Source organism: Psammomys obesus, unplaced genomic scaffold, assembly GCF_907164565.1.
Source record: "Psammomys obesus unplaced genomic scaffold, mPsaObe1.curated_primary_1811, whole genome shotgun sequence".
Taxonomy (NCBI): domain Eukaryota; kingdom Metazoa; phylum Chordata; class Mammalia; order Rodentia; family Muridae; genus Psammomys; species Psammomys obesus.
Genome location: NW_026596091.1, coordinates 3626945 through 3697000, shown reverse-complemented (window position 1 = coordinate 3697000; position 70056 = coordinate 3626945). Strand labels below are relative to the sequence as shown.

The window sequence follows — 70056 nt, the reverse complement described above, 5'->3', positions numbered from 1 at the left end:
CTCTCTGTTAAGTGATACTGCTTTACAAGTTTGCCTAGTTTTTACTCTTAGAAATAACTTACTCCATCTTTAGAGTGATAATGGCACCTATAAAATTAATGAGAAACCCACTTCCCCCACACACACACAGGGTTTCTCTGTGTAGCTTTGACTGTCCTGGAACTCACTCTGTGGACCAGACTGGCCTCAAACTCACAGAGTTCTACCTGCCTTTGCCTCCTGAAATTAAAGGTGTGTGAGTTTATTCATTTTATATGCCAACTGTAGCCACCTTCCTCATTCCTTCCAGTCCCACTTACCCTCGCTCTTCACCTCATCCCCTTCTCCTAGTCACTGAAAGGGGGAGTTCTCCCTTGCCATTTGACCCTTATCAAGTCTTATCAGGACTGCCTGGGTCCTCTTCCTCTGTGGCCTGGTAAGGCTCCATAGCCAAGGGGAAGTGATCAAAGAGCAGGCAACTGAGTTCATGACAGAGGCAGCCCCTGCTCCCTTTACTCAGAGACCCACATGGAGACTGAGCTGGGGTCTAGGTCCTCTGTCTGTGGTCCTTGATGCATCAGTCTCTGAGGGCCCCCAGGGCTCAGATTTTTTACCTTTGCCTCTTTTGATAGCTTCCCTGTTAAGACAGATTTGCTGCAGTTAATGTTAAAACAATCATTATCTTAAACATGCAAAACGAATGGAAGGCATTTACAGGTTCATGGATGTTGTTTTATAGGTAGAAGAAGAACCAGAAGAAGAGCCTGAAGACACAACAGAAGACACAGAGGACACGGAGCAGGAAGAGGAAGAGGTGGACGCGGGGACAGAAGAAGAAGAAGAACAGCAAACAGCCAAGGTCTGACAGAGGGTTGGGCAGATGGGGCTGCACGAGGCCGGCAAGTAGATCTCCTAATGACAGCTAGTCACAAGGAGTAAGTCCACGGACAAGTGGGCTTCTGATACCAGGCTCAGACGTGGCTGTCTCTAGGTAGTCCTGCCTTGCCTTTGCCTCCCTCATGCTAGGATTAAAGATGTGAACTGCTATGCCTGGCCAACATTAGGTAGTTTTTAAGCTTTGACTATATTTAAGCACTGATCTTGTTGGTAGGTTCTGTATTTTGCCAACAAGCAAGTACAAACAAAATAGTAGAAACAGTTTGAACGTGAGCCTTTCTGAAAGGCAGTTTGTAATGTCTTCTGATTTTTATGTTTTCACAGGAATCTATAACAGAAAAAGATGAATTGTAAATTGCACTCTCACCACGGATCCTGTGTGGAGAGGGAATGTGAAGTTTTAAAGTCATTTCTTTTGAGAGACTTGTTTTGGATGCTCCCCCAAGCCTCCTTCTCCCCTGCACTGTAAAATGTTGGGATTATGGGTCACAGGAAGAAGTGGGTTTTTTAGTTAAGTTTTTTGTTTTGTTTTTTTAACATTCCTCCCGAATGTAAATTTGTACTATTTAACTGACTATTGGTGTAAAATCTTGTCATGTGTATAAAAATTAAAAAATATCCCAAATACCTACTGCCTGTTTTTCATAACAAACCAGAAATTGTGTAATACCTGACTTTTTTATTCCTTGTCTATTGGGTTCTTTTAAAAAAAGAGAAAGTAACTTAGTTTGATGTTTTGTGTGTTTTTCAGATCATGTTTGGGGTTTTTTTGTTTTGTTTTATTTTATTAACTCTGTATCCCACTCCCTCATTTCCTCTCAATCCTACCCTTCCTCCCTCCCTTATCTCCTCCCTGCCCCTTTCCAAGTCCACTGATTGGGGAGGACCTCCTCCCCTTTCATCTGACCCTGTTTTATCAGGTATCTTCAGGACTGGCTGCTATGTCCTCCTCTGTGGCCTAGCAGGACTGCCCCTCCCTTGGGGGGTGGGGAGGTTAAAGAGCCTGCCATTGAGTTCATGTCAGAAACAGTCCCTGTTCCCCTTACTATGGGAAACCAATTGGTTACTGAGCTACCACAGGCTACATCCGAGCAGAGGTTCTAGGTTATATCCATACATGGTCCTTGGTGGAGTGTCAGTCTCAGAAAAGACCCCTGTGCCCAACCATATGGTCCTTGTGGAGCTCCTGTCCTCTCCAGGTCTTACTAACTCCTCTTCTTTCATATGATTCCCTGCACTCTGCCAAAGGTTTGGTTATGAGTCTTAGTATCTGCTTTGATACTCTGCTAGGTAGAGTCTTTCAGAGGCCCTCTGCAGTAGGCTCCTGTCCTGTTACTTGTTTTCTCCTCTGTCCAATGCCCATCCCATTTGTCTCTCTAAGTGAGGGCTTACCCCCGGTCTTTCTTGTTTTACCTTCTATAGGTGTACAGATTTCATTATGTTTATCTCAGATCATGCTTTTTACTGAACATGTAGATATTCCCCTTCCAGGGATCAGAACATAATCTTTTTGAGTGTGTGCTAGACTTGGTGATGACCTTCTAGAGTATATACTGGGTATTTGAATATGTTCAAAGACCATGAAAAAACTTTGAAGTCCTCTCAGCAAAGTTACTTAAAAAAAAGTAATTAAAAGTAATTAAAATTAACCTGCCAGTGTTTTTTTTGAGACATGCTCTCAACAAGCTATATAACTTCAGCTGGCCTAGAACTCAAAAGATCACCCCAGCCTCCTGAGTGCTGGGGTGAAAGGCAGATAGATCATGGTAATTTCATGTTAGCTGAGCTAGGTGGGTGCACATGGGAGATGGGCAAGAGGACCTCTGAGTTCAAGGCCAGCATGACATAGCCAGTGCCAGGACAAAAGAGATTCTGTCAAACCATTTTAAAAATTGATGTGTATGAGTGTTCTTTGAATGTATGTATGCAAATGTGTGCCTAGTGCCCATGAAAGCACGGCAGGCAGATCTCAAGGGCAGCCTGATCCTACTTAGCAAGTTCCACGCTAGACAAGGTTACTTATTTAGACCTCTCAAACGACTCGGCTTCAGAGTCCCTACAAAGACATTGTGTTTACAATATAGATACAGAGACAACTCAGCAGAACTTGTTGCTCTTACAGAGATCCTAGGTTCAGTTCCCAGACACACCTGATGGCTCCAAACTACACATAATTCATCTTCCACCTGCTACCTCCCCTTCATGGGCAGGGCACCCATGTCCATATATTCATGCAACTTGAAGAATCCTCAGGCCTGGAGAGGTTCAGTAAAGAATACTGACTGCTCTTTGCGAGGACCCTGGTTCAGGCCTTAGTGCCTAGGTGCCTCTCACAGGCTCTTAACTCTAGTTTTGGGAGTATCAGATACCCTCTTCCTGGCTTCTGAGGGAGTCAGGGACATGGCAGCAATGTACTCATATACATAAAATTTTTTTAAAAGGAACATATATTTTGTTCTTTATTTACAGATTGAGCAAAATCTTGAGACAGCTGCTGTAGGAAACTAGGCCTAAAATTAGATGTGCTATCACAGTTCTCAGGGCCTTGTTCTGTGACAGAATCCTTCCTTTCCTTAAAGGCTTTGGGTGGGGGCCTTTGATGCTTGCTGTTCTTTGCTTGGATTTCCAACATTCTAGTCCCTGCATATCTTTACGCAACGTCCTCACTGCATTTCTTCCCTTGGCATCAAGACAGTGGTCATAGTATATTAGGCTCACCCTTATGACCTCATCCTAGTCATTCACAGGCACTGAAGGATAAGGAGTTAGGGACACAGTTCATACTCATTTAGAGTCTTATGCCATTTTTACATGTATACAGTACCAATTTTAATTTGCTTTCTCAAATTTTGGGGTTTAAGTACCCTGACATGTCACTAATACAATTCCATTAGGTACACAATTCCAAAGAACTTTTAACTTTAGTACGAAGAATATGTTCTAATGTTAGATATATTAATTTAGACCCTATAAGCATCATCACTGATTTTTTTTTTTTTTTTTTTTTTTAGACAGGGTTTCTCTATAGTCTTTATAGTCTTAGCTATTAGCTATCCTGGACTTGTTTTGTAGATCCACCTGCCTCTCCCTGAGTACTGGGATCAAAGCTGTGGGCCACCACGCCTGGGTGTTATAACTTGCCATTATAATCAAGTTCATTCAGAGAAGTGAGAATCATAATGGCAGGAGACATTGCAAATACTCAGTCTTGTGTGATATTGAAGATAAAACATCTTCCCAGTCAAATGCAAGACGCTAAAGAGATGATCTTAGGCAGTTCTTAAAAGACACTGGACCATGTTGTGGATGTTTTGGTTTATGATATATACACGTTTTTGTTGTAATCCCAAGTGGGGACTTTAGTTTGTCCACACCTGTTAATTGTCTCATGCGGAGCATGGTCTTTGCCAGCTGGAATTAGTTGAATTTTGAGAACTTTGAGGGGTACAAATATTATAGCACAGAGGGAGAAGGCAGAGGACTGCTTGCTGCACTTGTTGGCTGGCTGGCTTGCTGGTTACCTGAATTTCTGGATTTCCTGATGGATTCTGGTGTTGCTCCCAAAAGAATCCTACAACCCTACCAAGCAGGAAAAAAAAGAGGGCTACATCCTCTTTCCCTAACAACCTTCTTTTTCCCCTACCTGGGCTTGGGGTTGGAAAGGAGGTATAAACTTTAAGGAACCTCCAAATGAAGTAGCCTTTGAAAAACTAGGGCCTACACGACCAGGAATGGTTGTATACCTGCGATTTCTCCCTTTGGGAAGTGGAGGCAGAGCTGTCCTGAGTTTGAGGTCAGGGTAGGCTACACAGCACAGCAAGACCTTTGTGTAGAAGCCTGTGGGTCCTGTGAACTGGAGGCCAGCCTGATCTACATAGCAAGTTCCAGTTGCGCCAAGGATGCATAGTGAGACTATCTTTAAAAAACCAGTGAACCATAATACAAGCTCATCTTTATCAGCTCCTAGCAACCAGCATTTTTGCCTTTGGATCAGGTGTTTTAAGAAGTAGTTTTACAGAGGGGCTTAGGAGGAGAAGAGGGAGGGGGCCACAGCCGGCATACAAAGTGAATAAATAAAAAATAATAATAAAAAAAAGTCTTACTCAATAAATTTAAAAATACATATTTAAAATATTCACAGAATTCTTGGCACAGTTGTATTTTGAAGTTTCTGCTGCTGTGAAACCTGAGGTTCGTGGTGTCTTTCTTTCAGTCCCAAAAGCTCTGTTTTGAGTTCTCCAGGCTTTGGTGGAATCTCAGGTATTGTCTACAAAAATAAAAACAAAAGCCAAAAACCAGATGCCACCACAGTTCAATGTGATCTCAAAAGCTTTACAAAGATAAAGCCTCATACATGCTACTCAGTAACAGACCAGTACTAAGAGGACCTGGTTGATCTAAATTTCTTGCTATCTGTATATTTATGATTACATTATCCTGGCAAGAGTCAAGTCCTACAGGACTCACAGGGATAGATCCAACTGACTCAAATACAAGTTATTTCAAGTGAGAATTTCAACATTTGGAAATCCATTTCCACACTATCTGCTGACTTGCCCATACACCAGAACTGGGAAATAACTACTGGTAGTATTCAAACATGAAATGGAGCCAGACGTGGTGGTGCTCACCTGTACTCCCAGCACTCAGGAAGAGAGAGGCAGGCGGATCACTGTGAGTTCAAGGCCAGCCTGGTTTACAAAGCGAGCCCAGGACAGCCAAGGCTACACAGAGAAACCCTGTCTCAAACAAATATACATATGAAGTGGCCATCTTATGAATGTTTAAAGAAATTAGCAACACATACACAATGATGCCTTTGGGGAAGGCAGAGAGAAATGGGGTGCAGCGTGTGTATTGTGGAGTTTGATTCCCAGCACCACAAAAAGGAAAAAAATGATTTCAGTACAGTCTAAATAGGGCTGTGAGTCTACCACAATAAAATTTCAGAATCTTTTCACTACCCAAAAAACACCCATTCCATTCCCATAAGCCAATTTTGTCCACATATATTTGCCCACCACATACCACATGATCAAGTTTCATTCGTGTATGAACACTGAATAATATTCCCCTCTACAGAAGTACCATGTTTTAATATAGGTATCTGGATTGTTCTCACCTACGGACATGTACAAGGTCAAACAAGTATGATGACAGATGTCCTGGTATTTGTTGGATAAAAACCCAGAATGGGAATTGCTGGAACATACAGTGTTTGAAGAACTGCCAGACTGGTTCTCAAAGCAGCTTCACGACTTTATATTTTCATCAGGTAGTGCATGAGGGTTCCAACTTCTCCCTGTCCCTGACTGTTGTTTTATTATGGCCATCACAGCAGGGGTTCTGAGTAAAGATTGCATTTCTCTGGTGGTTAACGATAATGAGCATCTCTTCACAGGCTTTTTGGCTCAGAAGTTGACTTCTGAACACAGGTGTGAAGGAGACGAAGAAGTGTTACAAGTGTCGGGCTGTTGGGCTCACAAGGACAGAGAACCTGAGGCATGACTGTGCCTTCAAAGAAAAGCATCAGAATACTGATAGAGTGTTCAACAGATTAGAAGGCTGTTTGGCAGTGGAGGGACATAAAATACTCCAGGGGCCTTCATGTTGGAAGCATAAAGATACTGGGGAGTTTTAAGAACTATGTTACCTGACTGAAGGATTAAAAAGATGGTAATTCAGGCTGGAAATAGTGGTGCACGCCTGTAATCCCAGAACTCAGGGAGGCGAAAGCAGGCACTGTGAGCTCAAGGGAAGTCTCATCTACAGACTGAGTCTGGGACAGCCAAGGCTACACAGAAAGTCCCTGTCTTGAAAAACAAAAATGGTAATGTAAGATCTGCCGAGAAGCCACTTCAGGAAGAGCAGGAGTGGAGGGTAGATGGTCGGGAAGCTACTGTTTTAACTGAGAAAAGGGGTAAGACCCTGGCAGGGGAGGCACATGGGAGAGAAGCAGGCAGGGTGTGGATGTGTTTTTTATATTCATCCAGTGGGGTCTGCTGAGGCACGCTGTAAGAGAGAGGAATTAGGATGACTCCTGGGTTAAATAGTTGTCTCTTTCGCTATCCTAATGCGTTACGCTGGACAACTAAAACAGCATCCTTAGCAGTTCCCCCCACGGCACCACGGAGTACCAACCCTGGGTGGCATCATAGCCTCCTGGTCTGCTCTCCTCAACCTTAGCTGCTGCCACAGTGGTGGCTGGAATAATTCCTTAAACAGTAGGAGAGCACACAGCATCCTACAGCAACCAGCCACCTTGGCCTATCAGAAAAGAGGTCCTACTGCCAATATTACCACCTAATGAGACTGAGGAGGCTCAGGACCCTGAGCACGTCCATTTTAAAGGCTGCGGTTTTGTGTTGCTTTCTCCCAAAGTACAGGTAGCTACTGGTAACAATCCTTGAACAGCTTCAATAGTAATGAGATTAATCACATCAACCTCATAGGATCAAATTCTAGGCATTATTACCTTGGCAAATAGCTGTTAGCTATTCCTGCAGAAGCTAGACACAAAACTGCATTTCCGTGGAAAGTTCTTGCCACTTTCTATCTCCATTAAGTTTCTTGACACTTCACACACCCGAGACTGGGTTTCTCTGTGTAGCCCCGGCTGTCCTAGCACGCACTCTGTAGACCAGACTGCCTCATTGCAGCTATTAAAAAGACACAGTCTTAACTCTTAACAGCGAGCTGCTACAGTGTTTATCCGAACACTGCGAACAATCTAAATGTCAAGAGGGACTGAGCGAAGCGACAGAATGCTGGAGTGTAAGGGGAAGGATGGGCACAAGCCCCACAGGACTCACCAGGTCAGGCCGGTAGTACCAGTGCACTACCTGGGCCCCAGCGCACATAGCCAGAAGGCTGGAGGAGAGCATTTTCAGGTAGGCGGACCAGGACACGCCCCCGGGCATGCTGGAGAGCTGGCAGGGACAGAAAGGGCACAGCGTTAGGAGGGTGGGTGGCCTTGAGGACGCCTGAAGGCTGAGGCACTCTTAAAAAGCGGCGCCTAAAGCACCTTCAAGGACTGCTTAAAGGAGGCGGAGTCGCTACGCAGCCCTCTGGCACGCGTGCAACTTCCTCCTGGGTGACCCCGCTAGGTGAAGCCAGCGCCCGCGGAGCAGGTGGAAGGTGGGCCCGGTGGTTCCTCAGCCTCTCAGGGAGAAGCTAGAGCCCCTCGCTCCTGACCCCAACCACGCGCGAGGGAGACTGTACCGCGGAGTGCACACGCGCAGCGCGACGGGTCAGAGGTTTCCCCAAAGGCCGGAGCTGACCGTCCGCGGGCAGGAACCAAAGTGCAGGGTCCGACGCCGCGACGGAGTGAAAAGCGAGGGCATCGGGCGCGCAGGCGCTTTCGTGGGTTTCTGGCGGAAGCGGGAGGCTGGGTTTCTTTCTCTCTTTTCCATTTTTGTTTTGTTTGACTGTTTCCACACCTTAGCCAACCTGGGATCCTAGCCCCTCCTCGTCACTGTCCCAGTCTTGTCGTCCTTTGACTTACCTGGTCATTGTGGTGTTTGCGGCATTTATTAGTCCTTTTGCATAAAGGGAAAGGCCTGTGGCCCCGTAGTTAGGAAGAGGCAGAGTTTTGCTGCAGAGCGCTTGTGTACTTCTAAAGGAAGTCACGCTCTAGAGCACCGATTCTTAACCTTTTTGGAAAGGCTCCACTCATCCTTTTACAGGGGTCGTATCTCAGATATACTGTATATCAGATATTTACCTTATGAGTCATAACAGTAGCAAAATTACAGTTATGTAGTAACGAAAATAATTTTATAGTCGGGATCACAACCTGAGGAACGGTATTAACAAGCTGCAGCATTAGGAAAGATAAGAACCTCTGCTGGGGGTGGGGGGGAGGGTGGAGAGAGAAAGAAAGAGAAAGGCTCAAAACTTTATTCTCCGGGTTTTGAGGTTCTTTGAAACTTTACACAGAGCCACAGCCAGGCATGCTGCTTTTGGGTCTCTTCTTTTACTGATAAAGAGATCTCCAATCTATCTTACTTAATCCATGAGTGTTTTTAAAGATCATGCTTCGATTGTGGATTAGTTTTTGCTTAGCAAACTGCAAGAACTCTGAAACATTAAGGTAGCATTGTGTAACATGAATCATGATCACGTTTTTTACAACTCTGGGCCCTAAATGGCTCAGGAGCTGGAAGGGTATTGTCGATAAATCTGATGCCCCAGTTTTGCTCCCCCACCCCTACGTAATGGAAGCAAAAAGCCAGCTCTGTAAATTGTTTTCATACATACATACGCACAAACACATACAAACATGCCTTTTTTTACACACACACACGCACGCCTTTTTTAACTTCATGGGAGTAAAAATTTAGTTTTAACTTAATGGTATTATATTTGACACATAATAATCTCACATAAAGTAGGCAATTATATGGGTTTGCCATGTGTACATTTGGAAAACCATTTCCAGAACTAAGGTAATCAACGTTATGCCCAAGTTGTATTTGTGTGAATGTTCGTGTGTGTGCACATGTGCAATTTCAAGATCAGAGGACAACTTCAGGGACATCACACACTGTCCATTCCTCTCCTTTTCCTTTCATTTTTCTTCCAGACTGGGTCTCTCACTGACCTGGAGCTCTCAAAGTAGAATAGACTAGCTAGATAGTGAACCCAAGAGATCTGCTTGTCCCTGCATCACTAGAGCTGGGACCACAGCTTAGCCTAATTGGTGACCTCTAGGTTCCTGTCTCAGAAACAAATACGTAAAGTAAGTGTGGTGCTTTGAATAGGAATGGCCCCATAGACTCATGTGTTTGAACACTTGGCCCACAGGGAGTGGCACTAATAGGTGTGGCCTTGCTGGAGTAGGTGTGGCTTTGTTGGAGGAAGTGTGTCACTGGGGGTAGGCTTTGAGGTCTCAGAAGCCCAAGCCAGGCCCAGTGTCCCACTGTCTTCCTGCTGCCTGCTGGTCCAGATGTAGAACTCTCAGCTACTCTCCAGCACCATGCATATATCTCCCTGAGTGCTGCCATGCCTCTTGCCATGAGGATAATGGACTAAATCTCTGAAACTGTAAGCCAGCCCCAATTCAATGTTTTCTTATGAGTTGCTGTGGTCACAGTGTCTCTTCAAAGCAACAGAAACCCCATGGCAGCATGTAAATAAAAATAAGGTGTAGAGCAATTGAGAAGCCTCTGGCTTCTACAGAGATTTTTTTTGGGTACATGCACACCCAAAAAAACACAACACAAATCAAAATAGCATCATAATAGCTCAAACTGGCCTTGAACCTTCAGTGATCCTCTGACCTCAGCCTCTCAACTTCTGGTATTATAAACATATGCCACCATCTCCTGCTCTGGATCATTTATGCTTCCTTTGGTCAAATATCTGTTCAAATTTCTTGCCATTTAAAAAGGTTTATTTAATTTTATAATGAGTGTTTTGCTTGCATGTATGCATGTGTACTCTGTGCATGCCCATGCATTCAGAGATCAGAACATGGTGTTGAAAACTCTGGAACTAGAATTACAGGTGGCTGTGAACCACCATATGGGTGCAATAAGTCTGGAATGTTCTTTATTTGGGATACAAGCCTTTTATCAGATGCACTGCAAATATCTCTTGCCAATCTATGATTTTTCTTTTCCTTAGTAGTATAAAGAGAAACATTACATTTAAAATAAAGTCCAAATTTATTAACTCCCCACCCATTTTTGAGACAAAATCTTAGTTTGGGTTTTATTGCTGTGAAGAGACACCATGATCATATATTTATTTATTATTTTAAATTATTTACTAATTATTAATTATTGTTTATTATTATTTATTATTACTTATTATACAGTATTCTGCCTGCGTGTATGCCTATACGTCAGAAGAGGGCACCGGATCTCATTATAGATGGTTGTGAGCCACCAAGTGGTTTCTGGTAATTGAACTCAGGACCTTTGGAAGAACAGCCAGTGCTCTTAACCTCTTAGCCATCTCTCCAAACCCCATGACAATTCTTATAAAGGAAAATATTTCATTGGGGCTGGCTTATAGTTTTAGAAGTTTAGTCCATTATCATCATGGCGGGAAGCATGGCAGCATGCAGGCAGACATGGTGCTGGAGAAGGAGCCGAAAGTTCTACATCTTTATCCACAGAGAGCAGAAAACTGTGTGCCACACTGGGTGTAGCTTGAGCCTAGGCAACCTCAAAGCCCACCCCACAGTGAACATTTTCTCCAACAAGGTCACACTTCCTAATAGTACCACTCCCTATGGTCCAAGCATTCATACACATGAGTCTATGGGGGCCAGACCTATTCAAACACCAGTCTCTCTGTAGTCCTGGCTGTCCAGGAATTTGTTATACCAGACTGCCTCAGACTCACAGAGATCCACCTGCTTTTGCCTCCCTAGTACTGGGATCAAAAGTGTATACCACCATGCCCAGCCTTTTTGAAAAACATTTTTTAATTTATATTTTTAATTACATGAATGTGTTGATGTGTGAGTACAAGTGCCCACAGGATCCAGAAGTTTGGAGCTAGAGGTGGTTGTGAGCTGCCTGAATGCTTCGAACTTCCTTCTAGTCCTCTGAAAGAGCCCTAGCCACTCTTAAATGCTGAACCATTTCTCCAGCCCCAAAGGCCTCTCTTTTCTAAGTATAGACTTTTTTATTTTATGTGTGTTTTACTTTATGTATATGTGTGTTTTGCCTTCAGGTTTATCTGTAAACTACTTTTGTGACTGGTATCCCTGGAAGTGAGATGGGGTGGGGAGGAGAGTGGAAGGGGGTGTCATATTCCCCTGGAAGTGGAATTAGAGACAGTTGTGATCCACTATGTGGGCAGTGAGAATCAAAGCCAGGTCCTCTGGAAGAGTAGCCAGTGCTCTTAACTGCTGAGCCATCTCTCCATCTGCCTGAGTACTTTCCTTTAAAATAGTCTAGATTGGGGCTGGAGAGATGGTACAGAGGTTAAGAACACTCACTGTCTTTCCAAAGGTCCTGAGTTCAATTCCTTTAAGCCTTCTCTGGCAGCAGCAGGGTTAGCTTCTCAAGGTCTGAAGGCTAGCAGCTTCCTAGAAGTGGTTTTTTTTGTTTGTTTGTTTTGTTTTGTTTTTGTTTTTGAGATAGTGTTTCTGTGTAGCCTTAGCTGTCCTTCATAGAGCAGGCTGGCCTCGAACTCACAGACATTTGCCTCTGCCTCCCCAACAGTGCTGGGAATACAGGCGTGCATTACCACACCCGGTTAAAGCGCTTTTTATGGTTACCCAAAAGGCACTTTATCAATTTATGCACACCAAAACCTCTTATCTGATGTAGGGTGTACCTTGAGGGAATGATTATTACCTAAGTGATTCTCAGACATACAAGAAGTTACCTAAGTGATTCTCAGACATACAAGAAGTCCTGGTTTGCCAGGAATGTTTCAGGACTGAGTTAAGCAAAGGCTCTGAGAACCCTTCAAAGAACAACTCCATAAAATCCCAGATACAATCATTGATTATTTATTTACCAAAAGCTACTTCAAAGCCTAGGTGCCATCACTTCGGAATTCATGCCAGATGCAATGGCTCTGCTATAAACACTCGTGACAGCCCTTGAGAAGTAAATAAAGAAAACCCCACTCCAAGAACCACCGAAAACCAAGAGTGGTGTCACATGCCTTGTAATCCCAGTCAGTACTCAAGCGACTAAAGCAGGAGGATTGCCTCAGATCCTGGACTACAGCTGCAAAGTTCTAAGTCAATCAGGGCACACAGTGAGATTGTCTCAAAAGCCAAAAGAGCCGCAGAGAAGTAGAAAGGGGATTAGTGTATAAGACTCTGAGGGAAGCCGAGACTCATCTAGCAGCACAGACTTCAAAGGTTAGTGTTTGTCCATCTCCAAAGCAGAAACCGTTTATGTAAATCTTTGTAGTCTACAAAGAGGCTTTTACAGATTAGTATGCTGAGGCCCAAACGGTACTTGCCTCCACTCTTAGGTTTTCCAATTCCAAACAGCCCTATTCCCCATCATGGGAATTGATAATAAAGGCAGTTTTCTTGTTTTGGGTAAGGCACAGTTTTTGTTTTTCGAGACAGGTTTTCTCTGTGTAGCCTTGGCTGTCCTAGACCAGGCCTGCCTCGGGTTCCTGAGAGCTGGCACTAAAGGCGAGCGCTACCGCACCGGGCAGGGCATAGTTTTTATTATCATTATTTTGGCTTTCGAGACAGGCTTTCTCTGTGTAGTCTTGGCTGTCCTGAAACTCGCTCTATAAACCAGGCAGGGCTCGAACTTAGTTTTGCCTGCCTCTGCCTTCCAGAGGCTGGGATTAAATGCGTGCGCCACCGTACCACCATGCCCGACCAAGACAGGAACAGGTTTAATCTTCACAAAATTTAGGGTGAAAAGACACGAACTTGCCAGCAAGCACAACGGCCCACCTACACACCCCAAAGGCCACCGGAAACTCGGCCCACAAAAGCTGACGGCACCCTCCGAGTTTCCCGAAAGGCTGAGCGCTGACCGGAGCGCCCCGAAAAGGGGACGCCATTGGCCCTGCCCGGCACGTGACGGCGAGGCCGCGGGCCTCCTCGGAGGGTGACGGAAGTGCGCCGCGGCCCGCCGCGGTGATGTAGCGGCGTGGGAGGGGCCGAGGCCAGCGCCGTCCGTCCACCGGCCGCCCCGATCGCGTGGTGAGTCCTCGCGCCGAGCGGCAGAGCGGGCGCCGTGGGCTCGGCAGCAGTCGCGGCCCCCTCGGCGGCGCCGCCATGGATGCGGAGGGCGCGCGCAGGTAACGCGGGCCGCGCGGCTGGGGTCGGCCGGGGCCGCGGCCACCACAAAGGCCGGCCTGCGCGTGCGCGGTGGGGTCTCCCCCTCCCCCAGCCGGCGCGGGTCGTCCGCCCCGGGTACCCGCGAGCTTTAAAAGGCGGAGTGACCGCGGCCGCCACCTCCGCACGCAATCCTTCATCTTCGGTCGCCGTCGACTGTAAAGACGGAGCGGGTGCCCTGTTGAGGCACTCGGGACGGCTACCTCCGCACCCCCACGGGAGGTCTATTAGGGATCGCAGGGTAGATGCTATTGCTGTGGAGTGCGTGTACCGTGCAAAGAAGGCAATCTAGAGGGCGTACCTTTTCGGTGGCCCTAGGATGGTCTTTAAAGTTGTCCCTTAGGGGAGCTGCGGATGTCAAGGGCACCTACCAAAGCATAGGTTTGGAGACAGAAAGCTAAATAAGAAAAACGAGATGGCAGGGCCTTCGAAGGTAAACGGAATATTGATTCACGTATTAGGCCTGGTGAAGAATCAGCCTGCCTCTCAGTGGGACACTGAACTCAGGCAAGATACTCTGTCTTCAGCCCGCCACCCCATTCGACCGCTGTGCTATCGTAGTCTTTGAGAAGACTGTGGGGATGGGGCTGATGGCAGTCCACGGGAGTAAAATGAAAGCCTGGTTCACCACTGAAAGATTCAGGGGTGCACCCCAGAGGGGTCTCTACTGCCAGGGCTGGTAGAGCTATCACCAAATCTGTTCAACAGCTTACCAACTCTACGGTTCCACTGGCCCAGCCCAACTTTCACAGGGGTTTGTAGAACTGATAGATTGAATCAGGGTCTACATAAATAAATGCTGATTGGATAGATTAGTGAATCATTAACAAAAAGAGGGACAGTCTTATATGGAAGTGCAGAAAAAAAAAAAAAAAAAACCAAGACAGAATAAGGCTTGTGGGCAGTTTTCATATAGTTTCATATAGTTTTCATATAGGTGGTATAGTTTTGTTTCCAGAAGCAAGAAGGTAACTGCTTAGTTTCATGCTGATGATATATCTGGAGTATTTGTTTTGTGTACATGTACGTGTGTGTGGTTGCTCACACACTAATACCCAAGACCAAATAGTATGGGAGGAGGACCTTAATGTCATACCATTGGGGTTAAAATGAATTGGGGTTATTACTTGGGAAGGTGGGGTTGGGATTGAGCCCAGGGCCTCCAGTACGCTAGTCAAGCATCATACCCTGAGTTATGCCCCAGCCATCTTCCTACTTTTTATTAAAAGGTCTTGCTGGTTAGCCTGGGCTAACCTTGGGTTCACTCTGCAGCACAGATGGACCTTGAATTTTTGAGCCTTCTGCTTCAGCCTCCAAATGGCTGGGCTTATGGGCCTTTCCTACATGGCCTGGTTTGAACTGAACATTCTGATTAGTCTTAAAGTCTTTGTACTTCCTGCCTGTAGTAGCTAATGCACAGTAAGTATGCATTCTCTGTGTAGCACTGTCAGCAGCAGACTGTGTGGCATGCCACCCGGTCCACATGAGCTCCCTGGAGCTGAGTGTTCATCTCATTTAGCACTGGTCATTGTTTTGTGGGTATTCAGTGTGATACATACTTGTTCAAGTGAGGTGACTAAGGGTATTTGGAAAATGGCACCCCAGACCCTTTAAATAGTATAAAATGACTGAAAAAAAGTTTCTCATTGTTTCTAGAGAAAACCTTATAGATTTACAACAGCAGATCTGAATTTATTAACTAGGCTTTTTTTTAATCTTTGAGACAGTCTGGCTATGTAGTCTTAAGCAAAGCCTCAAATTCATATTCATCCCCCTGCCTCTGCACTGTGCTGGGATTACAGGTGTACAGTGTGCTGGCCTCCATAGACCTCTCAGTCAGCTGTGTGTGTGTTGAGAGCACAGACAGCTGTAGGAACCAGTCCTGAGAACAGGAGATCACGAGGAGGGAGCAGAGAAGGTGTCTAGGAGAGAGGAAATCAGCAGCATGACAAAGAAAGAGGCAGTGTGGAGCAGGTGAAACTAAGAGATAAGGGAAGGAAAGAGAACAGGGGATGCTTTCGTCCAGCTGTCTAAGCTCACACAGAATGGGAAGTCTGGGGCCTGTAATAGTTCACCACTGTCAGCTTGGCATCACCCAGAAGACACACCTCCAGATCTGTCCTTAGGGTGTTTCCGGAGAGGCTTAACTGAGACCTGCCTTGGATGGGGCGGGACTGTAAGGAGTCAGTGGCCTGGTGACTTTCCCCCTTGCGGACATCTGCTCCATGAGGCTGGTTGTCGGACTGCACTGCACTGAAGAAAGTCAGGATGAGTCAGAGCAAAGCAAAGTTAGAAAGCTTGCTGGGTGGTGGTGAGTGATAAGCATGAGTGCTTATTTATTATTTTACTGTCAGCATTTGACTCTGTGCGTGTGTGTGCTCACACTCACGAATATGTGTGTGTGGAGAAGCCCATGTGCCACAGCTCAAGTACAGAGGTCAGAGGACAATTTGCCAGGATTTTCTTCTTCCACCTTGTAGGTTTCAGATATCAGATTCAGGTCATCAGGCTTGGTGGCAATCGCCTCTGCCTGCTGAACCAAGCATAGGCAGTGGAGGTTGGGGAATGGCAGGCTTAGTTTAAAAGGATAGTACATAGCTAAGACATGGGTACAGCTTCTCAAGGCGAAAGTCCACAGCTGTCTTCAGTGGCTGTGTATAACATTCTGTGTCTTTCTCCTGCTCTCCTTGGGGGCTTGCTTACAGTTTCAGAGGGTCAGTCCATGATCATGGTGGGGAGCAGACAGAGTGGCCCTGGAACAGCAGGTGCTTGCTTTACATCCTGATCTGAAGACAGCAGCCGGAAAGAGGGTGGGAGACACAGACCGAATGGACATAGTGGTCCTGGTGTGGGCTTTTGAAACCTCAGAGCCCATCCCCAGTGACACAAGGCCCCCTCCTAATCCTTCCCAAACAGTTCATCAAGTAGAAACTGATCATGCAAATAGATGAGCCTATGAGGGCCATTATTCAAGCCACAGCACCAGTTTATTGTTTTCCGTAGAGAATTTCCCTTGTGAGTAAAGTCATAATGATTCAGGTGACTTGGATTTAGCAATGTGAGAGGAGTACATTAATACAGTTAAACTTCAGCTACAAACACTCTTGGATCTCATAGTTTGTAGTTTTAACATCCTTACTTGTGTGTTCTCAGAAAGATAGGCAATCTCTGTAGGGAATTGTGATTTTTATCACTTGTGCTAACATTTCTGACTCTGAGCCAGACTCTAAAATAAAAGACTGCCCCTTCTTGTGTCCTTTCATTTTTCCTGTTGATGCTTTTCTGAGCTGGATCCCAGACTGGGGAAAGGGGGTGGTGGGGAGAAAGAAGCTGCTAAGCACTGGATTCCCAGCCCTGGCCAGCACTGTGGACCCATGGCTCTCGCTGCCCGCCTCCCCAGCACGCTGGACTGTATTCTGAACGGGGCACAGGAAGAAGCTCTTCCATTAAGTTGCTTTTGTTAAGGTATTGTCATATCAACCAGGAACAGAATGAATGTGGGGTCTATTCAGATCTCAACAGGCCTAGTGCTACTTAATGTAGAGGCTGCTAAATCTAATTCTTCATTATAGTGAGGGAGGGGAAGCTGGAAATAGGGGTGACGACTCAGTTTTCCTGTTGCTGCCCCTTTCCTGGAGAGTTGTCATTCAGAAACACTGCAGAATTCCCTTATTTATTTATTTATTTATTTATTTATTTATTTATTTATTTATTTAACTTTATAGAATTCTATCACAGGAGCTAGCATGTACATGTAGCATATATATTTTTTAAATGTTTTGAGCAGGGGCTAGAAAGATGGTTCAGCAGTTAAGACCACTTGCTGCTCTTGCCTAGGACATGAATTTCCCATCATACACTTGGTGGCTCACAACTGCCTGTAGCTTCAGTTATGGAGCACTGACTCCCCTTTCTGGCCTCCACAGGCACTACATGCATGGCATGCACATAAACTCATGCAGACAAGCATTGGTATACATGGATGTTTTGAAAGTCAAACAAACAAAAAACCAACTTGAGGCAAATTGTGTCACTTGCAGATTTAACTACTATTCAATAATTAGAAAATTAGATTGTTCAGAACTCTGGTTTTCCAGCATTCAAATTCATGAAAGTGTCTGTGTACATGTCTTGCTTTCTTCTGCCAAGTAGAAAAAATGTTATGGACTGGGAAGAAGACTCACTTGGTAAAGTGCTTGCTGCAGTACCTATTTGGAAATCTGGCTGTGTAGGTGTGTGCCTGTCTTTCTAGCTTGCTGGTCCTTAAGTCTAGCCAGTCTTATAGCTTCAGGGTCAGTGACAGATCCTGTCGCAAAAACTGAGGTAGAGAGTCATCAGTGAAGATACCTGACCTGCCCTCCACATGTACCCACGTAAAGAATGTTCTATCCCACCGCCCTGATCATGATCATACATACTTATGATTCCAGCATCTGGGAAGTAGAGGGAGAAGGAGCAGGAGTTCATGTTCAGCTTGAACTATGTAGAGTTGAGGCCAGCTTGGACTATACAAGACCTTGTCTCAACAATAAAAACCCACGCAAAAATATTTTAAATATGTATAATTTTTTTGTATTTTTCGAAATACCAATTAACTTCCAGTAGCTGCATAGTATTTTCCCATGCTGCTGTACAGTAGTTTATTGAGCCATTACGTAATTTGAGAACAGAGTATTTAAGGAAATAAAAGCTTGGGGGTGGAGCATGGCTTACCAGTTGAGAGGACCTTGCCGAGGGCCTGGGTTTGATTCCCGGCAGCACGTGGAGGCTCACAGTGTCCATGAATCCAGGTGCAGATGTTTATGATCTGACACATGCATGTGTGCACATGTACGCAGAAATGAAATTTACCTTTATAATTGCTGGCCTTGGGGATTTTTGTTGTTGCTTGTTTTTAAAGAAATAAAACCTTGGAGAGAGAGTTAATATGTTCTTCCTCACTGGTGCCTGATCCTTGAAGCCGAAGTCCAGAAGTCCGCTGGTTTTAGACTGCAGTTATCTTTAAGCTTCTAGGGCTCTAAGCTGGCCTCTCATAGGCTGTCTATTGCCCTGTGTGACCTGTGCTGAGGAATTAAAGTTGATTTTGAGACTCAACAGAACCAGGGGACTCCAGGTAGTACTGCTTAGGAACCAGTTTCAGAGCTTCTCAGAAGCTGTTCAGATAGCTCTGGGTTGAGGGCAGGAGAAGCAGTGATGAGGACTGTCTCTCCTCATTCAGCAGATGTGCTCAAGGGCAGAAAGGTCAAGGCAAATGAGACTCTTAGCATAGTGTTTGTGAATGGCTAGGCCAGGGGAAGGCATTCTTCCAGAGCAATGAACACAAGTCTAAGGGAGCAGAGGTCACACAGCAAGGTATTGTGGGAAAATCTGTTTTGTGCCATTCAAGTTTATCTAGGAAGTTGGGTTTTTTGGTTTGGTTTGGTTTGGTTTGGTTTGGTAATTTTTGTTTGTGTGTTGTTTCTTGTTTTCTCAAAACAGGGTTTTTTTTTTTGTGTGTAGCCCTGGCCATCCTGGAACTCACTCTGTAGACCAGGCTGGCCTTGAGCCCAGAGCTCCGCCAGCCTCTGCCTCCCCACTGCTGGGATTAAAGGTGTAAGCCACCACCCGGCAGTTTATTTTCACCTTTTAAGTGGGCCATTTTACTGACATAAATCTAGAATAACTTTTAATATAGATATAGAATTCGCACATTGACCTTTGCCTTTTTATTGTGTTTGTGTGTGTATGAGAATGCATGCCCCTTTCATGTGCAAGTACCACAGAGTCCAGAAGAGGGCTCCAGTCCCCTGGCACTGAAGTTGCAGGAGATTGAAAGCTTCCTGATGTGGTTACTGGGAACTGAACCTGGTCCTCTGAGAGCAGGGGTGCTCTGGACCACTGCATCATCTCTGGCCGTGACCTCTGCTTCCTGAGGTCATTGTCTTTGCCCACAAAACGCTGAGAAAGGGGAGCATGACTTTTCGAATAATACATTTCTTCTCATTTGATTTCCGAATGCATGCTGCATTTAGTGCCATCATATGATGCTGCTTTGGGATACTGCTATAGCAGACTGCATCGGTGTCCCTTGCTTTCCGCTGACAACAGCAGCTTGAGACGTTGTTTCTGGGTCACTGTAGAAAGGCGTTTGGAAATTCTTCCATTGTGGCCTAGGATTTGGAGTGGGTTTTGGTTGGTTCTGCTTTCTGTCTTACGAGTCAAGGTCTCTGTGTAGCTGGAATTACAGGTGCGCATCTTCTGGTGCAGCAAGGCCTGCATGCTTTTAATGGGATTGAAGTCATGCTTAAAAGAGAGTTCAGAGGTATTTACAAGTCTTTTTCTACTGTCCACAAAGTGGCAAGCAGCAACCAAAACAAAGAACTAGCAATAACAACAACAACAAACTCTAATGGACACATTAAAACACATGGTGGCACATGCCTGTAATCCCAGGCAGAAAAGTTAAAGAAAGCCCACAAAGAAACCAAGAGAAAACCCAAGTTAGGCTGTTAGGGAAAGTTCCGTGCCAAGAAGGGGTGTGGTGGTCTCATTGCAGAGAAAGCACAGGCAGCTTGACAGCCCTGCAGGCTGTGTTGGTGGCACATGTGGCCACCAAACAACACGAGCTAACATGCTGTCTCATGAGTGCTTGGTAAAGGCTAGGAATGTATGTACAGGCGCAGGGCGGACTCGGCCTTCCTCTCTCCTAATGTCTGAAGAGTAACTGCAATCAGACTGAAATATTTGGAGTCTGAGATTCTTTGTACAACTGATGATTTAAACTCACACTTGGGTAATTTTTATTGGCAACATGACTTCTATCTGATTGTTCTTTCAGCTATTCTCTGGAGCAAGTTCAAGCTTTTTATTCATTTCCATATCAACAAATGATGGCGGAAGCTCCGAACATGGCCATCACGACTGAAGAGCAGATGCCAGCAGAAGCTCCTGCCCAGGAACCTGCACCAGGTAGTTCCTACATGGGTCCATCCTTGAATGCCTCTGCCTCTAGCTAAGCAATTAGTGAACACACTGATAATACATTTGCATACATGTTACACGTTACAGTTACATATCAGCACCCCAAGTGCTGCAGAGAGGCTCTGATGGGTGACCTGGGTATTGGCATTTAGCTTGGTCAGAGGCAGCGGAACAGTAACACAAGAGTTCTAAGAGCCATTGTAGACATCCCGTGAACAGCAGAGGGTGGAAGGTGCCAGCTAAGGGACAGAGTTGAGGCATGGCAGCCAAAACCTGAGTGAGGACGGTGGAGTCTCGAAGAAAGTGGTGGAAAATGGAAGCAGATGAGGCAGGGAGGCTTGTGTTGTCCCTAAGGTGTGCACATTCTGTTTCCAAAGCCGTAGAGCACTGTTGAGAATGCGAGCCAAGGAGTGACTTAACTGGCATTAAGAGTCAGTCTGGAGGGTATATTAAGACAGGACTGGCTTGAAGGCACCAGTGGCTTAGAGGCCATTTATGTAAGTGGGGAGGCTATGAAGAATATTGGAGAGCATGGAAAAAGAGTTACCTGGGTATTTCATGTAGATGCTGAGGGAGAAGGAGAAACCTGAAAGTACCAGTCATAGTCCATTATAATGACGTAGTGAGGCCAGTCATAGTCAGTTATATTATTATAATGATGTATTGAGGCCAAGCGACTTTTTTTTTAAGTGTGTGTGTGTGTATGTGTCTGTTTTCTTAATGTTTAATGTATATGGGTGTTTTACCAGCATGTCTGTTAACCACTTGTATGCCTGATAGTTTTGGAGGCCAAAATGTGGTGTGGGATCCCTTGAAACTGGAGTTACAGCTGTTTGTGAGCTGCTGTGTGGGTGCTGGGAATCAAAGCAGATCCTCTGTAAGAGCAGCCAGTGCTCCTAAGCACAGAGCCATCTCTCCAGCTTTGAGAAAGGGGTTTTGTGCACAGTTCAGGGGCATGGCGTCACCATTTGCTCAGCTCTGAGGAAGGCCTAATGGCAGATGGCACCACAGTGGCAGAAGCTCATGTGGGAGAAAGAATCCTGTCTTTACACAGGAAGCTGCAGGGACAGGGAGCTGATAGTACCTGGCAAGCACACTTCCCCAGTTAACCTAAGGACCACTCATCCCCACCTTGTAATGGATCCAGGTCTCCTAATGAAGCTACCGTGGGACTAAGCGTCAAACACAGGACAAGCTCAAGCATTATCAAAAGCATCCTTAGATTTCTGACATGCAGTTGGTTGCAGGAAGTGCCACACACTGATTAAAAGAATTAAAAGAGAAGCCGGATAAGTGGCGGAGGTGGGGTAGCAGCAGTATTTATATGAAGAATGTGGCCAGAGTTGGTTTATAATTCCAGGCCCACACCTGACTTAATGGCAGAAGCTGCCTCATGGAGTACCAGGGCTCCCCAGCTGCTAGTCTGTGGCTGTAGAGTCCTGATAAGGAATAGCTGAAGCAGCCTTCCAGGTTTGGTTGGTTGGTTGGGAAAATATATAGTAGAATGGGGCAGAAGCCTGAGAAACTAGGAAAGTATTCAAAGAATTAAGGATGAGGGACCCAGGGTTTCCTGTTAAATAACTTTATGTCTTTTTTGTGCTTTGTACCTCAGGAGACACTAGCATTGTCAAGAGACACTTGACTGCCAGGACTGACATTTATTGGGTAGAATTGATGAGTGATGATATCCACTCTGTAGTGGAGAGAGCAGGCCTTAACACACATTGTTCAGCCTCACTGTCAGTTAATGCAGAGAGCCTGAGAACACATCTCTTTTCTTACCTTTGAATGGTGCTGCCAGCCTGGAGTGCTTGTCTTCAGCATCTGTAGCTCACATTGAATGTGTGTGGAGCAGTCTATATGCCTCATGACTTCCAGAACAAGCCAGGAGCCACCTATGGCTGTCTACCTGTGGGAAATAAGTTAAAACCTCTCCCTTTGAGGACAGGGTCTCGCTTTATAGACCAGGCTGACCTTGAATTCAGAAATTCTTTGTCTGCCTTTTCCTCGTTGAATGCTGGTATTAAAGATGTGCACCACCTCCAAAAATTTGTTTGATTATTTATGTACTGATAGTTAGAATGCTTTTGTTTGCTTGCTTGCTTGTTTGAGACAGGGTTTCTCTGTGTAGCTGTCTTAAACTCTCTTTGTAGACCAGTCTAGCCTCAAACTCACAGAGCTCCATTTGGCTCTGCCTCCCTAAGTGCTGGGATTGCAGGCATGCACTACCGTGCCCAGCTTCTTCTCCTCCTCCTTCTCCTCCTTCTTCATTTATTTTACTCATATACAAGTGCTCTTTCTGCATGTATACTGCAAGCCAGAAGAGAGCATCAGATCTCACTGTAGATGTTATGAGCCACCATGTGATTGCTGGGAATTGAACTTAGGATTTCTGGAAGACCGGCTGAGCCATCTCTCCAGCCCTGATAGTTAGATAGTGAGAGTGCATAGAAAATGTGCTGTGTGACTATCAAATGTGCCTAGATGGAGAGGAAAAAGGAAAAGGGACCAGTGTAGAGGAGACCAGTGCTGAGCAACACCGGGACATAACTTGGGTGTTCACAGAGTGACTGCTGGGGATCTCCTGCAGCCTCTAAGGTAAAGTCTGTAGCCACACTCTGCAAATCACTGTGTTTCAGAGGCTCCAAAAAGAAGGAAGAGGAAAACCAGAGCAGCAGAACCCAAGGACCCAGTGGAACCCAAAAAACCTCCTGAGTCAAAAAAATCTGGCAAGTCCACAAAATCAAAAGAAAAGCAAGAAAAAATCACAGACACGTTTAAAGTGAAAAGGAAAGTAGACCGTTTCAATGGTGTTTCTGAAGCTGAGCTTTTGACCAAGACCCTTCCTGATATTTTGACCTTCAATCTGGACATTGTGATTGTAAGAATTTCTGTTCTTGTTTGACAGTAAATATAACTAGAGGATTAGCTGTACTTAACAATGGTCCTTACAAGTAGCATTCTTCTGGAAAGGTTTCTAAGAACCTTCTAGGGGTGAGTAGTGAAACCTTCATGAGGTTGTGTTAACATGGGAGTGACTAAGAGGGTGAGCTGAGATTGGGGCTTCCATAAAGGGAAGGCCTTGGGCAAGCTTTCGTCTACCTTTAAAGTGTCTCCTTGATGAAGTCTGTGACACTGCACTTGAATGAGATAACGCATGTGAACTACTTGGGCTGTGGGCTGGGTCATAGCTCTCAGGGTGTGACAGCGCTGCAGCGGTTCCGTCCTTTGCTGTTTTGAGATATGCCCCTCTGTGGCTCTGGCTGGCCTCAAACTTGCAGCAGTCCTAGCTGCCTCTGCCTCGGTTACAAGCCTGTGCCACCACATCCAGCCTGACAGTACTAAGTTTGAGCTTATGTCGATAACTGTAACAAATACGAGAGTGGCCATCATGAACTTCAGTAGACAGCTGTGTAGGGGCTCTGTGGAAGACATCACTTTTTGGGAGCCTGACAGAACATGGCTCAGTTTGCCCCCCCTAAGAACTATCTCTTTCCTGACTGAAGGCTGCCCCAGTAGGGGTCAAACTTTTTTTTTTTTTTTTAGGTTTCTTGAGATAGGATTTCTCTGTGTAGCCTTGGCTGCTGTCCTGGACTCACTTTGTAGACCAGGCTGGCCTCGAACTCACAGAGATCCACCTGATCCACCTGCCTCTGCCTCCTACTGTGTTGGGATTACAGGCGTTCGGTCCAGCTATTTTTTTTTTTAACTGCAAATTGTTGAAAGGGGTCTCTATGTGCAGCAGCAGTTCTGTTTTATCTGCCACTCCTGCATGAAAGCCCCAAGGCTTAAGGCTCTTCTTCTTGTTTTATTTATTAGTATGTAATAACTGTACAAAACACCCGCTTCACTGTGTTTCATACATATGTAAGATGCCCCGTTTTTGTGCACCACCTGTCACCTTTTGTCCTTCCTTCCCTGATTGTTTTTCTTATCAAATGGTCTAGCTTTTCCTCTCTCTCTCTCATGGTGGATTGTTCAAGACAGAGTTTCACTGTTCAGCCCTGTATCTCCTAGAACTCAGTCCGTACACCAGGCTGGCTTCAAACCCACAACTCAGAGATTCACCTACCTCTCCCTCCCAAGCGATGGGATCAAAAGCACGTGTCAATACCACCTGGCTGTTTCATTTTAATTTTGGAAAACAATAATTTAGTATGCTACTTAATGTCAGGCTGTGGCAGTAACAGAACAGCCTGCCTTTTATCTGGACTTTGCATATGAAACAAGTGGGATATTTGCCTCAGTTTTTAAAGATAAAAGTGTTTAACTCTTTTGTATCCTAGATTGGCATTAACCCAGGATTAATGGCTGCTTACAAAGGGCATCATTACCCTGGGCCTGGAAACCATTTCTGTAAGTGTCCACTTCTTAAAAGTTACTTTTCAAGGCGACATTTCTATCAGTAAGATTAATGGGCTGATTTTATAGTTCTAAGAATGGTAGAATAAGCTACAGTGCTCTCTGAGTGTATACGTGACGATCAAGGGTCTGAAATGGTGTGTTAGTGCCCACACTTCCATGTTGATGGGGAGTAGAAGGATATCAAAAAGTGCTTTCTGAGGGTCAACCCAGGACTTGGAGCATGCTGAGCGTATGCTCTACAGCTGTGCTGACCTCCCGCCTTTCTCCTTGCTCGAACTGTTTTCTGGATTTTATCTCATTTAGTATTGTTACTATCTTTTGATGTTTTGAGACAGTCTCTCTGTGTTGTCTTGGCTATTAAGGAATTCCTATATAGACCAGTCTGGCTTGAGCTCCCAGATACCTGACTATCTGACTGCTTTTGCCTCCCAAATGCTGGGATTAAAGGGGTATACTACCGCCCGGCCTTGATTTGTATGTGTGTATTCCAAGGATAGGGTAACAATAGTAGTTGGCTGTGTCAGTGTGGACAAAAGTATTGGTGTTCTCAGATTTTTGCCAGTGTTATTTTCTTGGGGAGAGAAAAAGTATTGATTATAGAGCTGGAGAGATGGCTCAGAGGTTCACAGCATCGGCTGCTCTTCCAGAGGTCCCAGGTTGAGTCCCAGCACCCGTGTGGTGCCTCACAACTATCTGTAGCTACAGTTCTAGGGGGCCTGATACCCTCTTTTGGCACCAACCTCACACATGGTACACAACATTCTGGGCAAAACACACTTTTCTGGTTGATTTTATTTTATTTATTTTATTATATTTTATTTTTTGTCAGTGTGACACAAGCTCAGAGTAATTTGGAAAGAGGAAACCTCAACTGAGAAAATAGCACCACCAGATTGGCTGTGGCCATTTTTAGTTAATGATTGCTAGAGGAAGGTCCAGCTCACCATGGGGGATCCTCTCCCTGGGCAGGTAGCCCTGAGTGTAGAAAGCAGGCTAAGCAAGCCAGTAAGGAGCGTCCTTCATGGCCTCCGCATCGCTTCCTGTCTTCGGGTTCCAGCCTTGACTTCTCTCAGTGATGGAGTGGGACCTGAGAGATGTAAGTTGAAATAAATGCATCCTTCTCCAAATTGCGTTTGTTCATAGTCTTTATCAAAGCAGTTGAAACCCTAAGACACACCCATGTACATAAAATTAAGAGTCTCTTAAAAGAAATTTACTGATTGTTGGATATCAGTTTTATGTAAAATGCTTGGATCTGAGACATTCTCTAAAGACAGTTCCTATGGAAGAAAATAGCAGCGAAGGCTCATTCTTTAATAGTGGGCTTTAAAACAGGTACTACTACTGTGTTGCTCTGTACCTTCAGGTTGTTCATACAGATCCTGTACCACTGCCTACCAGAGCAGTGCTTACTGCTTATCTGAGAGTAAGGTTTTCCAGATGTTTCGGCTAAGTAATATTGTGCCTTCAGAACTAGCTCCATATTGTCCCCATTACTACTTTAACATTCTGAGAAAGTGTGTCTTACTTTCCTCCACCCTCAAAGTGTTTGAGTTTAGTCTGTGGGGTAGTCTAGGGCAGATGGTGACATTACCAATTTTGGGGGAAGAACACAGTTTGAAGCTGTGTGTTCAAGGAAGATAATGGTTTCTTGTAGGAAATTTTTAATTACTAAAATAAAAATTAGCATGGTACAATCTGCTGTCGTTGTTCGATATGGTATTTGACCTAGGTTACTAACTTTTGATATATTTTAAGTCCTTTATTTCCCTTCACTTTTAAGAATAGGATGTGGACCGTTCTATCGGTTCTTTGGTAAAAGCTTCCCACGTTCTGTGGAAGTGACGGAGTCCTCTCTCCACAGGGAAGTGCCTGTTCATGTCAGGGCTGAGTGAGGTTCAGCTGAATCACATGGATGACCACACTCTACCTGGGAAGTATGGCATCGGGTTCACCAACATGGTGGAAAGGACAACGCCAGGCAGCAAGGATCTGTCTAGGTAGCTATAGAACATGAGTCTTACATTGCTGCAGGCCCCTCCTGTTACTTAGGAGCATTGTATGGATTCAGTCCAAACCAAGATCCAAAAACACTTGTGTGATGTGATGTTGCTGTGTCGGCGTTCCTCACTGCTTCTTAATTCAATTCTAGTAAAGAATTTCGGGAAGGAGGGCGGATCCTAGTGCAGAAACTGCAGAAGTATCAACCACGAATAGCGGTGTTTAATGGAAAATGTAAGATTGACTTTCACATTCCTATATTTCTTCATGCTCATGGAAAGGGCAGTGTTAAATATGTTTGTGTTTTATTTTAGGTATTTATGAAATTTTCAGTAAAGAAGTTTTTGGAGTAAAAGTTAAAAACTTGGAATTTGGGCTTCAACCCCATAAGATCCCAGACACAGACACTGTAAGTCACCTGAATGCACCTGTAAGCCAGCTCCGCAGGGGCTTCCAGTTAGTTGTCCTTTCCGTTTGTCCCAGACATTGTCATTTTTGCCATGAGAAAAGCCACTTTTTTTACTAAATAATTACCAGCTTACCCTTTCAGATGCAGGTAGTTTATTTAAAAAGTATTTGTCAGCTAAATGTTGGTGGCACACACCACATTCAGAATATCATCAGTGGTGATTACTTACAAATTCAGACGTGCATATAAACACAGACCTTATTGGTAAAATTAACTGCTTCATTTGTATATTTAACCCCAGCTTAAATTTAGAGCCATACATGCTAGATAGACGTCAGCCAGCCTTTTGTTTGGTGCTGTCACATAATCAAAGGCAGCATGAGACAGCTCTCTGTTTGGCTTCTCTCTCTCTCTTGGTTTTTCAAGACAGGGTTCCTCTGTGTAGCCTTGACTGTCCTTGACTTGCTTTGTAGACAAAGCTGGCTCCAAACTCACAGAAATTCTCTTGCCCTGCCTCCCTGAATACTGGAATTTACAGGCATGTAAATTCCTGGCAGTTTTCTCTCTCTCTCTCTCTCTCTCTCTCTCTCTCTCTCTCTCTAACATTTTATCTATCCATCCATCCATCCATCTGTTTATTTATTTTTATATGTATGGGTGTTTTGCTTGAACATATGTCTGTGTTCAACCTGATGTGTAACAGGGGTAGGTATTGGGGTTGAACCTAGAATTTCTCACTTACAGCTTTCTTCTATTATTCAGTGTGTGGCAGGGCGGCGGTGATGTGGCAGGGGGCTGGGTATTCAGGTTGAACCTAGGGTTTCTCCCATGCAAGGCAGATGTTCTATGGATGCTTTCCATCATCAAGGGAAGCAAGAACAGGAACTTGAAAGCAGATTGGAGCAGAGGTGATAGAAGAACACTGCTTACTGGCTTGCTCAGCTTGCTTTCATATAAAACCCAGGCTCTGGGCCTGGAGAGATGTCTCAGTGGTTAAGAGCACTGGTTATTCTTCCAGAGGACCTGGGTTCAATGCCCAGCACTCGCATGGCAGTTCACAACTGTCTGTCACTCCAGGTCCAGGGTTTCTGGTACCCTCACACAGATGTTCATGCAGGCAAAACACCAGTGCACATAAAAATAAATTTTATAAAGCAAAACAACAATGAAAAACCCTTGGTTCATCTGACTAAGAATGACATTACTCACAGTGGGCTGGGCCTCCCATACTAGCTAGCAGTTAAGGAAATGCTTCATGGGACTGGCAGAATGGCTCAGTGGTTAAGACATTTTCTGCCAAGCCTGACAACTCGAGTTCAATCCCCAGAGAGGATTCTGTCCTCCAACTCTCTCTTGTACACATACCACATGCCCTCAGCCCTCCAAAAGATAATTTTTTAAAAAAAGGAAAAAAAGAAAGTGCCTCACAGAGAAGGCCACAGGCTAGTTTGATCTTGGTAATTCTTGGGTTGAAGTTCCTTCACAGATGAGTCTAGATCTGGGTCATGTGACAGCCGAGAAGTAACGCTGCAAGTGTGGCGGTCCTCTGGGCAGCACCTCATTCATCTTCTACCGTGTGTTCGTTACCAGGACCCAGGAAGCTGTTGATGGTGCTAGTGATCTAGCTTGAAGTAAAAACAGTTTGCCTGCTTCTTTCTGTTTCCCTTTTTTGTGTGGGTGACTGGGAGGGCTGTCTCACTAGGTAGACCAGACCAGGCTACCCTCAGACTTACAGAGATGCTCCTGACTGTGTCTCCTGAGTGCTAGGATTAAACCTGTGTGCCATCAGCCCCAGCCAGTCTACTCTGGGTCATTTTAATTGAATATCTTGAAAATGTGCTATTATAAACCATGCTAACATACATATACATCTATATCAATCAATAGTTTTTAAACATGCTATAATCAGAGCAAAATAGTATAATATATGATGAGGAAGCCTCAAAGCAAAATAATTAAAAATTATCATAAATATAGTAGTCCATTGCCTCAGCTGTGTATAGAGAAAACAAAAAATAAAGTCTGCTCTTTGAAGGACAGTTTGTTACCAGCCAAAATGATAAATGCAAGTGTCTTTGCCTTTAGTCATCTACTTTTGGTATTTTATCCAATTTCTAGGAACATTTCCAAAATAAGGATGCACAAGGCTTTTTATTATAGTTGATGATAAAAGAATTCAAAGCAACCTAAATTCTTCAGTTGGCTCTAATAAGTTGTAAAAGGCCCACAAAACTCTATTTAAGGTTTTTTTGCCTTGCTATATGCTGGGAACATATCAGAGATAACACCGTTGAGTGACAGGAGCAGGGCCGAGGATGGGGAACACGTGCTGCTCTGTGTGGTTAGTGAAAAGATGGGGGGCAGTGATGCATCTGGATGCCTTTGACTGTTCACGGGCGCCTCAGGCACCCGTGAGTGATGCCCAGCAAAGAGAACAGCGAGACAGAGGGCTGGGAGGAAAAGCCTCATCATCAGTCCTGTCTCAAGTATAGTTTGTTCCTTTTGAATTGTGAAATATATTTGCTATAAAAAGAAAAGATTTGATTGATAGAGGAACAGTTGAAGGACCCATATTTTAATTTATTGGCTTTGATCTTAAATGAAACTTCTTTCGTTGATTTTTATTTATATATATCTTATTACGCCAAGTAAAGATAAGTTTTTCTAACCACAGCATGAGTCGATTCAGTCAAATGTTCAAGTCTCTGAAACTTGTTGCTCACAGCTCTGCTACGTCATGCCGTCTTCCAGTGCCAGATGTGCTCAGTTCCCTCGAGCCCAGGACAAAGTTCATTACTACATTAAGCTGAAGGACTTAAGAGATCAGCTGAAAGGCATTGAACGCAACATGGATGTTCAGGAGGTGCAATACACATTTGACCTACAGCTTGCCCAAGGTTTGTTAGCATTCCCCTCCCTTACTGGTTTCCTGTGTGTACAGGACAGGAGGTAGCAGACTTAGAGCAGGAGGAAAGAAAATGGTGGTGTAGCAAGATGCCCTGGTAATAGATTCTAGTGTACTATCTCCTTGTACTGTGGTTTCCCCTTATTTTGGGTCTAAGGAGCATCTCTCTGCCTAAAGTTGAGTTTGATGGCTTTTTCTAGTTTTCAAAGCTAATGTATATGTTACAGAGAAGTTTAAGAACGATAGCAGATGGGGCTGGAGAGATGGCTCAGTGGGTGGGAGCACTTCTTGCTCTTGCAGAAGACTGGGGTCTGGTTCCCAGAACCCACTTCAGGTGTTCACAGCCACCTGTAATTCCAGTTCAGGGGATCCACTGAACTGGAATTTCCTCTGCTTCCTTGGGCACCTGCATGCATATGAATTCATGTAACCTCACACCCACATAAATAAAAATAACAAATCTTTAAAAACGATAGCAGATTATATGACTCAGCGGTATTTACATAGGAAACATTTACACAACATCAGTTTCAGTCATCTTTTACTGTCTCCACAGAGGATGCAAAGAAGATGGCTGTTAAGGAAGAAAAGTATGATCCAGGCTACGAAGCAGCGTATGGTGGTGCTTATGGTGAAAACCCATGTCCTAGTGAGCCTTGCAGCTTTTCTTCAGATGGGCTAAGTATGCTTCCCTCAGATTGCTTCCTTCAGAGGGTTGGGGGTGGTGATGGGAATGCAATAGAAATAGAGAGTAGTTGTTGAAGGTGTAGGAGTACTAATATAAAAATATAATTGTCTAAAGATTTTCAGAGATCATTTTCTTAAGTCATGGCTTCTAAGCTTTCATTTCCCACCTTGAGTAACAAATTATGATTTATCAGTCCTAGATCTGAAAATCTAGTAGAAACTTAGTACACTTTTAAAATCTAATCAGATCCATTGGAACTTGACAGTGAACGAGATTTTTTTCCCTTCCCAGCAGCCAACAGTGCAGACCTGAGTGGAGAGTCGGCTCCTGGGGACATTCCGAATGGGCAGTGGATGACGCAGTCATTTGCAGACCAGATCCCTTCTTTTAACAATTGTGGAATGCGAGAGCAGGAGCAAGGAAGCCACGCTTAGTGAAGGGGCCTTCTCAGCTCCGCCTCAGCGCTGCAGTTTTAATGCAGTTGTCAGGACATAGAACCTCAGTTTGCTAACTGAAGACTTTAGTATTAATAGTGCTTTACGCTTTAGTGGTGTAATTATATATGGAGCAGTTGTATAGTAGCGTCAACTGATGAACCTGTGTAGTTTGCAAAGAAAAAGTAGGGTGGTTTTTTTGTACTTGAGTTTTGTATTTGAATTACCCATCATTCCAGCTTTTTATATCCTCTATTTCATTTACGAAGAAACTGGATTTCTTTGGGGAGTCACTTTGATCTGTAATTTTAAACTGCAGCAGTCTGAATCTTTATAGTATGCCATTCTCCCTCTAAAGGCCTAAGAAGGGCATGCTAGTAAGAAGCAAACTGGTACAGGCACATGTGCCTGTTTCCGTGTGTGAAGCTAACACTCAGTGGAGTGGACGCCGGGGGTGAACTCGGAAGTCCCTGGTCATAGTCACAATCAGACCTCTGTACTCTGCAGCGGTGTGTGTGGCAGCTGCTTAGTGATAGAAACACGGAGTGTGGCCATGCCGATGGGGCTGAGTCCTGCCTTTGGCCTCCCACTCCTGTGTGCTAACCCTCTCAGAGGCAGGACCTGCTGCCGTGCGGGTAGGTTCCTGAGAGCACAGTAGACCTTGCACATTTTGCCAATGTGTTTTACTGAATTCCCTGTTAGTGTTTATCACTGTTCTGATTTCATTCTTGACATGGGAAGTGATAAGAAATGAACTTGAACTTTCAGGGAGAGCAACACCATGCTGCTGGTGTTCGTTAGTCCTCTTTAAGCTGGTGTTGTGTGTACATGGGATGTATCAAGATAATACGGAGTTTTTCTTGCTGGGTAAAGGTAATCATCAGTCAGTAATTTAAAGAGTATTGTCACTACTGTTTTTTACTGTAGACTTAGTGAACCTCCTGAAAAGTTGATTGGAATTTTTACCTTTGTAGTTTCTAATGCATTTTCCATGGTGCTACAAATAGTCAGCCCATTGGGGCTGGTGGATATTAAAACTGGGTATTCAGAAATGCCCATTCTCTCCTGGTCACTCATGAATATTCTGACTTGATGCATACCCAAGGAGCGTGCTGGTTTTGCAGTACGAAATGCCTGAGAGGTTTTTATATCCCACAGAGGTTTCGTAGCCTGTTCTTCTGTGAATAATAAGAGAAACAGTTTCTTGCTATGAATTTTCACATGCCTTTTAGCTGTGGCAATGATGGATTTTTATTTTCCCTTAAGTCTAGGTCACGCTGTGTGCAAGTCATGTTATTTAAAAGGTGCACTGCACTGCTGTTTACATGGACATTTATGCAGGTGCTGTGAAGTGCCCTGCATCAGGGATTAGGATCAATCGAATTATTTTTTTCATGGGACTATGTAAAGCATGTAGTTAAGTATTGCTTTGGTATATAACTATTGTAGCTTTACCGTAGATTTCCTTGTGTGGAGAAATATCTTTAAATTATGACACTGGAGAGCGGGTGTGAGGCCTTCCTGGTACAGTCCTGGTGCTTTTCATTGGACATGGCAAATGAATGGTAAATGTTGGTGCCTCCTGTACGTGACAGGGCAGGATTTTTTTCATTAAATAATACTGAGATTTTAAATTCATATGGAAGTCTGATAGTTTTTACAATAAAGATTAAGAATGGCTATATTTAAGGTACAGGGATTTCTGTAGCAAGATTTAATAGTATTCTTTCCCCCTTGAAACCTGAGGACAGTTTACTTTCTGTTATAGTTAACATGTAGGAGTCATACAAGAAGAAAATCACAAAAACTTGGATATTTTCTTTTTACAGATATCTATATGTTTTTAATTTTTATAGAAGACAAAACCGGCAACCTGTTTAAAAAATAAAATAAAAAACTCTGCAGCCAGACATGGTGGGACAGACCTTTTAATTCCAGTACTCAGGAGGCAAAGGCATGCAGATCTTCATGTGTTTGAAGCCAGCCTTGTGAGTTCTAAGCTAGCAGTATATAGAAAGAACTTTGTTGTTGTTGTTGTTACTCTTGGGTTGTTTTGTCTTGTTGTGGTTGTTTGTTTGTGACAGGGTTTCTCTGTGTGTAGCCCTAGCTGTCCTGGAATTCACTCTGTAGACCAGGCTGGTCTCGAACTCATAGAGACCTGCCTATCTCTGCCTCCCGAGTGCTGGGATTAAAGGCGTGTGCTACCACCATCCTGCTAATTGAATTTTATTATTTTAAAATGTGTGGATGTTTTGCCTACAGTATGTCTACGCATCACATGTGTGCCAGTGCTCCTGAAGGCTAGGAGAGAGTGAGCTGCCCCATAATGCTGGGAATCATACCTGGTCCTCTGGAAGAGCAGCCACTCTCTTCAACACTTAGCCATCTCTCCAGCCAGGGAGACCTTATCTTAAACAGAGTCAAAGCTAACAAAAGAATGTCTACAAAAATGCCTAGCTGAAAAATCAGATTTTTTTTTTTTTAAGTTTTCAAATATAATTGTCATTCAGGTAAAGGCCAGCCTGGGGTACATAGTGAGACCCTGTCTCAAAACACTAAACACTAAGAAAGAAAGGGATGGGGGTCACTGGCCATTTTAACTTGAACAAGTTAGTTAAATCTGCCCAGATGGTCCATGGTTCACCTTGTCCACAGTAGTTTTTGCTCCTTACATCGTAGAGCATACACCTCAGAGGTGCTGCTCATAAAGAGCAGTGTTAGGAGTAGGACACAAAGGGACAATTCATTTTTTTATCTAGGAAACATTCTAACTGTTGGAGTGTATCATGTATTGTGATTGAGCTTAAAGATCCCTGCAGGGTCAGGAACAAACCAGCTTTCCCATAAGTCATTGTGAACACTAGGGAAGTCCCAGGGCTTATGTCTTCCATTCCAGTGGAGTAGTTTAGCTTCCTGTAGAAAGTGTTCTGAATATCTTGCATCAGGGTTCCAGCCTTCAGTGTACACAGAGAAAAACAATAGGCTTGTTAGTGAATATGATTTTTTATGAAACCGTGGATATAAATTTACGCTAAAAGTTTAGAGGACTCACACCTCAGATAAGCCTCATTGATATAATCGTACCAGTGTGCAAAATAATAAATAAACCAAAGGGTTATACAGTGAAGATATCTTTTAAGGTAATTTATTTAATTATACGTGCATTGGTGTGAGGGTGTCAGAACTGGAACTGGAGTTACAGACAGTTGTGAGCTTCTGTGTGGATGCTGCAAGTTGAACTTGGGGCCTCCGCGAGAGCAGACAGTGCTCTTAAGCACTGAGCCATCTCTCCAGCTCCTAGTGAAGATATCTTCATGCTACCATTCCTTGGAATATTCTACCGGACTTGTAGAAGATCGTGCAGATATAATTTGTAAAAAAAATTCATATCCTCTACTGTTTCTTTCTATAATGGAAACTCCATTGAGTAAAGAAAAGTGATTAGCCAAGATGCTGTCCTGCTACATGCCAGTAACAAAACCTGGCTTTTGTCACTTGTTAGCACAGGCGCGGCAGCAGCTGCAGTAGAGAAGCTAGTTATCATGTTAGCCAGTGGTAGCTACTACCAGCTTCCAGTCAGTCTCCACTGCAGGAGCCCACATCTGGGAAGAGAGGTCAGAGTGAGCTATCTTCCTTCCCTCAGCGCCATGACAATGGCTGGATCTCAGAGGAATGAGTTTGGGAGATGAAATCAGTTTAACTCATTTGTTTTATAGATGTTAAGTCTTTCTGTTTAGCCCCAAACAGTACATCTCAGCCTTACTGTTGCTTTCCACATCCAAAACCCTAAAATCAGACCGCTTTTCAGGCCACTGCTGTGTACGCTGACTCTCTACTCCTCGCCTGATTCCAAGCCTTACACAGAAAAATGGCTTCTTTTCCTCTGAAAGATTGTGCCCTCTTTCTCGTCAGTTGGTGATTCACAGGGTGTGATTCTGAGTCTGCTCCAGGATCATAAAGTGCTCTGTCTTTTCCCTTTTTCTCTTTTGCCCAGGTGTCTCTGCTATGTGTGTGTGTATGGAAGATCCCTTGGAACTGGAATTAGAGACAGTTGTGAACTGCCATGTGGATGCTGGGAACTGAACCTGTGGTCTCTCAAAGAGGCAGCCAGTGCTCTTGAGCAGCAGAGCCATCTCTCCAGCCCCAGTCCATAGCTTTTCGTGAATCCTGGAATGCACCCCTCCGGCAACTAAAGATACCATCTGCATTTGCAGATTCTGAGCCTGAGAGTTAAAGTCAGGAGACGGCCAAGTTCACCCCTCAGGTCTGAAGCCTTGGGCTGTAGGTATCAGCAGTGAAGCCCCCTGGGTAAAACACATACTGGTTGCTTCCAGGCAGTACTTACCCAGGTGCCGGATGTGCCACAGAGGGTTGATGGTGGAATACTTGCCGTGAAACACAATCAGCATCGGAGAGGTAGCCACGCCTCCTCCCAGGGAGCTGCTGTAGAGGTTTTCTCTAGGAGATGGGATAGAAAGCAACGTTTGGTCTGGAGCCCCCACAGAGAAGACGCTAGTGTGGCCCCTCAGAAAAAGCTAGAAGGCTTTTCTGCTTTCCCCCAGCTTTTATTTTTTTCAGTTAGGGATCTTTGTTGCTAGAGGCGGTCTCCTGTAGGTCAGAGTGGCCTTGAAGTCCCTCTATAGCTGAGGATAAGCCAGAGTCAAGCTGCTGCCTTCACTTCCTGTCCGCTGGGATTGTAGGCATGCACCATCATGCCTACCTCCCAACTCTTTTTTTATTTTTAAAATTGTCAAACTTCAAAATATAGAAAACCATGTGCTCCCATACATGCCATGTAGAATCAGTGCACAGTCTAGGTCGCCTCCCATGACAAGGCAGAGAGCCACACTCTCACTAACTTGTCACTAACTCTCAGGGCTTTTTACGGTAGGCACAGAAAATCAAATTCCGATCCTGTATTATAATTACGAACAAGTTCAATGTTACAGTGGTATTAAGATACACAAATGAAGGGGCTGAAGAGATGACTCAACAGTTAGAGCAACGGTGCTCCCACAGAGGATTCCCAGCATCCAGATGGCAACTCTCAACTACTTGTGACTCCACTTCAAGGGATCCAACACCCTGTCTGGCCTCCCAAGAGTACCAGGCATGCATGGAGGAAGCAGGATACCATGCACATAAAATTAGTTTTTTTTTTAAAGTGGGAGAAATATAAATATACTTTTTTAATGTGGAAAATATTCAAAAATTTTAATATATTAAAATACTATAATATAAAATATTAATGTCTGATAGGAAATACAATGATGTGGTAATAATTGTATTAGTAAATTTTTGTTGCTCTATTTTAAAAATCTGATAACTAAAACTGAATTTCTAAGTCACTTATATAATAGTGTCCTGCCTGCATGTACACCTGCTCACCAGCAGAGGGCACCAGATCTCACTATAGATGGTTGTGAGCCACCATGTGGTTGCTGGGAATTAAACTCAGGACCTATTGGAAGAGGAGCCAGCGCCCTTAACAGCTGAGCCATTAGAATCCACTTAGAATGAAAGCACTTGGGAGAAAACTCCTTGGTAAAGTACCTGCCTTGCAAGCATCTGAACCCAGAACCACAAAAACTCCCTGCTTGTAATTCCTGCACTTGGAAGGTGGGAACAGGAGGATGGCCAGCTGCCTGGCCTAATTGCTGAGCTCCAGGCCGACAAGAGTCTCAAAAGGAGCTGGACAGTACTCTGGAGGATAAACCCTGGTTGTCTGATGGTCTCCACACAAATACCGTGCACACACCCATATGTACATGTGCAAACACATTAAAACTGAGCATAAAATAAAGTACCTCAAATAAAATGCTGGTTTCATGAAATTAGCCTTAAAAGTACGTCTATGGTGATGTGTGCCTTTAGTCCCAGCACTCAGGGAGGCAGAGGCAGGTGGATAGCTGTGAGTTCGAGGCCAGCCTGGTCTACGAAGTGAGTCCAGGACAGCCAAAGCTACACAAGAAACCCTGTCTCAAAAAACAAAAACAAAAGTCTGGCTGGGTGTGGTGGTATACACCTTTAATCCAAGCATATCGGAGGCAAGAGCCAGCCTGGGTTCCTACAGTTCCAGGCCAGCAGGCTAGGGCTACATCATGAGACCCTGTCCCCACTAAAAAGTGGTCCTATGAAATAAACTCAGCTAGAATAAATGAAGATTTTTTTTCAGTGGAAAAGAATCAAGTCACATTATTAAGGAGCAAATATTAGGAAAATGAAAGGGGACGAAACGAATCCCAGTCTCACAACATCTCAATTCTTCAGATTTCTATCATCTGGGGAATGATTTCACCCAACCGCTCTTCTTGGTCCAAAGATTTTATGACACTCTGACCTCAGATGTCTGGGGTTTTGTTTGTTTGTTTTGGGTTCTTTGTTTTTGTTTTTGCTTTTTAACTCCTGAGCTATGTAAAGATTAGCTGACCATTTGTGTCCGGCTGGGAACAAGGGTGGCAGAAAAACCCAAACACATACTCCACGTTCTTTTGCATCCACTTTTCCAGCTGTTTGGTGATGCGTTGGTGTTTCCATTCGGTCATGTTGGCGACAATCACACCAGGATTGAACGAGCAGGTGCTGGGGCTGATGCCAAGGTCCTTGATGGTCTTCTTCCGGTAGTCCAGATAGCCCATGTATGTGTTCTACAAAAGAACAGGGTGGAATCTGCTGTTTCTGGAAAATGGTTATGTTCTCGAAGCTGTTGTGCAATATCTCTGGGCTTCCTTCTGCCCCACTGGCAGCCTTCTATCTTGGTGTGTTCTGTTGTTTGAGACAGACTCTCACTATGTAGCTCTGGCTGTCCTGGAACTCACTGAGTAGACCAGGCTAGCCTCAAATTTACAGAGATCTGCCTCTCCCTCTCAAGTGCTGGGATTAAAGGTGTGCTGTCATGCCCAGCTTGTTTTTAAAAGTGTGTGTGTGTGTGTGTGCTCGCACAAGTACTCATGCATGTCACAATGTATGTATAGAAGTCAAAGAACAACTTAGGAAGTTGGTCCCTATGGGCTCCAGCCAGGCTTCCAGGGCAAGTGCCTTTACTGGCTGGGCCATCTTACCACTCTCCATTGCTGGGTTTGCCTTTTTTCAGCCTCTGAGTGTTGAGTGCCCTGCTCTTAGTCCTGGCACCTGTTGCTTGCTTTCTGACTCCACTGGCAGGCCTCCTGTGCCAGGGCTCTAAATTCCATCTGTCTGACAGCTCTGGCCTCTAGCCTTTCAACCGCACGTGTGCCTGCTCAGTGTTGCCTTTTTGATGCTTAAACAGCCCCCGCTGGCAAACTGTGCTGAGTCCCGTCTTAAAGCTGGCTCCTTGTCATGTCTGCCCCAGTAGATGTTGTTTCTTTTCTTGTTATTTAAGCAGAAGTACAGGCTCATTAGGGCATCCTCGGCTCTTCCTCATCCACATCTGTTGATAAACCCTGTGTGTCGCAGCTTCCCTGATAGCAGCTAGTCTCAGCACTCACTCTAGCCTTCCCCTATCTGCCCACAGTGCTGCGCATTGCTCCCCTCTAAAATGATCTCATTTTATCTTACATGCATGGGTATTTTGCCTGCATGTATGTATATGCACCATGTGTGTGCCCGGTGCCCAAGGAAGCCAAAAGGAGGGCATTGGGTCCTCTGGAGCTGGAGTTACATATAGCATAACATAGCGTAACATACAGTAATGTATAGTGTACATGTATGTGGTGATGAGCAACGTAACCACTATCGTTTGCAGAGCATCCTCCACACGTCGGACACTTCGCAGCATCCCAGTGCGGCTCACAAACACGACAGAACACTGTCCAGGTTTCAGATGAGGAAAGCGGAACTCCGTATGGGTTACAGAAGTTGGCCTGAGTGGCTGGAAGAAACAGAACCCCATACTATCCCCATCTCCGGGCAGTTCCCCTGGCTTTGGAGGGGTGGGTTGTGATAATTTTGAGGGCCAAGGCCAAAGAAGAAGGGTAAAGGCAGGGTTCTATGCCAGCGTGCCCACCTGAAGCCCCACAAGTCGGTTGATGTCTTGAGCAGAGGGCAAGTCACAGTCATCGGAGAAGGCTGCTGCATGGCCCAGAGCCAAGGTGGTGTCATAGAGTTCCTGGATGTCGCCTGCATTTGGATGCAGCAGCAGTTACAATGAAGCTAGGCAGAACCTTAGCTCAGTTTCTGACTTAAGAAAGACAGAGTGCATGGTTCCTCCATTCCCTTAGCACGACAGTGCTCTTAAGAGTTCATGCCTGTCAGGCTGTGGTGGTGCACACCTTTAATCCCATCACTGGGGAGGTAGAGGCAGACGAATCTCTGAGTTTGAAGCCAGCCTAGTCTACAAAGGAAGTTTCAGGACAGCCAGGGCTACACAGTTTCTCTCAAACGAACAACCAATGCAGCTCATGCCTGGTGAGGGAGCCACTTGAAGTGTTCGCACAGGTGGTGATCAGGTGTGTGCTGTGCAGTCTCTGAGTGCTTATATTGCATGTGGAAGAGAGCACAGCACGCACACACGCAGCCAAGGCCATACTAAGTGCTGGTGGTGATGCTCTCCTTCTGCGTGTTTTGGGAATGCAGAGAAGATGCTAGCAAGGTAATTACTGCACACTTGGCAATAGGGGAGGGGTCCTCAGAAGCCACTGGATTGTCCAGGGAAACACCAAACCCTGCTTAAAATACGTTGTTTTGTCTGTCTGTCTGTTTTGTTCTTTTTATTTTGGACAGAGTTTCTCTGTGTAGCTCTGGCTGTCCTGGAACTCAGAGAGATCCATCTGCCTCTGTCTCCCAAGTGCTGGGGCTCAAGGGGGCGCCACCACTGCCCGGCCTCAAAAAACACCCAGCTTTACAATGCTGTATTCACTGTACAGAGTATGTGAAGTCACTAGGCAACCAGCTACATGGAAAATAAAGAGAAGGAGTAAGTCATTCTACGTAGCAACTGTGCCCTTCCAAGGGCTCTTGGCAGTCAGTGAGTGTACCTTGTACAATGACATCATCGTCCAAATAGATGACTTTCTCGTGTTGATGGACAAGCAGAGGGAGATAAAACCGAACGAAGTTCAGCTGTCAAGACAAGAGAAAGAGTGGTGGGAAAGGTTGGGTGGCGTTGCAAGTCAGCTTTGGCCATGCCTGTTTAGTGCCATGTGTGGAATGGAATAGAAGAGGCTAAAGTGATGCCTCACCTGGCTTCTTAGCACCTCATCCTCTGGGATTAGGAGGAGACCCACCACCAAGAGAAGCTTTCCTACATCCGGGCGCCACTCAGAAGCACTGCCCACTTTTCTTTCAGGGACAGCTACAGTGGGAGTCCCCAAAGCTCCCGGGGCAATTTTTTAGGGTACAGACTTCTGCTTTATCTTCCATCAATTAGATAACTAATTAGCCTTAAGATGCACACACACACACACACACCAGCAACAAACCCAGCCTTTTAGCTTCTTGATCCAGAAGACAGTCAGAGAAGCACGAGTTCATAGGATTTCCATCAGTGTTGTTCAGTTACCGTAACCGACTGACAGTAAGCAGCTGGAGTTAGGGAAGGGTTACATCACAGACTGAGGCTTTAGAAGTTAATTTGAAAGGATGGATTTACATAAACTGCATACAAGAGGTGGCCAGTTTCTACAAAGTTGCCATGAGAAGCTGCTCTTGGACTGGGAAGATGGTTCAACGGATAAATATAAGGACCTGAGCTTGGATCCCCAGGACCACATGAAAAGATGACTATAGCAGTACGCTTGTCTGAAACTCCACTGCTGGAGGAGACAGGTTGGAAAAAGGCTTGCTGGGACTCACTGACACATAGGCATATCACACACACACACACACACACACACACACACACACACACACACACGACTGTTATTCATGAAGAAGAGGGACTCTGTGTTGGCATTCTTGCAAGGAAAGTGACCCCTAGAGCTAAGAAAAGAACTGGTGTCTCCTAAAATGTGCTGTGGCTGACACTGAGGCACATGGCTATCACACTGCTGGCTTTCCTTGGCCTCCAGAAGAATCAGAGCTAACTAACAATTAAGCACAGAAGATACAAGAGCCTAAGTCTTTTGCTGGCCTCCCTGCCTGGCTCACCTCCAGCCCCCACCCACAGCTATCTTCACACGTGCAAATGTAGCCTACATTCTAATGCTTCATTTCTTTCCAATAGCTTCATTATGCTCATACAAACCATCTTAACTCCTTCCTGGAGCAGGTGGCTGCTGAGTTGTAAATGACCAGAGCTTTGTGGAGGCCTGGCCCACGTGACTGAAATGGCGTATGTGTGCCCCAGAGGCTGGGGCTCCTCAGTGAATGTGGACTCAGACTCCCCGCCGTGTGCATGACTCATACTCACAGGCTGGAGCAGCTCGGGCCTCGAGGAGTCTGGCCTGATCTTCCCCTTGAGGACTATAGGGTTGAACTCCACAATTCTGAAATTTATTTCTCTCAGTTTAGAATGTTCAATCCATTTGCTAAAGAGATAACAACAACAGAACCTGTAGTGCACATTTCACATCTTCCCTCCATTCACATACCCCAGGCCTAGTCTGTTCTGGCCGTAGAAAGTTGAATTAAGTGTATGTAAGCATAGTTTTCATGCTGTAAGTCCTTCCAATGGCTTCCCTACCTGGTCTAAATTACAACATCCCCTTTCCCCACCCCGACTCTCAGAACTCATTCTGTGGAGGGAACGAACAAAATAGTAATAACCAAGTGTGGCTCCACATCCAAAAATCCTCCCAGGGAACTAGAGCAACAAGACGCAGCATCTATGCTTGCTAGACTGGCTGCCGCACGCTGCTGCCAGCGTGGCATGCGCCAGTCGAGCCTCTGACAGTGTTTCCTCCTCCTTTGACTCCGAAGATGGTCTGTCTCTCAAGTGCCTCTGCCCGTCTTCACCCTGTCTTCTTTCCTCCCCCAACCACCACTCAAGTCTCACAGGATGTCTACCCTTCATCTGATTCATTCTGGGCCTCCCGGTAGAAATAATCTCAAGACAAAGTTGGCAACGACCCAAGCCACATATGGCGACATTGGCTGTTGATTGCAAATTGGCAGCAAAGGGCTGGGGTTAGATTGCACAACGGTAGAGCTCTTGCCACTGTTGGCGGGAACATCCTCGCTATCACTGAAGCATATTTGCTTGTGCGGATTTACTGAGATGTACCATGAGTTCATACCTTCGACTTTTGTCTTCTGCTCCAATGAGAACAGGTTTCAAAATGTTTAGACTCTGGGGAGGAGGGGCCAACAGCCAAGAACGGGAGACAGCCCACTCTGTGACTGTGTTGCTTGTATCGCTGTGGGTTGTGTGACCTGGTTGGTTAGTTGGCTGGTCATTGGTTGGTTGGTTAGTTGGCTGGTTTGTGTATTTGGGATAAGGTCTCACCATGCAGCTTAGCCCAGTCTCTAACTCGCCATCCTCCTTCCTTCCCCAGCTGCTCGAGTGTTAGTACAGGTGCTGGCTCTTGGTGGTGGTCTTCTTAGAGTCAGGATGGACCTTGGTGTCTGTTCATATTGTATTCTCATTTTTCCAATAGGCTTAAATTTTAAGAAAATTTGAGAATCTAAGAATTGCAACAATTCTTCATTATAAGCCATTTTTTTGCTGTTGTTGTTTTGTTTTTGAGATGGGGCATTTCTGTGTATAGCCCTGGCTGTCCTGGAACTCTCTTTGTAGCCCAGGCTGGCCTCAAACTCACAGAGACTGGGTTGTCTCTGCTCCCCAAGCGCCGGAATTAAAGGCTATAAGTCCTACTTTTTACTAATGTATTTTATAACTAACACCATCCGCTGCTCTTCACTATGCAGGCGTTCTTGTGTTACGCAGGCAAGACTGTCAGCTTTTTTTCTAATTCCTGAGCTTAGGAAGGTATTGCCCAGACCAAGTTTATACACTTTTCCTGCATTTCTAAAACAATTTAAATTTTGATTTTCTGTTGATTTCTTCTTACTTCTTAACATTATAGGCAAAATTATGATAATAATCTCAGGAGGCAGAGGCAGGCAGATGTCTGTGAGTTCAAGGCCAGCCTGGTTTACAAAGTGAGTCCAGCACAGCCAGGGCTTGTTACACAGAGAAACCCTGTCTCAAAAAACAAACAGCAACAACAGCAACAACAAAAAGAGGGAAATGGCTCAGCATTAAAGAGCACGGCTGCTGGGCTAGATTCTAACATTATATCCTTACAGAGGGAAGACAGAGCTGAGTGCCCGGGGCTGACCTGAGGTTCGAGCACATGCTGCTGCTGATGCCTCGTGCACATGCGTGCACATGCTGATTAAATAAGTGTTTTTAAAGAGCTAGAATTCTAGATAATAGAGCATGGCTTAGTGATCCTTGGTCTTTACTGTGAGAGGATTTAGTTGGGTCATTTTGGTGGGTATTCCATAATCAAGTTCTCAGAGAGGAATCCTGTAATCTCTGGTTTGTTAGCAAAATCTATCTCCTCCCCCAGGCCCTACACTGATTAGGCCCTAAAACAACGTGTGCATGTGATGTAGTCTGTTAACGGTTCAGAAATTGAAGAATTCAGTGGAAATTCTGGTGGGATCTGGATAGAAGAAATACGGGACAAATTCTGAAGGACACGGTCCAATCCAAAACTAAGGTGTGAGAGAATGGAATGGAATGCTAATTAGAGGCCAAGGTTTAGCTGGGTTAGTAATCGTGTTCAGCTGATGGTGTAGACAGCTGACTGATGACCTGGGTTCAAGTCTCAGCACCCACACAGCATCTCACAACTGAATGTAACTCCAGTTCCAGGGGAATCCAACACTCTCACACAGACATAAAAGCAGGCCAACCATCAACACACATAAATAAAAATAATTAATTAATTTTAAAAAGAAAAGAAATAAAAAGAACAAATGTTTCCCCTTCTTTGCTGGGAAAAGAAGAGGTAGAAGGGAGGAGGAGGAAGAAGAGAAAAGGAAAGGAAGAAAAAAGATTAAAAGAAAACAGAGCATTCCAAAACCACAGTATCCAAACTACCGTATTCGAGACAGAGTGTTCCGTAGTCCGACTACATAGAACACAATGTTGGCATCGGTGTTGCTGTAGATGCTGTTGATGGCAGCCATGGCTGCGCCCATCCTCCCCGCGGCTGCGCAGATCACCACTGGAATCTCCTCTTCCGTGTCCTCGGGGGACTCTGCATCGTCTTCTGGGAACATCAAAACAGTGACTCAGAGCGCAAGGCACTTCACGGGACAGCAGTCTAGCTCCGCAGCGCTGGGGCAGACTGTTCTCCCACCTCCCGTCTCTATCCCGTGTGTGGAAACTTCAGCGGCCACACGGCCAGCCACTGAAACCACTCCTTTCCAGATTCGCTGGCTGCAAAAATGTGATCAAGTTGAACAAATGGGATGTTGTTTTAAGTAATGTGTGCAGCCCAGAGTAATGCTAAATGCCTCCCTTTGCCAGCCTCCTCCCTCCCCTGGAACGCTGGCATGACGCTAAGAGGCAGAGAGCCTTCCTCGATTGATACCTAAGACCCCAGAACAGTAACGGAGCAGGATTTTGCCCTGAGGGCTGTGGAGTGCACACATCAGATCTTCATGTGAAGGCAGGGTGAAGGTCTAAGTCCCTGTTGTTTTGGGACTCTTTTCAGAGGCCGGTCTCCAGCCTTGCTCACATACAGCTGAAATACACAAAGAGCTGCAGAGCCTCCCGGCCAGCCTAACTCCCCAGTCAGACCTTGTCCAGCCTGTGCTGCTATGTTTTTTCTCTTGCTCTCCATTCCTTAGTCAAGCTTCTCAAATGTTCGCAGCACGAGAAAGGACTGACAAAAGGGCATGGCTAGTACTCATGATGAATAACTGACCATTCCTCAGTGTAGTTAGAAATGAAACAGGATTTTGTACAACTTAGTAAACATTAAATGGCCTCTCTGTTTCTTTATATATCTTTTTCTGTCCACTTCTGCTACTAGACTCTCACGATGTAGCTTGAAGGGGGAAAAACAATATTAAATTCTTTGCTGGGTGTGGAGGCATGTGTGGAGGCAGACCTAAGTGGACCTTTGTGAATCTGAGGCAGTTTGGGACAGCCAGGGCTGCATAGTGAGGCCCATGAAGAATAAATAAATAAATAATAAACCATTTCCGATATTTGATCCCAATGTAACACATATATAACCACAAATTATCTGTGTCTATTTATAAAATTATAAGTGGTTTTAATTTTGTTTCTTAATTTTTTCAGATTCACTAAGTAACCACGAATTATTTTTTTATAAACAAATAATGTGTGGGGGGACAGCATTTCATAGAGCCCAGGTCAGCCTTGAATTCCTGGTCCTCTTGCCCTCATTTCCCAAGTGATTAGATCACTGCCTCCGGTTTAAAAAAGAAAACCCAAGTGGCTTGTTTTACGGAGTGTTCGTTTAGGGGGCAGCTGCCACCCGCAGCCATGTGAGGCGATCTGATTGACACATTGGCAAGCTCGGCTGTGCCGGTTCACCGCCGGGTGGTCTGGAGCCATACCAAACATCCTGTGATTTCCCCCCACCAGGCGCATGCGCTCTTCACACATGCTGTTCCTGGCGTCTGGGATCACTCTATTCTTCGTGGTTAACGCTCATATGTCCACCCCAGCTGCGTACTGACATCTGCCATGTAGGAGGCCTGCAACAGCTCCCCAGCACACAGAGTCTTGGGCACCTGCTGTGGCTGCATTTGTCGGCTGCACTGTTCGTTTTCCTTTCCTGTTGCGGGGGAGCACTGCAAAGGCAAAGATGGCGTGCTTGTCTCTGTCCTAAGGAACAGATGCTCTCGTCATCTATCCCTATTTCTGCAACTGAAGAGTCATTTTTGTGGCTGATTCTCCATCGGACTGTGAGGTTGCTGATTCACCCTGCTGAGCCTGGCTCCTTGGAAGTGTGTAGTGAAAAGTTTGCTGAAAAGAACTGAGCTGAGTCTTGGAGTGGCCCTGGAGAACAGAGCCCTCCTGGATATCTGTAGGGACAGGAAGATGGAGGAGTGGAAAAGCAGGGGTAGTGACTGGGATGGACATCTGTCTGTCTCTGACTCTTGAGGGCTAGGATTAAAAGTACACGCCTTGTGGGGCGGAGGGAGGGAGAGAGGCTCAACTTTCCTGAGAAGGGGAAAGGGGGAAGAGGGGAAAAAAAGAGGAAGGTGCTGGAGAGATGGCTCAATGGTTAAGAGCACTGGCTGCTTTTTCCAGAGGTCCTGAGTTCAATTCCCAGCACCTACACGGCAGCTCACAACCACCTACAATGTAATCTGACACCCTCTTCTGATGTGTGTAAAGACAGAACACTCATAATGAATAAATAAATATTTTTAAAAAGTGCACAACTTTATATCTGGCTAAAATGAATGATGTTTAAATAATAAAAATCAATACAGACTTCATGGAAACTTCCGGCCAAAATAGAAAGGAATCTATTACCTATTTTTGCAAACTTGGGCGCACCCACTCCAAAGGTGGGTCTCTGTCTTAGTGTGGCTGTGCTGGGCTTCCCTTGTGTGAGTTCTAAAGGACATGCAGATGTTGGACACGTGTGTGAACACAGGGATGTATGTAATCTGGTATGCACAGGCCAGGTCTTCCTCTACAGCTCTTCAAGCTACTGCTTTGAGGCACAGACTCTCGCTGAACTGGAGGCTCTCCATTTTGGTTAAGCTGGCTGTGCAGAGCGCTCTCAAGAACTGCCTGTCTCTGCCCCTTCAGCACCTGGGTCACTGGCTTTTCTGTGCTGCTGGGGATTCAAGCTCCGGTTCTCATGCTCACGGAGTCTGGTGGTTTCAATGAAATGGTCCCCATAGGCTCATATATTTGTGCCTTTTTTTTTGAGACAGGGTTTCTCTGTGTAGCCTGGAACTTGCTCTGTAGAACAGGCTGGCCCTGAACTTACACAGATCTGCCTGCCTCTGCCTCTCAAGTGCTAGAATTCAAGGCACACACCACCACTACCACCTGGCTGGCTGTATATCTGAATGTTTGGTTTCCAATTGGTGGACTGCTTAGGAAGGATTAGGTGGTGAGGCCTTGGAGGAGGTGTGTCCCCTGTGGTGGGCTTTGAGGTTTCAACAGCCCATGCCAGGTCCAGTCTCTCTCTGCCTCCACTGGGTTAATAAAATGTAAGCTCTCAGCTACTGCTCCAGTGCCAAGCTGCCTGCCTCACGATCCCGCCATGATCATGGAAACTGTAGACAATCCCTCAATTAAATGCTTCTTTTTATAAGCTGCTTTGGTTGTGGTGTCTCTTTACAGCAATAGAACAGTAAGCAAGCACTCTTTCCCACTGAGCCATCTCTCTAGCTCCCAGGTATTGATTTTAAAACCAAAATGCAATCATACTTTTTAGTAACTTGTTTTTCTACTCAGCATACATGGGACTCTCCTTGTCAAAATTCTGTTCTTTTTTAATGGTCCTTCAATGTCACAATTCCTTTTTTTATTTGAACACTGGGTAGTATAATAGGGTGGGATTGATCCATTCATAACATCCAAACGCTTTGTTATTACACATGGCCGATTAATCCATCAGGACACGCATTACTCACTGGGATGAGCTAAATGAATCAGTTGGTTCACAAACACAGTGACGTAGGAGGAACAATGCTACGGAGTTCTTCATACCCATCGATGGTGTTCTGGGTAGGAATAACATATATAGGCTCTTGCATTTGAGTGCTTGGTCATTAGAGAGTGACACTACTTGGGAAGAATTAGGAGGCGTGGCTTCATTGGAGTGGGTGTGGCCTTGGAGGAAGTGTGTCACTGGGGCTTTCGAGACCAGAAAGCCCAAGCCAGGCCCAGTGTCTCTCTTCCTGCTGCCTACAGATATGGAGGTAGAACTCTCAGCTACTTTTCCAGCACCATGTCTGCCTGAGTGCCGCCTTGCTTCCCCCCTGATGATAATCATGCACTCTGTGGTCTCGGTCTACCTCCTCTGAGTTAACATATGCTTTTGAGGTCATCCATGTTTTACCTTCATTTTTCACTGCTGAACAATAAAAACTCCATGGTGTGGGTATACATTTTTTTTTCCACTCGCTATCTGATGTACTTGTGGATTGTCTCTGGTCTAGGCTACAGTCTGAGCCCTGGGAGCAGCTATATAGATGTTCCTGTGCAAAGGTCACTTTCTTTCCAGACTCTCTACCACCACCACCTTTTTGTTTGTTTTTTTGTTTCTTTGTTGAGACAGAGTTTCTCTGTGTAATAGTCCTGGCTGTCCTGGACTCCCTTTTTAGTTCAGGCTGGCCTCAAACTCACAGAGATCTGCCTGTCTCTGCCTCCCGAGTGCTGGGATTACAGGTGTGTGCCGCCGCACCTGACTCCAGACAGTCGTGATCACATCATACATATTTTAAATACATTTTAAATGGCATATACGTAACCTAGGTAACCAGATTAAAAAAACACCCCCTTTGTAGGAACAGAGGTGGTTTTGCTCAGTAAAGTCTCCAGGTCCTAGGTATTTGTCTTTGAAAACAGAAATATGAACCGGCTTTGGGGCACAAACTTATAATCCTACTGCTTGGGAGATGAAGGCAGAAGGATCAGGAATTTAAGGCCATGCTCAGTGACATAGCAAGTCTGAGGCCAGCCTGCGATGTGTAATGCATTCTTCCAAAAAAATTAGATTAAAATTTAACACATGTGGAATAAAAATATCTAACGTGCTAAAATAGTAACTGCTTTTGCCTTGGCTGAATATCTATACATAAGATTTTCCTATAGTTTTCAGAAGTAGAACATAGATCTCTTGGAGTAATATGAAAATATTTAAAGTGTAAATGATACAACTAACAGTTCTTAATTTTTGTAGGGTTGATTGTGGGTGTATTTTGGGTTTGTGAGGGCACCTCAGTACATTCACCTCTGAGGAGGGAAATAGGGTTTTTGAGGCAGCCTGGTGAGGCCAGAGGGCCAATTAAAGGTCGTGTGTGTGTCTGTGTCTGTGGGAGTCTGTGTCCATGAGTGTAGGAGCTGGTGGAGGCTGAGAGGCCTCAGCTCCGCTGGAGCTGGAGCCACAGGTGGTGGTGAGCTGCTTGCCGTAGGTGCTAGGAGCCATCATCTTCTGCAAAGATGGCAGTTCTCTCTCCAGCCCTCTGGGGGCCATTTCTAAGTTGGGAGCCAGTTAAGTACTAATGGGAATGGATCAGCAAGAAGAGATGGGAAGAGGCAATTCTCAAAGACAAACTGTGGAGAGGCTCTAAAGGGACAAGGTGCAGAGCAGTCCCTGGGGAGGTGGTCTGAGAACCAAGAGTCCCTAGCACCAACTTGGAGCTACAAGAAATGCAGATCCCCAGGCCCATCCTATCTGTGATGCTAACGCTCTTAGGTGGAATCTAGTGATGTGGTTTTTGTTGTTTGCAACTTTGTAACTCAGATTGGCCCTGAACTCACTATGTAGCCCAGGCTAACCTCAAACGCACAATCCTCCCTCCTCAACCTCCAGGTGCTAAGATCACAAGTGTGTTTAGCCCAGGTGTTTTAACAGGCCCTCCACGTGACTTTTCCATGTGGTATGTTTTGAACAGCATCAGTCATTCCCTAAGGAAGGTATTCTACCAGCTGGCCCTTAAGGGTTATGTCATTTGCCCCTGAACCCAATGGCGGAAAGGAACCGATGGAAAACATTGAAACCACCTTCTTAGGCGTCTTGTCCTGTCACCTCCAGGCTTGCTCACCTGCCTCATTCTTGAGTATGGCCCCCTTGCGAACTTTCTTGTACAGAATCCCACAAAGGGTCAGGACCAGAAGAAAGAGCAGCACTTGATTAACTGAAATGAAGAGGGGCACACATCAGTGTTTGATAAGTCAACCTCAGAGCACTGAAATCAGTGTGTCATAGAGAGGGCAGTCAGAGAGGGCAGGGCAGCGTGCGGCCTCTCGCTGAGCACAGAGCACCCTAGTGCACCTTGGTCAGACTCCTCAGAGCGCAGGGTGCTAAGCCCAGGCTGTCTGATAGCAGAGGCCTCAAACTCAGCCAGGAGGCTGCCTTGCATGAATATCTCGTCCATCTTATAAACAACATCATTTCTAGAGTGCTTTTGATGAGCTATGGCTAATTCTGAACAGGCGTAAAGTTGCAGAAGCTAGTTGCATTTCAGTTGATTCAGATGCCGGTGGAGGGTGCACAGAGAGCCCTGGGCTCCAGATGAGGAGCACTGCTTGGAGATCTCAGTCTCCATCCATTCCACACCAGAGATGCTTGCTCTTGGGTTTCCCAAGGATCCCATGATGGTGCACGGCAGCATTTTTTGAGTATGGAACATACCTTGCTGGTTGTCTGTAAAATGACCGGAGACATTTGTGCTCACAGAGTTCAGCAATATCAAACCGTGTGTGAAAAAGCCAATCTCTGATTTCAGTGTTGTGGGCAAGCAACAGAAGCCACTTATTCTGACCGTTCTTCCAGTTGAGTATATTTTACATCACCTTCTTTTTGTGGCAGGAGATAGATATTTTTTTCCATTTCCAGAAAGAGCGGAAACTCTTGTTTTAGATGATAATCATAACCCTCCCCCCTTTTTGAGACAGGGTCTCTCTGTGTAGCCTTGGCTGTCCTGGACTCACTTTCTGGAGCAGGCTAACCTTGAACTCAGAGAAACCAGCCTGCCTCTGCCCCCCTGAGTGCTGGGATTACAGGCCTGCACCCAGCTGATGAATGGAAACTTTACATTATAAAATTTGCATACAAATATTAAGCATGGAGAGGAATGTGGAAGAGAAAATGACCACAAATGGCGAAAAACTGGGGCGATGTGACTTTGCCACAGATTAATCACAGTGTGAAGTGGGAACACGCTGGGAGAGGCAGGTGTGTGGCACACACCTTTGGCCCCACACTCACCAGGCAGAGGCAGGGGAATCCCAGGGAGCCTAGGAGAGAAGGAGGAGGGATATACAGCCAGATTCAAACCTTATTTTCACCCCCTCCTAGCTTTGGGAACTTGGACCATTATTTAACCTCCATGGGCCTCTGCGGGCTTCTCTGATACAAATAAAAATAATAAAAATTTAAACGATTTTTCTAAAGATAATTATTGGCTTTATGCTAGCTTATTTTTTGACCGCCAGGCTTTTGGGTTCATATTTGTAAAGGAAAGAGTGTCTTAGATTCCTCCCCAAACTACACCCTGCGTCTCCAGGGTTCAGGCTGGCTGAGGTCCAGTTTCCAGCTCTCCCGCCGCCCTTTGGGGAAGATCCAGGCCTGGGGAGCTTCAGAGCAGAAAGAGGGAACGGCTCCGTAGGTCTCAGGAGCTCCGATTACTGCTGAGCTGCTACGCGCTCTCCGAGGCGGCCCAACGCCTGACCCTTCCTACCGTGGCTGTTCCCACTGACAAAAAGTTGCCAGAAAAAAAGAATTTTTAAGTTAAGTATCTCCCATGCAATGTTTGGAACATACACTAAAAATAGTTCCTCGGGGCTGAAGAGATGGCTCAGAGGTTAAGAGCACCACCGGCTGCCTGTCCAAGGTTCTAAGTTCAATTCCCAGCAACCACATGGGGGCTCACAACCATCTATAATGGGATCTGGAGCCCCCTGCTGGTGGCAGGAGTACATGCAAGCAAAAACACTATACATAATAAATAAATTTTAAAAATAATTCCTCATTTATAATGAAGTTCAAATTTAAATAGATGTCTTTCATTTTCATTTAAATTAGGCAACTCTAAGAATAACGGAATTTACTATTTACATACTGTGTTTTTCTTCTAATGAATAATGTTCTAGTCTAAAATCACGAGAGAATACAGGTGTTTGAAAGGTCTGAAGATTTGATGTGAACCTTTAAGAACAAGAATAGAACCTTACAAATGCTTAGGCATGACTGAGAATACTTAGAGTGAGGAGATGATTGTAACCACGTTTTATAATTTTTTTTTTGATTCTTGATAATATATGACTAGTGTAAGTCCATTTCTAACCAAAATCTCAGCGACATTCCACAGGAATCATCCTCAAATGATACTAAAAATCTGCTTGTGGAAGCTGGAGGTGTTACACACACCTTTAGTCCCAGCACTTGGGAGATAGAGGAGGTCGGATCCCTATTAGTTCACGGCTAGCCTGGTCTACAGATCCAGTTCAAGGAGAGCCAGGGCTAAACAGAGAAACCCTGACTCAAAAAAACAACCAACCAGCCAGCCAACCAACCAAACAAACAAAAAACTGATTGTGGGAAAATGATCTATGAAAATCACACACACACACACACACACATACACACACACACAGGTGCACAGAAAAAGAGAGCGAACTCATCAAAATCTCCCCCAAAACCTCTTTCTTCATAGTTATTTTCATAAGTTCAATTCTTACTTTTTCGTAGGAGAGCCATGTGTGTCTACCTGGAGAGCAACCAGGACCTGTGGATTAAAAAGTAAAATGTCATAAAAAAAAATTCAGTGCCAAAGATATCAAGTGTTAAGAACTGAATCTCCTCTGCAAATCTGGTATCTTGTGCAGCATGTCTCACCCATTACTGTTCTGGATGGAGAATTTCGGGAAGAAAATAAATATTTCCTGAATGTTGTCTTAGTTTCTTCTTGCTGTAAACGAATGCCCCAACAAAAGCAACTGCAGAGAGAAAGGACTTATTTTAGCTCACAGCTCAAGAGTGCAGTCCACCAGGGTCAGGAGGTCAAGGCAGCAGGAGCTTGAGGCGGGTGGCCACATCACATCCACCATCAGGAAGCCGAGAGTGGGGAATACTTATGCAGCTCATCTGGTCTGTTCACACAGGCCAAGAGCCTAGCCCAGGGAATGGTGCTACCACAGAGGCAGGTCTTCCCAGCACTGCTGACTTAATCAAGATGCTCCACAGGTATGCTCATAGGCCCGTTTCCCACGTGGTTCGGATGCATTAAGCTGACAATGAGATAACCATTACACATGTACAGTGGGCTGGAGAGATGGCTCAGAGGTTAAGAGCACTGGCTGCTCTTCCAGAGGTCCTGAGTTTGAGACCCCTCAACCACACGGTAGCTCACAGCCATCTATAATGAGATCTGGTGCCCTCTTCTGGGGTGCAGGTGTATATGCAGGCAGAATACTGTACATAATAAATAAATAAATAAATCCTTAAAAAAAGTTTTTCCAGCTGAATAAATGGGTCCAAATAGATAATAATTTCTCTTCAGTTTTTTTGTCCCTCTCCAGAAGGAGCCCCATTATCTAGCAGGGTAAATGGGACCACATAAATGTGTCACTTAAGGAAACCTCTTTGACTTATAATACATACCCTATGTTTGCCTTCTTTTCTTTAGAAGGAAGTGTTTCCATTGTCTGGATTCCCTGGTGGAAACAGACTGTCCTTGAGTGGGTGAACTTTACACCCAATCCAATCATTTGCTCATTACTAAAAACCCAGCATCTGATGTGGTAGGGATACGCTGATGAACAAGATGGCCGGGTCCATCCTCATGGAGCCCTCACACCTGTATGAAGACACAGCAGAGCTAGGTCTGCTGTAATTCCAGCACTCGGGGAGGCAGAGGTAGGCAGATCTCTGTGACCAGCCTGGTCTACAAAGCAAGTCCAGAAGAGCTAAGGCTACTTGGAGAAACCCCGTCTCAAAAACAACAACAATAAAACGACACAGCAGAATGAAACAGTTGGAGAAAGTGCTGAGAAAGGAATAGCAGAGGCTCCAGGACAAAGATTAACCAGAGTGGGAACTGCAACAGGAAGGAGGCTCTAAGGAGGTCACTCTGAGGGAAAGGCACTTTTTGGGAAGGATGGGCGGGAGTCAGGCAAAAGGAGAGCGTGTGAAGAACATACCGCACAGAGGGAAGCAAAGGTGCAAGCAAGGGCCCTGCGGCTGTGAAGCGCTCCAAATGCTCTGGGAACTGCAAGGTCAGTGTGGATGCACCACAGGGGACTAAGGGAGGATTGGGAGGACGAGGCTGAAGAGGGACAAGGGACAGACACAGTGGTGCTGGCATTGAACCTTCTTCATCAGTCTTTGACCACATTAAAGCCCCAAACAGCAGCTTCACGCGTTCCCAGGGGTGCTGGAGAGATGGCTCTATGGATTAGAGTGCTTGCTCTACAAGCATGGGGCTGTGAGTTCACCTTCTCAGCACCCACGCGTCCGGCTGTACATGCCTGGAGTCCCTGCTGGGAGGCAGAGACGGGCATACAGAAGCCCACTGGCTAGCCAGCTTGTTTGGAACACCAGGGGAAACTGAGGCCAAGTCCAGAGATCCTGAAGCAAGTTCCTCCCTGGGCACCTCCACCTAAGCCAATAACTTTGCCCTTTGCTCCTAAGCTGCTCAAACAAGGCCCAGTTTCTTTCTTTCTCATTTTCTTTCTTTCTTTCTTTTTTTTTTTTTTTTTTCTTTTCTTATTTTGAGACAGGCTCTCATCATACAACTCCAGCTGCCCTGAAATTCACTATGTAGACCAGGCTGGCTTTGAACTCACAGAGATCTGCCTCCTGAGTGTTGGGATTACAGGTGTGTGCTACTATGCCTGGCTATGTTCAATTACTTGCAAAGAAATATATTTTTATAGTGTGTGTATGTAGGTGGGGGTGGGGAAGGTCATTTAGGTCCATGGCCTCCTTCAAGTCTTAAAATTCTTTTCAAGCGGAAACACCACTCTTCATTCTTTAAGTGGAAAATGTGGCTCAGAGATCCCAGGACATGCCACATCCTGCCTTTGGCGTTCTCCCCACCAGGTTTCTGTTCCAGATTTCTGGGATTTCTTACTGTGTTTGCTGTCTTCCTCCTCCAGTCAAATGTCAAAAGTCACACAATCGGTCAGTGGTAGAACAGGTATTGGCCATTAAAGCTTCAAAATGCACTAACCACAAAGTTCTGGAACTCTCTCTAGGGGCCATTTGGATGCCACCAGGGGCCAGTGAGTTTGGTGATGGAGTTTACTGTGCCGGCACTCACTGCACACACATATGAGCCAGGTCACTGTGACGCTGAGACTCCACGCTCACTGTCACGTACTGCTCGTCTGCAGAAGGGCTTGTCTTCCCCTCCCGGGCTGCGACTCCGAAAACTCCGTAGGTGAATCTGCAACTGCAGAGAATTAGCACTAGCATGTCTACCAGCAAGGCACACCAGGGACTGAGTGAAGAGGAGGGACATTCCTGAAGCAGCGTGAGGACACCTAAGCCAGGCAGCATCTCCTTGAGAAGCAGAGCGCTCCCACAGAAAGTCTGCTTTCTACAAAGCAGGTGGAATGTGTCTTTGCAATAGAGTACTTGCCTAGCATGTGTCTGTGGAACTGGGGAGGGTGGGGCTCGCTCCAACTGTCCCCTCCGCTCCCTCTCACAATTTCATCACCTCTCTGGTAACTCGGCTTCACGGGCTCCAATTCCCAGTGGCAAATACAACAGAAACTTCTGTAGTCATAGGACCAAATAGAGATAATTCTCCAATATGGCCAGCATGCTGCTAAGTTAGAAGGGGGTCTTGCATTCAGATGAAACAAGGTTCAAATCCACCACACACAAGACCTCTGCCCCAGGAGAGCTAAAATACCTCACCTACGCAGTGCCTACGGTATAACTTTGCAACCGCCATGCTTGATAACTAATTTAAGAAAAAATAAACAAACCTCAACAATTTAGTGAGAGATTGTTGGGGAACAAGAAATTCATAGTCTTAAAGTATCATTCTAAGGTTAGTTATTGATTGCAAAAGGGATTTCTCAAGAATTGGAATGGAAAATCCCATCTCAACAAAGTGAACAAACAGCATCATTAACAGCAGAAAAAGCAAAAACAAAAAAACAAAAACAAAAGCCCAACAACCAAACAATGGAAGTCTGTGTCTCAGGGTGTGAGGAACACCAGGATATTTTCTCCAAGGTACACCATTTCATCTGTTCTGTCAAGAACAGGGCACAGTCAAGTCCAAATTGTGCGTCCCTCTGAACCACCTGGGTGTCTTTGAATACGTGGCTGTCTTTAAAGAAAACTAAAGGCTGACTGCTGCCCAGTGAATACAATGTGCTTGTCAAATTGTTTCCTAAATACTTAGATTTCTGTCTGATGACTGGCCTGTTGTCGTCTTTGGTCGGAGAAGCTTCTTGCAGCGAGGAACAGCCGGACTCACAATACGTCAAAGCACTCAGCAACTGCTGAGAACTCAGTCATCAATGGGACACTTATATAACCTGCTCCAAGCTCAAGAAACTTCATGGGAGAGGGGTGGGAAGAATCTAGAGCCGGAGGAAGAAACGGAGAATTTCAGAGCTCTGTCTTCCAGGCAGCATGTGACCTTTACCCTCTTGAACTCACAGCAACTGTGACTAGCTGTATAAGACCTGCACAAGACTGGTTTCATCAATATTCTGGCCTACACAGGAGAGGGGATCAGAAGGTCTTACTACTCCCTTAGGGTTTATAGACAAGGAGTGGATGGAGAGGGAGCAAGAAAAGGTTAAAAAAAAATCTTGAAGCTGTAGAGAGCACTCAGTGATTAAAATTAGACCAAATCCGAGTTCGGTCCATAACTGCCTGTAGCTCTGGTCCAGGGGATCCGAAGCCTCTGGCCTCCTGCACTCACAGGCTTATCCTCCCAACCCCCATCCAACCCACAAACATATAATTAAATAAAATACTGGAACATCTCTAGAGGCTTGACAAGAGACTAAAAGAATGGCTCTAGATTGCATATTTAAAACCAGTGATAAAATGTATTATTGGAAAAGGTAAGGAAATACCATTGCATCAATGTTACATTTCCTTAGTGGACTGTTGGTACAATGTTCTTGTGGAATGTATACACTTTACCCTTGTTCATTCACATGCTAATTTCTCCCCCCACTCTCTGGTTTCAGTCTGGACATTGCATTATGATACTTATTCTAAGCATCCTGTCTCAACTGTGTGTAAACAGGCCAAAATAAAGCAACTAGCTACAATGTTATGCAATGGGAGGAGCCAGAGGGCAGGAAATGAGTGGGAGGAGAAAGGGAGAAGACAGCTAGGAGAGCAGAGCAGGAGAACAGATTTTGAAACTACATGGAGCATGAACCAGACCTAAGATTTCACCAAAATCAAGTATAATGTGGGAAATCTAAATGTTAGGAAACTATGGGGGCTTGGAGGTTTAGGAGGGAGTAACTATTGCCCAGCATTGTGTTCTAGGTTAACTAAAGAAATCCCAGTATCTGTGTGGTGATTTGGTTATACAGCTGTTTAGAACTAACAGCAGTATAACCAGAAGATACATTAATAGTAAATATTAATCACCGCTTACAACAGTGGACGAAGTATGTGGTTACATCGGAATATTACCATGAACCATGTATCTATGGGTGGAGGGCTAGGATACTAAGAGAAAGGAAGAGATAAAGACAAGCAGTTGTGACATGGCACTAATGATTAGCTGAGTCAGTAAGTGTGCCCTATACTCTTCCACAAGACCTTCACAATGACACTTGTATCTAAGCAAGCACATCATGCTAACAAGCTTTGTGAGGATTGAACACAACAACCACAGAACACTCTTCAGTGGCAACAAGGGCACATATGAGGCACCGATTGTGTGTTTCTAGGAAAATCACTTGGCCTGTCTCGAGCCCCACAGTGACAAGTAAAATAGACACCTCTATTAGTTTTAACATTTTAGAACTTTATATGAATCTTCCTTCAAGTAAATCGTTTGAGCTCAAAATCGTGTCAAGCCAAAGGGATCTGCAGACTCAGCATACCCACGAACAAAACCCCAGTTTCCAAATGAAAAGAAAAATTTATCCTAAAATTCACACAGAAGTACAGGTGCTCCATGTAGCCAAAACATTCCTGAACAAGCTAAGTGTCACACTTCCTAATGTCAAATTTTATTCCAAAAGCATACCTACAGCGGGACACTGGCACAGAAACAGGCACAGACAAGTGGCCTACAACAGAGGATTCAAAAATAAACTACACACACACAAAGTCAATTTTCCACAAGTGTACAAACAATACGCTTGGGGGGAGTAGCCACAGTTCAGTCAGCCTCAGTCAAAAAGTCTCCCTGTTCACCTGCTTGAGATAAGGATAACAGACAGAAAGGCGGAAGGACAGAACTCCGCAGAGTTATCCTCTAAACTCCACAGGCAGGCTAGGGAACGCTCAGCGGTTAGGGATGCTTAGTGCTTTTGCAGAGGACCTAGAGCTCAGGTGCTAGTACCCACTTGGCAGGTCTGCGTGATCCAGCGCCCTCTTCTAGCCCCCACTGGCACTGCATTTACATGCTATGCTTCCATAAATGTAGGCAAAGCATGGTGACACATGCCTTTAGTCCCAGCCCTCTGCAGGCAGAAGCAGGCCAATTTAAGCAGCCCAGGACAGCCAGGGCTGTCTCTCTCTCTCAAAAAGCCTCAAAATAGGTAGGTAGGTAGGTAGGTAGATAGATAGATACATAGATACATAGATACATGAATAGCTACATGGATGGATAGATAGATACATAGATAGGTGATAGATACATAGATATAGATAAATACATAGATAGGTAATAGATAGATACATAGATATAGATAGATAGTTAGATAGATAGATAGATAGATAGATAGATAGATAGATAGATAGATAGATAAAAAAAACATGTAGAGTAGGAGGCAGAGACCTGAATCTAACAGAAAATCCAAGGAAATGAATCTTTGAAAACATTTTATTTTATTCTTTTTAATATGTGCATGTGTGTATGTGTGTACAGACGTGCCCACTGAGGTCAGACTTTTGTGAGCCACCTGCTGTGGTGCTGGGAACATGTCTTCTGTGTGGTGGTTTGAACAAGGTGCACCCCATATTCTTCAGCATTTGAACACTTGGTCCCCAGTTAATGGTTTAACAGGTATGGTCTTGTTGGGAGACGTATGTTACTGGGGACCGGCTTTCAAGTTTCGAAGGCTTATGGCCTTCCCAATGTGCGTGCTCTCTTTGCTTTGTGCCTGTGCCTCAAGTTGTGAGGTCTCCACTTGTGTTCCTGCTGTCTCACTTGCTACCTGTCGCCATTGTGGATATGAAGCCCTCTGGACCATAAGCCCAGAAGTAAACTTTTTTTTTTTTTCTGCAAGTTGCCTTGGCTGTGGTGTTTTACCACAGCAACAGAGCAGGAACTAATACACTCTGCAAGAGCGATATGTGCTCTGAGCCATCCTGCAGCCCCTGTGGGAGTCAGTTGTGCCGGTCAGCTCAGCAGAATTTAGGAGTCACCAGGGAGACACACTCCTGGTCCGTGAGGGTGTTCCCAGAGAGGTCTAACTGAGGTAGCAAGACTCAGGCTGGAGGCGGCACATCTCATGGGCCAGGGCCCCAGATGGGATAAAAGGAGAAAGGCAGAGCCCAGAGTCGTCTCTCTGCTGCCTAGCCAACTGTTCCCATCCCACGGCCTTCCCTCTCACGATCGCCTGTATCCCAGAAACCAAAACCAACTCTTCCTCATTTGTTTTTGTTTGGTGTTTTGTCTCAATGTCAACAAAAGGCATTGTCTGTGTTATCAAGGTTCCTGAATGATGGCAAATGTACCATGAGACCATTCCTCAGTGGCATGCTCACCCCTTCCCTTCACACACGCCTGCACACAGCCTGCAGAGAAGCTCCCTTATTCCCCACCTTTCAGGGTGTGCACGGTCAGCCGTCCACTGTCCCCACATCCTTAGCTCTTACTGCCTGAACTTCAGCAGGAACGTGGTGGAACATCCCAGTCTTCGGTTTCCTTTCTTCTCTCTCTTACCTTTCTCCAAAAGAAATCTTAACATGTTTTAAACAGTCACAGGTGTTTTTGTTTGTTTTTTTTTGTTTGTTTTGCTTTTTGTTGTTGTTGTTTGCTTTGTTTTGTTTTTGAAGACAGGGTTTCTCTGTGTAGCCTTGGCTGCCCCGGGCTTGCTTTGTAGACCAGGCCGGCCTCACAGCGCCTGCCTCTGCCTCCCTGAGCCATGAGATCACCGGTGTGTGTGTCACCACGCCCTCTCTTCTTTTACTTCTTGTGTCTCGTTTGGGCCACCACTGGCTCTGCTGAGTAATACCTCCTATCCGGTACTTAAGTACTTACTCCCTCCCATCACCTCACCCCCTGTGCGGTTTAAATAGCTCTGGCCCCCATAGACTCATGTGTCTGACTGCTTGGTGCCATTCACTCTGCCATTCAGAGTGGCACTATTAGGAGGTGTGGCCTCGTTGATGTAGGTGTGACCTCATTGGAGGAAGTATGTCACTGTGGAGGCAGGCTTTGAGGTCATATATATGCTCAAGCTATGCCCCGTGTGGAGACAGCCTCCTCCTGGCTGCCTGCAGATCAAGATGTGGAACTCTCAGCTCCCTCTCCAGCACCGTGTCTGTCTGCATGCCGCCATGCTTCCCACCATGATGATAATGGACTGAACCTCTGAAACTGTAAGCCAGCCCAATTAAATGTTTGCCTTTTTAAGAGTTGCCCTGGTCCTGGTGTCTCTTCACAGCACCTAACCTGCCCGTACTGACTCTGCAGTCAGTCCAGCCTTGCTGCCCTCTCCCCTCCCCCGTCAGTCTCAGACACAATTGCCACATGGACGTTTTTGTTGTCTGACATAAAGTCACCGTGAAACACATACGATGGTGCTCCAGCAGCCTCATTCTTTTCTTTCATTTTTTTCCTTTCTTTTCTTTGAGTCACTCAAAACAGTTAAAGCTTACAAAAGAGAATAAAATACCCACGAGCTCTACAGAAGTTTGCAAGTGTGCTGTCTCATGCGTGTCACTGCCCTACCTGAGCACGCACACACAGGCACACACACTCCAAGTTGTGGGCGTTTGCAACATCACCCATAAATATCAGCATGCCTCTCGTAGATTTTTGGTCTTTCAGGACACAGTTTCCCTGGCTGTCCTGGAACTTGCCTCCTTGCCTTGGCCTCCCAAGCCCAAGGATTACAGGTGGGCACCACCATGCCCAGGTCAGCATGCCTCTTTTTACAATGAGGGTAAGGGTTGAGGAAGTGGCTTAGTGGTTAGGAGTGTGGGCCATGCAACCATGGGGCTCTGGGCTCACATCCCTAGCACATCTGTCAAATGCCAGGCACAATATTCAAGATGGTTAGCTATTTAAAACGTACACCCGTGTCGTTGCCCTGTGTTGTCAGCTATCACATGTGATTTCTCCTGTACAGCTGCCCTATGTACCATTTGACCATACTCTCTCCATCTCTCCGGTGTCACATATCATCCAGCATTAGGAGGGAGCGGAGATGGAAAGATTGCTAGGGCGAGAGGTACCATCTCAGGGAATAAAGAAGAGAATAGTAGGGCAGGACACTTGACATTTTCCTTTTCTACATGCCCAAATACGGCTCCATATACTTGTGCACACATACTCACATACACACACACACAAACAAGGGTATATTAAAGCACAAACAAACCAAAATTAACCTCCTACATAACCAACCCCCACGCTCAGACCTAAGAACAATAATATTAATCCCAGTAACTGATCCCCATTCAGCTCCTCCAGCCCAGTCGGTGTCCTATAGCTTGGCTTTCTACCTTTAGTTGTTTCTACTGTTAATTGATGTCACTTCTGCTGCTTTTTCATTTGTCACAGCTCTGACAGCTTTGGAGAACACAAGGCAGTGTGTTTTAGAACTGTTCTGAATGATCTTTGGTGCCGGAGGATGGAGAGAGTATGACAAAATGGTGCGCAGGCACAGCAACATAGGAGGAATAACATGTGCTACCCGGTAACACACGGTAACCACAGGCGACAGCACGGAGATGCACACTTTAAATAGCTAGCCAGCTTAAATGTTCCCAACACAAAGAAATGGCAGATGTTTGAGGTGACTGAATTCCAATGTACCCACCTAATCACCATACACTAAAGGGGAACATTGCACTGTGCCTTCTAAACATACACAATTCTCTTCCAGTTTGAAAAAGGAGCCTGCCTCCCCGAACTCGAGTACCCGTTCTTGCTTAAAAGCCTTCACTGTGCACACTGAAGGTTAAGGGGGGAGTCACCCTCAATGCCGCTCCGCCAGCCCCGCTGGACAGCTCATTAGTTCCCACCAGCCCCTCCACACCGAGCTCTGCAGTCTGCCTGTCACAGAGTCAATTCAGGTGGCATCCCTGCCTGGAATGACCCTTTCCATCTCCTTCAGGAAGTGATCACTTTTCCTGGGTGACCTCACGATCTATCTGTGAACTCTCCACACTCTTTTCTTTTCTTCTCTCCCTACCCCTTAGGTTTTTGTTTTGTTTCCTTTTTCCAGAGAAGGGTTTCTCTGTAGCCTTGGCTGTCCTGGATTCCCTCTGTAGACCAAGCTGGCCTCGAACTCACAGCAATCTGCCTGCCTCTGCCCCCTGAGTGCTGGGATTAAATGCGTGCACTACCAACAGCAACTTCCATACTGTTTTCTAAAAATCGTACTGTGCCTGTCTTCAGCGTGGTGACTGAAGGCAGACTGTGTCTCCCTGATGGGTCTGCCTGTCCTGTCCCAAAGACAGTTTGAACGAACAGAGGGAGTGAGAAAGCAAGGGAAAGCAGCTCTTGGCACTTTGCTGCTTGTCACTCCTGAGAAAGAAGTCAACTTAGCAAAGACGAGCCGGTGGTCCACTCCAGGGACAAAAGGTTCTGGGCAGGAAGTCCTATTGCTTCTCTAGGCTGAACAATCTCTTTTTCCTTTCTTTCTTTCCTTCTTTATTTATTTCTGGTTTTTCCAAGTCGAGGTTTCTTTTTGTAGCCTTGGCTGTCCTAGAACTCTCTGTGTAGACCAGGTTGGTCTCAAACTCACAAAGATCCACCTGCCTCTGCTTCCTGAGTGCTGGAATTAAAAGCCTGTGCCACTACCACCCAGTGAGACTGAATGATTTGTGAGTCACGATTTCCCTGTGACAGTCAACCCTCCTGTGTAGAAAAGCTTGTCAGCCTGTCTTCAGCCAGAGGTAGAGCTGGGATTTACTACATGTCAATGATGGGACAAGCAATCCCGAGACAAGGTACTGGACACTGACAGCTTCAAAGAGGGCAAGAAAAAAGACAGAGGGCCTCAGGCTTTGACTAGGAAAAAAGCATTGCACAGAGAACTGGGCTAGACCTGTGAAAAGATGGCATATGTTTAAAGCCAGCCCTGAGGATGGTGCATGGACTGCCTTAGCAGCTGCCTGTGCCCATACAGGAGGAGAGTTCTTCCAGACCAGGCAGTGGCCAAGGGCATTAGCTCTGTCTTAGATAAACATGGAAAATAAAATACTTCAAAAATTCCGAGCGCCAAAGATTTATTTTAAAAGTCAATTCCAAACAGTTGTTGTTGTTGAATGATTTAAATATGAGAGGCTATGTTTAAGACAGTAGTGGAAATAGCATGAGCTCTGTAACTGAACAAGAGATGCCTTGAGTGATGTAAACACCTCCCACGAGGCATCATCACTCCCGAAGTTTTTATGCCATCTCCCAACCCTGACATAAAGACCAAGTCTTAAACACTTGATCCAGACCACACCCACATCCAAACCAAAGCAACACGGGAGGAAGAACAAGGCTTGGATGCTCACCAGGAGAGCTAGGAAATGGATTTCATAAGGAAGCCAAAGTGAAAACAAGTGTGGTCAGAGCAGGGGACTGAAGAGCATGCTCCAAGCGATGTTCACTGATGTGATTGAATGGTTCAACTTTGGGAACCACTGAGCTGCACGTCCTCGAGTAGAATTCTTCATCGTGATACTTCTCGGGGCCTTTAAAGTGCCTTTCTACTTTCTGGTCTGTCCGAAGGTTTGGGGAGCTTCTTTCCCCATGGGACTACATCCTTCTGAACATTCTTTTAATAACTCTGACATCAAGGAAGCAATAAGAGAATGCTATTCTTTGGGAATTCGAAATGAAAACCATGGCTTAACGACCATGGCTTTCCCTCAGAGATGAAGAGCAAAGACAAAAGAGAGAGAATATAGAACTGGGGTAGGTATCTGAGTGGAGGGACAAGAAAGGCAGAGTCTTGGGGAGAAGACATATTGAAAAACAAGGAACATTTGAAGCATCAGAATGTCAGAGCAAGAACTTACTGGGGGGCTGGGCCCCGCCCAGTGCAGGATGTGTGATCACTTCTGTGGACTTCACCGTCATTATCGGCATTGCCAGGGAAGCAGGACAGCTCGAGGCCTTACTTCCTTGTAGACCCTGCTTGCCACATGTGACGCCATCGCACTTTATTTCCAGTTTGCAGGCGAGGAAACATGCACATGCTCTGTGGCGTGACCAGGAGCGAGTTTTCAAAGGTCCTCCCAGGCGACACACAGCCCACACTCTCACTCAAGTAGGGCGCAGCTCTGCCGCTGGCTGTATCAGAGGGAGGGCTAGAACCCCGTTATGTAATGCGGAAAGGATATTGCACAGAAGTGCAATGCCAAAACCTTTGGAGAAAAAGGAAAAGGCAAAACCAACCTCCTTCCCCATCCCCACCCCCAACCCTCGGGGTCACACTGACTAGCAGGCTGCAGGGGCCAAAGGCTTCACAGGATAGTCAAACATTTGAATACAATTTATGTTCTCTTTTCAAGCTCTGTGTTTCCTATCCCTTCTTAACTTCTCTCACAAATTATCTGTGAGGGTCTATCGGACTTACCCGTTACTGCATGCACTGCTAAAGGGACAAACGACAGCCTTGGGATGTTAAAGCAAACACTGTGACTCCTCTGCTACAACAAACCCACAGAATCCGGCAGTTGCCAGCTCTTACTGGGTATGGAGGCCCCAGAAGAGTTTCTCAGGGCAGATTCCAAAAACATGAATCATAACTCAGTTAAGTCATTTTGGCTCAGAAACAGACTCACATTAAATGCTAACGCTGATCGCTGTCTTCAAGCTTCAAATCTAGTGCAAACAAAGCACACTGTCAGGGCAGGGGAGGGAGGTCCAGGCTAAACTGCGTTCTGCAAAAACAGCCCAAGATGTGAAAAAGCTTGTACACTGAGCATCTTAGGCTTACTAAAATAGAGAAAGTTCTTTAGGATGCTACCTTACAAACTAGGGGGTTAAGTTTGTGGAGGGGGCAGTCTGTCACCTCGGATTTACTTCTTTGAGTCCACAGCAAAACAAACAAGCGCTATAGACAGAGGAGGTGAAATGGAAAGAAACCTTGGCTGTAAATCGCTCTGTTTACCTGATGGATGTGACGGTGGGCTTTGGGCTCCTAGGTCCAGAACCGCCGCAGGGCGGAGCGTTCAAACTGCGGCTGGTCTCGCGGGGGGTGGCTAAGATTCCCGTTGTTTCTGCTGCTTCCCAGATCCCATTGGAAACCCCGAAGGGCTAGAGAGCCCCAAGGCCAATATGCTGCTTCCAAGACCGTGTGCCTCAGCCGTCCACACCCACCTCCGCTTGCGTTGGCTTTCAGTGGCTCGGGTTTCTTCCACTCCTTCAGCAGCTGGGAATCCAAGCCTTGTGCAGGATCCCTGAAACCGCTTCCAGATGTGTGCTCTTCGAGAAGGCAGGACAGGTTGGCTGGCTGGGGCAGACTTCCTTGCTCAGTTTTCTCTTGCAGCCTGCGTGTGAAACTCTCTCCAAAACAGGGCTGTTCTGAAGTAAAAGATTCAAACCCATGGAAGAGCAAATGCTTGGAAAGAGGATCATGGAACATATTCAATGGCCCCTCTCTAGCTTTCTCAAGGCGCTGCTTGCTGCCTCCATCGCAAGCAGTCCCTTCCTTCATAAATATAATGCAAATCACACTGTAGCTTTAAGTTTCCAAGATCCCTCAATAAGAGCCGGGAGGTGTAATCCTAGCACTTACTTGGGAGAGAAGAGGCAGTGGAGGTCAGGAGTTCAAGGCCAGTACTGGCTACGTGAGCCCTTCCATCAAACAAACAAATGTAAAAAAAAAATCATCAACATTAATAAAAGTATAAATAATGATGTATTTTATTTTACTCAAGGATATCCGGGATGCAGTGTGAGTTTGAGGCCAGCCTGGATAATTAGTGACTCAAAAAGTGGAAAGAGGGTTTGTCCAGTATAGACAGGGCCATAGTTTAATCCCCAGCTGCGGTCACATATCCCAGGTTGTTTTACATAAGTAGTTCTAACAACTAAATATAGTATTCATTTTTCAATTTAAAAAATGTATTTATTTTTCCAATTCCAATTAATAAAAATTTATTAAAATGTAAGACTCAGTTCTCCAGCTGCACCAAGCATGTCTAAGTAACGCTAGCCCACGTGGCTGGCAGCTGTGGGACTGGATGTTAACACGTCTGAAGATAGTGTTTTCTCAAGTTGGAGCTGGAGAAGGGGAATATTCCGAATATCTTTCAGTGGAATGGGACTCTGAATGCACTGACACACAGATTCATATGTATGTGCATTATGTGCGTGCCTGCTGACTGAGGGGCCAGCAGGGGGGCTGGGGTCTCCGGAAGTGGAGTTACAGACGGTGGTAAGCCACCACGTGCTGCTGGGAATTGAACCAGGTCCTTTTTGTTTAGAAAAAAAAAAAGTGTGTGTGTGAGAGAGACAGAGAGAGGTGGTGATAGTATTTACTATTGGTTCTCCTCCTGCCTGGTTCTCCCACCAGCCCAGGAAGTCAGGAGGGCATGAGACCGAGGATCGAGCCCGGAATGGCCATCGTGCTCTGTTCAGCGATCCTCCCCAACCACTTCAGGGAGCTAGTTCAACTTCAATTCCAGAGAACAAAGGTTATATACCCCTTGGGGAATGGGTGGAGGCTCCAAGGGTACATGTACATAATTGGTTGGAACGAAACACTTCAAGGATGCTTGATTTGCATTAAACAGCATGATCCTATCACATGAATGGAAACTCAGTACCTAACTATCATATAGGCTCTGGGAGGGGAGAGCTAGCAGGGAGCTGTATCAAAGGCCATATAGCAAACGTGGTTAGGGTCCTCTGTGTCCAAAGACACTCTCCAGATGAAGTCAGGCAGAGAGTAAGAGGCCCTGCTGGGAAAGAGGGAGTCCTCACTCTAATGCCCAGCTCGGAATGACTATCCAGACTAGGAGAACTACAACCTCAAACAGCAGGATTCCTGCAGCAATGTGGTGGATCATGTGCTACACCGCTGAAGAAAAGTGATTCCCGCTCCTCATCGACCATTAACTGCTAATAGCTGCGCAGCTCCAGATAGGACCTCAGTGTCCCTCCCCCATGCAGGAGGAATGCTGACTGGTGAGATTTTGGACAGGTCTGTGAGTTCACCTTTACAATGTCATTTCCTGTCCAGAAGACAATGTTTACAGCACTCCTACTCCACTTGCTTGTTCTTTCTTCCTTTTCTTTCATTTAAAAAATTTTAATGTGTATATATGTGTAGATATGTCTGAGTGTGGGTTTGTACATGTGAGTGTGGTGCCTGAGGAAGCAAGAAGAAGGTGTTGGATACCCTGGAGCTGGAGTTCCAGGTGGTTGTGAGACTTCCTACATGGACTTGAGAAGCCAAATTTGGGTTCTCTGAAAGAGCAGGAAGTGCACTTAATCACAGCCCCAAGTCTCTGAGCTTGAAATTCTTTCCGCCTTCTCTTCTGAACTGTTCCTTGAGCCTTGTGGTGAGATGAAGAGTGACATAGACACCCTGCTTAGCACTGAGCACCTAGGAGCAGCTGTCAGCATCTACACTGGGGGACTCTGGATACCCCCAGCCAACAGCTCATAGCAGGGCTCTCATGCCTGAATTTTCATTTGATAACCTTCTGGGAGCGTATCAGATGTGGTAGTGGGCCTCAGATATGTGCCAGGTCAGCATGACAGCACCTTAAGCCGATGCCTGTCCAGTCAGTTCATTCCCAGGATCATCTTTATCTTTATCTTCCTTTCTCTCATCTACCTAGGAGAATGCCAGATCACTCTGTGTAACAAGCATTTGCTATTTTGTAGGTTCTTCTTTCTTCCACCCATCCCCACCTTCTTTCCTTTCATCCCCCTAGCACTAGATGAGAGAAAAAAGGATAGAGAGGAAAGGAAAGAGATACCTGAATAAAGTCGGGTCTGAAAGGGGTGGACAATATCGGTAAACTACTTCCTGCTGATTAGGGGCCTTGAGCTCCTTGGGACAAGCTTGATCTTCGACGTCAGGATATCTAATTTCTTCTTGTTGTTTTTTTTGTACATGACTACTTGACAAACTGCAACCAACAACCAACTAACAACCTACCAACAACCCACCCTGACTCTCAGGTCCCTAGCATTTATGTACCTTCTGAAAAGTCCCCAGAATTCCAATTGTCACACAATCACACAAAATATCTGCAGCTGGCAAAACCACACCCCCACGAGCGCGTGGGTAAATCATAGTCAGCTGCTGTGAAGCAGCTCCATAGTCCCATAGCTGGAATTAAAATGGAAACACATTCTTATAATATTTTTGTGTTTTTAAAGAAACCAGAATTCCAAAATTCTCACTACAAGTCTGCTCGATTAAGTGGGTGATAAGCACTCAGAAGTGAGCTCCAAAACGGGGATAGTAGCTGTCTTCATAGAGCCTACCTCTCATAGTAACTAAAATCTCTCTGGTCATTTATTTTTGGGTCCTTTCCCCTGCTCCCTAATGTCTCTGACTCCAGCCCTTTTCTCTTCTATTCCTGCCATGCTTTGAGGACACAAGAGATTTCTTGTCTATGGCCAACGTTTCCATGTTGTATGCATGATTCCTCTGTATCACTAAATGAGAAGAGAGAGAGATACAGGCTGTCAGTGACACGTTAAGGATGCAATGGTACCCAGTGGACTCTGGAGCTTGGTCGCTATATTTACTTACTATTACGGGTTTTCAGTTTCTCCATCTATTAGCAGCTCTGTTAGGACACACACACACACACTGTTTATCACACACACAATGATTATCAAGTCAAATGAACACATCACCATCTATGCTGTACGTTAGCTTCCCAGAATGTGATTGTCTTACAGTTGTAAGTCTGTACCCTTTGACAAACATCTACCCATTTTCTCCTCCCTCCTGGTTCCCATCCCTGGCAGCCATTATTCTACTCTCAGATTCTTTAAGCTCAACATTTTAGATTCTTTATAAAAGCTTTTGTAGTAATTGTTAAGGTTCATCCATGTTGCTCCACATGTCAGGATCTTCTTTTTCTGATGGAGTACATGTGTACCGTGATTTCTAGTGCAGTCGTCCATTACTGGACATTTAAATCATTTCCATAGCTGGGCTGTGGTGAGCAGCATTCAGTGAATATAGGGACACAGCTATTTCTTATGGGCCGGGAGATAGACATGAGGCATTCAGTTCATAACCAGAACCATGTTGATTTCATTTCTCTTGGATGTATACCCACAAGTGGAGTTTCTGGTTTAGACTGTAATTTTGTTTTAAATTTTTAATGGTTTATTTAGTGTGTATGTGCACTCATGTATCCTAGTCTGCACATATAGACATCAACAGATAACTATGGGAGCCAGGTCTCTCCTCCCACCATGGGGGCTCCAGGGATCAAACTCCTGTCCTTAGTCTCAGCAGCAGGCTCCTTTACCCATTGCGCTATCTTGTCAATCTCTGTTTTTTAATTTTTTTGAGGACTATCCATACTATTTTCCTGAGTGCTTGTACGAATTTTATTAATGATATTGAATAAAGAAACCCTAAGGTATGAAATAGAAAAATAATTATAACAATAAGTTATTTGTAACTTTGTACAAATGTGATGACTGGTGCTTTGCTTGTGGCCTCATGATTTAATTCTTCTCTTCTTTATTCTCTCTAATATAAATGCCACAGATATCTTA

General features: G+C 45.3%; 4 protein-coding genes across 8 annotated transcripts in view; 2 read left to right on the top strand and 2 right to left on the bottom strand.

The window, feature by feature from the left end:
* The window catches only part of Hsp90b1 (heat shock protein 90 beta family member 1), a 13597-nt gene extending 12094 nt beyond the window's left edge, over positions 1-1503 (top strand). The window contains exons 17-18 of the mRNA XM_055627753.1: positions 719-838; positions 1201-1503. Coding sequence (XP_055483728.1) covers positions 719-838; positions 1201-1230 — 150 coding nt within the window. The 3' untranslated portion in view covers positions 1231-1503. The remainder of the gene's footprint in view (positions 1-718; positions 839-1200) is intronic.
* Positions 1504-4806: 3303 nt separating this feature from the next.
* LOC129691791 (ubiquinol-cytochrome-c reductase complex assembly factor 6) lies at positions 4807-8187 on the bottom strand. Of its 2 annotated transcripts, none has more exons than XM_055627981.1 (3): positions 8098-8187; positions 7689-7805; positions 4807-5143 (listed from the first exon to the last, which is right to left on the bottom strand). In XM_055627981.1, exons 2-3 carry the CDS (start codon positions 7794-7796, stop codon positions 5012-5014), a joined length of 240 nt encoding a protein of 79 aa, XP_055483956.1. In that variant the 5' UTR covers positions 7797-7805; positions 8098-8187; the 3' UTR covers positions 4807-5011. The 2 variants fall into 2 exon arrangements, with proteins under 2 accessions (XP_055483956.1, XP_055483957.1); XM_055627982.1 differs by lacking the exon at positions 8098-8187 and adding an exon at positions 7901-8086.
* A 5247-nt stretch (positions 8188-13434) lies between these two features.
* Positions 13435-33629, top strand: Tdg (thymine DNA glycosylase). Of its 3 annotated transcripts, none has more exons than XM_055627839.1 (10): positions 13435-13519; positions 20472-20602; positions 23254-23495; positions 24901-24970; positions 26844-26979; positions 27132-27214; positions 27295-27389; positions 30115-30286; positions 30851-30976; positions 31274-33629. In XM_055627839.1, the coding sequence occupies exons 2-10, from the start codon at positions 20521-20523 to the stop codon at positions 31414-31416; spliced, it is 1149 nt and encodes a 382-aa protein (XP_055483814.1). In that variant the 5' UTR covers positions 13435-13519; positions 20472-20520; the 3' UTR covers positions 31417-33629. The 3 variants fall into 3 exon arrangements, with proteins under 3 accessions (XP_055483814.1, XP_055483813.1, XP_055483812.1); XM_055627838.1 differs by having other exon boundaries at positions 13443-13617; positions 31277-33629; XM_055627837.1 differs by having other exon boundaries at positions 13444-13617.
* A 571-nt stretch (positions 33630-34200) lies between these two features.
* Positions 34201-52740, bottom strand: Glt8d2 (glycosyltransferase 8 domain containing 2). 2 transcript variants are annotated; one of them, XM_055627840.1, is made up of 9 exons: positions 52697-52740; positions 50059-50151; positions 44384-44576; positions 41744-41861; positions 40371-40455; positions 39401-39513; positions 37897-38063; positions 35762-35874; positions 34201-34370 (listed from the first exon to the last, which is right to left on the bottom strand). In XM_055627840.1, the coding sequence occupies exons 1-9, from the start codon at positions 52713-52715 to the stop codon at positions 34201-34203; spliced, it is 1071 nt and encodes a 356-aa protein (XP_055483815.1). In that variant the 5' UTR covers positions 52716-52740. The 2 variants fall into 2 exon arrangements, with proteins under 2 accessions (XP_055483815.1, XP_055483816.1); XM_055627841.1 differs by having other exon boundaries at positions 44384-44555.
* Positions 52741-70056: the final 17316 nt, after the last annotated feature.

Bases quoted from the DNA above. Each gene is read 5' to 3' on its own strand.
- LOC129691791 (XM_055627981.1), bottom strand. From the start codon at position 7,796: ATGCCCGGGGGCGTGTCCTGGTCCGCCTACCTGAAAATGCTCTCCTCC. The intron at 5,144-7,688 runs GTGAGTCCTGTG...TTATTTTTGTAG, and splicing joins GGTACTACCGGCCTGACCTG to ACAATACCTGAGATTCCACC.
- Glt8d2 (XM_055627840.1), bottom strand. The intron at 44,577-50,058 runs GTGAGCAAGCCT...TTGCGCTCTGAG, and splicing joins CATACTCAAGAATGAGGCAG to TCACTGTTTTGATGTTCCCA. The intron at 34,371-35,761 runs GTAAGTACTGCC...TGTACACTGAAG, and splicing joins GTGGCACATCCGGCACCTGG to GCTGGAACCCTGATGCAAGA.
- Tdg (XM_055627837.1), top strand. From the start codon at position 13,595: ATGGATGCGGAGGGCGCGCGCAG. The intron at 27,215-27,294 runs GTAAGATTGACT...GTTTTATTTTAG, and splicing joins AGCGGTGTTTAATGGAAAAT to GTATTTATGAAATTTTCAGT. The intron at 30,287-30,850 runs GTTTGTTAGCAT...CTGTCTCCACAG, and splicing joins TGACCTACAGCTTGCCCAAG to AGGATGCAAAGAAGATGGCT.